The 64609-nt window shown below is 32.1% G+C and overlaps 3 protein-coding genes across 3 annotated transcripts; 2 read left to right on the top strand and 1 right to left on the bottom strand.

Moving 5' to 3' along the window:
* Positions 1-13752: 13752 nt before the first annotated feature.
* On the top strand, positions 13753-26469 carry LOC109800566 (putative helicase MAGATAMA 3). The gene is made up of 21 exons (XM_020361346.3): positions 13753-13913; positions 14506-14661; positions 14747-14903; positions 15337-15470; positions 15569-15778; positions 16393-16584; positions 17540-17575; positions 18326-18411; positions 18628-18672; positions 19730-19841; positions 19916-20021; positions 20561-20658; positions 21223-21336; positions 21421-21513; positions 22358-22411; positions 22822-22880; positions 22987-23071; positions 24545-24913; positions 25337-25459; positions 25545-25631; positions 26122-26469. Exons 2-21 carry the CDS (start codon positions 14560-14562, stop codon positions 26335-26337), a joined length of 2478 nt encoding a protein of 825 aa, XP_020216935.2. The 5' UTR covers positions 13753-13913; positions 14506-14559; the 3' UTR covers positions 26338-26469.
* A 2543-nt stretch (positions 26470-29012) lies between these two features.
* LOC109799969 (GDSL esterase/lipase At5g45910) lies at positions 29013-30545 on the top strand. Its single transcript, XM_083071974.1, has 5 exons — positions 29013-29250; positions 29365-29454; positions 29674-29822; positions 29937-30210; positions 30304-30545. The coding sequence occupies exons 1-5, from the start codon at positions 29013-29015 to the stop codon at positions 30543-30545; spliced, it is 993 nt and encodes a 330-aa protein (XP_082928100.1).
* Positions 30546-40418: 9873 nt separating this feature from the next.
* Positions 40419-57566, bottom strand: LOC109800568 (uncharacterized). The gene is made up of 2 exons (XM_020361348.2): positions 56720-57566; positions 40419-40690 (listed from the first exon to the last, which is right to left on the bottom strand). The coding sequence occupies exons 1-2, from the start codon at positions 57564-57566 to the stop codon at positions 40419-40421; spliced, it is 1119 nt and encodes a 372-aa protein (XP_020216937.2).
* Positions 57567-64609: the final 7043 nt, after the last annotated feature.

Raw genomic sequence — 64609 nt, 5'->3', positions numbered from 1 at the left:
CAGGTGTCTCCCCATCGCCATGGATATCAGAGCAGCAAGGATATCATTCAGCCATCGAAATACTTGTAGAATTTTGGTAAGAACATTTGGCGCTTGTTGTGAGGTCAAAGTGAAACTTTCTTCCGACCACACAGGTTTCCACTTGAACCCAAACAATGAACAACAACATGGTAGGAATCTCCACAACGAACAGTAATAGTATAAAAACAAGTACTTTTATACTATCAATAATAAAATATTGTTAGAGAATAATGGTTTGCTAATTGTTTAATTTTCTATAAAATTTTGAATTATAGTACATATACTAGGATTAATATTATATATTTTCACTTGTTTCTTCTTTAAATTTGTTCCCACCATTCTTTCAATTGAACATTAAATCCTTGAATTATATAGTCATATTTCAATATAAAACATTTTTATTTTTATATTAGTTGTTGCTTCCATAATCATTTGGCTTATTAAAACAAATATGGTAACAACATAGTAGGCCATACACCGGTAAAACAACATCCAAACATCTTGAACAAAACATTGTTGCAGAAGATAAATCACTTACCCTAAGTTTATCTTGCAACAAAAACCTAAACATTATGGATGTACAACACTTGCATATACTTGGGATTTTAATAATCAAACAAAATTGAAACCAGTAAAGTAATTCTTGGTAATTAAACAGTAAAATAAAATCCCCTTATGGGGCTACAAGTTTGAAATATACAAAACTATACAACTGAGTTGGTCTTACAAACACAACAAAAGTCAAAAGACTTATTGTCTCTAACTTCCACCATCTACCAGATGGTCACAATAGCTCTATGCCATTCTCATTAAGCTTTACCTGGTTTGCTACCATGTCAAAGACATGATCATTGTAGTTAACACAACAAATAAAAGGGTAAGCTTGATAAAAACAACATATCATAATAGCATCATGGTGGTGCATATAAAAGAATACATCATGCAACACTTAGTCTCACACTCGCATAATCATCACAATAATGTTTGTAACACCTTTAGAATTGACATCTCAATGACTCTATTCCATGACACTTCACACGATGAAACTTCACTCAACTCCTCATTGTTTAGAGCGTTTCATCGGTCAAAACCCTCAATGGATAGCCCTTTTTAATATGCTTGACCGCCTTTAGGATCTAACTAGCCCCACAAACTAACATAAGATTTTTCAACATGTTTTGTGCTTACTCACATGCTTTCTAGGAAACTTCCCTAATTGCTACCCTTAAATTGCTACAAGCCATGCACACTTAACTACAAAGTTCTTTAGTGATGAGCTGCTGAAAAATAGATTTATCTTATTGGTATAGGTAGTACAAATCCTTTAAGTCATCCTTAATTGCATAGTCTCACACATGTACAAATCTTTGGATCATTCTCCTTCTGGTGTGTCCAAACTATTACAAGCCCACCAACTTTCGTTTGATTCATCCCAAACAACATCATACTAAGAGAAATGGCATGCTTTAACACCATTTGCAACACCCCTCATATTTAATGCCTCAACAGCTCCGCTCCATGAAGTTTCACATAGTAACACTTTACACAACTCCTCGTTGGTCAAAACCATTCACTAGTCAAAACATATGTGAATAGCCCTTTCTAAGATGCTTAACTGCCTTTAGAATCAACGATTACCATCACAAACTAAGACAAGACTTTTCAACGTGTTTTGCCCTCATTCGCGCGTTTTCTAGGAAACTTCCCAAAAGTTTTCTCATCCCTAAATTGCTCCAAGTCAAACACTTTTAACTACAAAGTTCTTAAGTGATAAGCTACCAAAAAGTAGATGCATTTTGTTAGTATAAGTAGTACAAATCAATTCTTTTAAGTCATTCTTAACTACACAATGTCACACATGTACAAATCTCTATATCTTTTTCATTCCAATGTGTTCAAGCTATTACAATCTCACTATAAAGGTTCATGCACAACCATGTCACCACACGACATTGTATGCCACAACTTATGTACACGACAACATCGTGCTAACTTGCACCATGCGTTGTCACACATGAACAACAACAAAGACCTCCTACAATGAGCAGTTTATTCAACTTTGTAAGATCAAAAGGAAACCTAGAGTATCATCTAGAATCTATTGAAGCGTTATAAGTCTTTATGATAACAAATACTTTTCATAATAGATTAGAGTTTCATAAAATGACTTTCTCTAAAACAAGTAGTCAAAAGTTTCTCAAAAGAAAGCATTTCAAATGAAGCAGTGACATATTTCGTCTGTAAAATGAAGCACACTAGACGAAGCATATGATCTGAAATAAATGTCATATTTCTTTCTTGTTATACTGTCAGACTATTCTTTGAGAAAGCATTAATACATTATTCCTTAACAGATCGAATAAGGAAGGTATCTCGAAGAAAATGAAAGCTTTCAAAAAAGGAATGTCAAATCACTGTGTTATGATAGAAAGAGAAAATTTCGGATATCTCGGATAAGACACTAAAAAGAACAATTCTGCTCCAATACCACTCTATCACACTCAAAATAGAAGAAAGAGATGATAAGTAGCTGCCTAAATCAGATAGAAGATACACACATCTCTGATTAGCATTTGATGCTTCACTACAAGAAAAACGTAAATTTTTTACAGACATAATCCGTCGGTAAAAAGTAATATCCGTCGAAAATTCTCTATTTTCAATGGATGCAAATCCGTCAGAAAAATGGGCGTCGAAAAAAAAATTTGTTGGAAATTTTTTAATTTTAATAAATTTATTAATAAAACACCTCTCATATTTGACCTCTCAAGGGTTCTATTTCATGATACTTAACTTTTTAGCATGTTTTACCCTTACTTGCACAATTTCTAGGAAACTTCCCAGAAGGTCACCCATCCTTATTGTGACACCCTTCTACCCCATAATAGATAAGTAACAACAATAAGAATAATTCAATAAATATAACATCAAGAAGGGTCCACATATTTTAATAAAAACTCATAGGTTCACAAGTCTTGAAATAAATAGAAATAATAATAATAATAATAATAAAGTTTTACTCTTAAAAGAAAATTATCAAGGTCTCTAAAGAAAAATGAAAGGGATCCAGAATTTACAAATATAAGGTGAATATAAAACTCCTAAAAATAAGTCTCCTCAAACGACAAATAACAATTCATAACTAAAGCATCCTAAATTCATGCCCCAATGTCACATCCTATCAGAGCAGAACCCTTTCCCTTTAGAACTCAACACTATGAGTGCCTTCATCTTCACCTAAAAGAAAACCACATAAAAACAGGACGGTGAGAGATAGATAACATCATATATGAACATAGAGCTACCCAATTCCCACCCCACACCGTGCACCAAAATATCATCATTAACTATAAACAACAAATACATCTCATATAATTACCAAACATCATTTTTTTTTTCAATCATACAAGCTTTCATACACATGCTCACTATATGCTCATACACATCTCCTCTCCTAAGAGTCTCAACTTGGCACTCCGCACAATGGGCGTACCTCGTCAATTCCCTTAGTTGTTGCCAATGCGGGAATACCGTTCTCACACCCTCCCAGGGCCGGTATGTTGCACGGTTAAACACCCAGCGGCCCGTGCAAAGGCAATCTACCCACCGTTAAACCCTCTATGGCCAGTGAGCTGCGCAGTTAAACACCCAACGGCCCACGCATGGAATGTCTCCCGTCATGGTCCCCCCTGTCTCAACCCCTCTCTGGGCCCAGGGTCCAATGCAATATAGCCACGTCTGGCTTCTCAAGCACCACATGCAACTCATAAGTCTCATGCAACTCATGCATCCCACGTAACTCATAATTAATGCATCTCCATTATATAACATCATCACATGTCAATAACAATCCATGCAATATCATCCTCACATGCTAGGTACCTATCATTAAGTTATCAACATCATAGACCACAAATTTCACATAATTCTTCACACACATCACAATATCTATGACATTCAGTTAATAATTTAACCATAACTCGAGATATACATATCCTTTCTAAGTGATCCCAACTCCATTAGAATCCTAACATCAATATCTACAACTTTCATGAAGAACACAAATCCTAATAAAGTCGTTTAGGTTACCATTCAGGGCTCACAAAAATTGATGTTGTGGTTCGCACACAGATTGGAAGGCTCAAATTGCAACTCACATAACTTGATCAAATATTAATATTTTTACACGATTCTTGTGTCTAAATGGTAGCCCCAGATGTCTAGTTTCTAACAAAACAAACGGCACTCGATTTGGATAACTACACAGAAAGATATCGCAAAATTACAAACGTATGTCGGGGTCCCGACGCCCGACGCCCAAAACTGGCGCTGAGCGCCCAAATCTCTGCCCAGACTCCCCTCTGTGAAATTAAACCTGCGTTTTACGAGTTTCAACAAGGTTTTTACCAATTTTCACTACTTCTACACCCCGTTGGTTCAGTTTAACTCCATTTATATTCTTCATACGTTCCAAATCAATCCATACACATCTCAAGCCTCAAAAATTGGTTTCCATTGGTTTTACAAAAAAAAATCTAAACTCTTCTTAACATATAAAATTCAAGTCATCAAATTTAAGGATAAAGAATTAACAAGAAAGCCCCAATGGAATTCAAAGACAATTCAAGAAATAAGTTCTTCCAAATGAATTAAGAATTTAGAACATCGATTGCACAGATAATCGTTCAGAATTTTAAATAGAGTTCCTAGAGGGACTTAGGGATTGCCCTCACTACCCGAACACCCCTATATTCACATATGAAGAAACCCATCTCCCTCGTACCTGGATGAGCAGAAGATGAATGGTCTTGGTGTGATCTAAGATCGTTCCTGAGTACTCTTCCTTAGAGCTCTTTGTTTCTCCTCTTTTTTTCCCTAACCCTTCAGAACGCAAATGAGGCAGATAGGGTTAACACCACCTGACTCCTTTCTTAAAATTAATCCATTGGACTGGGTCAACCCAACCCATTTTCCTTCTCTTCTAACCCACTTCTAATTTTCCTCAAAATAATTAAATAAAATAAATACATGTATATTATAAAATATTTTTTCTCTATAATAATAATATATTTTTGACCCTAAATATAATAATATAATTTCAATAACAAAATATCATATAAAATCAACCTTCTCTTAAAACATATAAATATTTATTTAAAAATGCTAATAAAAATACTTATTTAATACGTACAAAATAATTGTCCAAAATAATAATTATTTAAAACGTACAAAATAATATTCCTCTATAATTATTAAAATAATTATGACCAAATACCATCTAATAATAATAATAATAATAATAATAATAATAACCTTTTTGAAAATTGGGGTGTTACACTTATAATACTCCAAGTCAAGCATGCTTAACTATGGAGTTCTGATGAGATAAACTACCGAAAAGTAAATGCATGTTGTTAGTATAGGTAGTACAAATTAATTCATTTAAGTCATCTTCAACAATACAATATCATATTTATACTATCTCTGGATCCCTCTCATTCCGGGGTGTCCAGATTGTTATAAAAATATAATAATAATAATAATAATTATATTATATTTAATTAATCTTTATTTATATATATACTTACTTTTATAATTAACAATCTACTTATTTCTATTTAAAATTAATATTATGATACAATTTAAATTATTTATTATAAATTTAAAAATTTAAATAATAATTTATATATTTTAAAATAATATTTTTATAATTTATAATGATAATATAATTTATAAAATTATAAATATTTATTTATTACATACTTATAAATTAAATTTTAACATTTTAAATAAATTATTAATTAACTTAATATATTTATTTATCTTAAATCTAAGATATAAAATTTAAAAAATATATTTATCCTTGTTTTATTTTCTAATTATCAACCATTAATAAAATACTAATTTAAAATCTTATCTAATTATATCATAATATTTTCAAATCAAATTTAAAACCAGATATTAGTTATACAAAAATATCTAGATCATATAGTAAATTGTCAATAAGATTCTAGTTAAATAATTTAAAATAATTAATTTTTAAACTACATTATTGGCAAATAATTTATTCCAAAGCAAATCAATTTTTTCTATATTAATTATACTTAAAGTTTAATAGCTTGTAATTTAACAATTGGATTGATGAAATTCAACATACACTATGAGTTATTGAGCGGAGTAACTTTACCAAGAGTTACTTTGTGAGTCATTTGATTTCTTCTCCTCCTCCTCCTCTCTCTCTCTCTCTCTCTCTCTCTCTCTCTCTATATATATATATATATATATATATAGATACTTAAAATTTTATTGATCTTTTTTAATATATGATTGTCAATTTTCGTCAAAAATTCTTACATTTTGATAAATATAAATTTGTCGGAAATATTCCATTAGATATATAATTTTTCCTACAAATTTTTTTCTGACAAATTTATATCCGTTAGTAATTATCAATGGATATATCTGTCGGAAATATAAATTTTTTGACAGATTTATATCCGTCGGAAATTATCCCTCGGTAATATAACTTTTCCTACAAATTTTTTCCCGTCAGAAATATAAATTTTCCGACGGATTTGTATCCGTCGGTAATTTGCATTTTTCTTATAGTGGCTTGCATTAAATGCATCTATAGTACCCTCTAAAGAATAGTTGAGAATACAAATGAAACAACTCAAGGAAATTTGAATGTTTAAATTTTGAACGTTGCTACAATGATCATCGTCTCTGAAGCCGCTATATAAGGGTCAAGCCCTCAAACAAAAAGGAAGACTAAGAGACAAGTAAGAATGCACAATGTGAATGAGCAAAACATGAAATAAACAGTTGAAGCTCTACGAAGAAGACTTTTATAGCAAATCTGTATAGAATTCTTTGTAGACTACTTGTGCCAAATTTGTATAGCATCATGTCTAGAAGAGACAAAGTTATTTTTGTAACTCTTATCAATTGTATTTGTAAGGGTTAAGCCTAAAGAGACTTGTTTAAAAGAATACTTGGTGATTAAGCTTGAAGAGACTTGTTGAAAGAATACTTGGTTTTAGCTAGAAGTGGTTCGGTAAAAAATACTTGTATCTTGTTGAAGATAGTGGAACTTAATCTGGTTGGATTGAGAACTGGACGTAGTCTTTGGGTTAGAGACGAACCAATGTAAAAACACTTGTGCCATTTCATCTCTTTTACCACTTTATCTAATTACCTTCTAGTACTTTATTTGTTTACGTTTTTTACTACCTCACTGTAAAAATGTGAGTTTTTGATATACACTATTCAACTCCCTTATAGTGTGTATCTTTCGCTGTAACAGACTTAATTCGGACAATAATAACCTTAGTCACTCAAGTATTATCACAACATTGTGCCTTGTTGCACCATGCATCGTCACACATGAACAACAACAAAGACCTCCTATAATAAGTAGTTTATTCAACTCAACTTGGACAATATTAGTCTTAGTCACTTAAGTATTTTTGATAATAATGAGGAATGTCTAGTATCACTTGTCGGGTACAAAATAATTTGGGTATAAGCCTACCATGACATTGGTTTGCAAATACCAAGCTCTTTATGGATTTAGCCCACTGTCAACTCTTAAGATACCGCATATGTTTGTTGGGTGGCATTAATTGTCCTATGGTAGAGGCCCAAGTAAGTCAAGTCATAGTCAACACGTAACACTTCTACTATTATGGTTAAGTAAAAAGAGTTGTATCTAGACTATCAATTATATCTTTTGGCCTAGTGATAAATGCTTGATCCAACAATTGACATCAGAGTCAAAGTCTCATGCTCCATTCCTAACAGGAACAATTATTGGGGGAGATTGTTTGTTAGGTGACATCAATTGTTCCGTGGCAAAGGATTAGGTGGATCAAGTCATAGTTGATATGTGGCGCTTGGGATGTTATGATTATGTAGAAAGAGCCTGACTATCAGTTATAACTTATGGCCTAGTGATAAGTTCTCAATCTAGCAACACACCCTTCTAGCATTGGGTTGGGGTGCACCTGAAGCGACCACCCATGACTTATGTGCCAACTCAACATCCAAATTCATAAAACCTAAACATGTCCATTCGAACAACTAGCATGAAATGACTCACACCAAAGCGTTTTCACAAACATTGTTTTGGACTATGAGCACTAGGCTTTTGAAGATCCAATCATCTTGTATCTCTCACCAGATAACTCAACAAAACAACTACCACATCATTTTCCTTTAAACCACCTTAAAGGATTTTCAAAAATAGTAAAGGTGAAAGGGATCGGGCCTTCCTAACATCCATTCTCAACCCATAAATTAAGGACTCAAGCTTTTCCTGCATTCACTATCAACCCATGCCTAATCACACACAAATCAACTACAACCACAATAGGCTCGTGCCTTTAATAAGACACCCAACAATATACATGTATTTATACGTGCATGTATACATAACATCATCATCATCATTAACATAAACAACATCATATCGTAAACAAATTAACTCTCATCAACTTGGCCTATAAAGCTTTAGAGAACATGAAATAATAGCACCAGATTCACCTTCTAGCAAAATAGTTACATTAAGAGAGCCCTTTCTTGCTAAGTGAGAACCCCTCAGCATGCGACTTTCACTTAGTGAGCCTCCCTTCACTAAGTGAGTCTCTTTGCCTTGGCTAGGTAGAGATTACATTCGCTTAGCCACCAATCATGGTTGAGTAAGCTAATCAATGAGCCATCTTTGGTACCATTCTCTTTAAGTTACCTCCTCATCGCTAAGAAAACTCTCAAAGTCCCTCAAGTCAAAGACTATCTCTCACTCATCCACTACTTGCATTTGAGCAAGCTACACAAAAAGCCATTCTAGGCATGATTTTACTGAGCAACCAACCTTGTCGTTGAGCGAGTGACTTAGGTCTCATCAGCTAGATTAGGAGCTTGATTGAGGTATGTGAAACTTGATTGTAGCTTATATTGATTGTATTAGCATATATGTTGTTGTATGAAGTTGGATTGATGACTCTATATGGTGAATTATATGTTTGGGGTTTTAAAGGATTTTGGGGGTAAATATTGAGATGTTGTTTTGATTCCCAAACCTCATTACATGTTGAATCTATGGCTAGAATTGATCAATAAATGTTGTTATCTTGATCATTCATGGTTTGTGTGTGTTTTTGGAGTTGCTAGATTAGGGATAACAAAAGAACCTGTACTCACGGGTATCTGAAGATAAAATTTGTAACAAATACATAAATGGATACTTGTGGATAATGAGTACATGTATTTTTCTACTCATTTATAAATGAGGCAGGTATAGTAGTGTCATTACTCATGGGTACCCACTAAGTAAAATTACTTAAACATTCATGTTAATATTGCCTTTTCATATTATTTTTAAGTTCAACAAAATTAACGTTAACTGAAAGTTAAAAAATTAATGTCAAATATTTATTTTTAATATTTTGGTAAAATTAACATCAAATACAAGTTTAAATTTATTCAAAAAACTTTATTATTATTTATTTCTATTTTTTAAAAAAGTTCACAAATATCCATGAATATCTACAGGTATTTATAAAACTCACAAGTACCTACTTAATAGATACCTGCACGAGTTTGAGGCAAATTTTTATATAGCAAAGCGAGGACGAGTACCCTATTACTTGCCCCCACGAGACTCTATTTTCATCCCTAGGTTGGATGAGTTGAGAAAGTGCATGCATTGTGGGGGTGTATCGCATTCTCACTCAACATAATGTTGCTCACCGAGTGATCCTTCATTACTTGAAAGCCATAAACCCAAAAATTACACTCTAGCTCAACATTAGTCACTCAACAAAAATGCATGATCATGGATGAACTCATTGAAGCTCCGTCGGGTGACACATCGTTGTTGGGTGAGCATTAGTCAATGTTGTGACCATGTTGATTTTGCTTATTGAGTTATTGCCAAGTGAACCCTGATCTTTGAATCAAAGGCTTATTATATATGTGTTGTTGAGAAACATAAAGATTGTTGAGCGAAAGTGAACCTCTGACTGCAATGAGTTTACAAACTTGCTAAGCCACGGGCTATGGATAACCATACTCGACTCTCTACCAAGACCCATTTTCACATGGTCACTAAGCAAGAGAAGTCTTGTTGGGCGAGAACCATATAGTGGTGTTTATTCACTCAAAGAGCCTAGTCTTGCTCAACGAAAATATTATTTAAAGAACACTGAGATAGGTGAACCTATATTAATATGTTATGGTGTTCTTGATATTGTTAGTTGTTTACACATGTTAAGATATGATGAATGGTGAGTTGACATGGTTTGTAAATAAAAGATGTAGGTGGTATATGTTGATGGTTAAGATGTTATGCATACATGCATATATAGATGCATGTATACTATTAAGTGCCTTGTTGTGGCCACAAGCTTATTATGGTTGTAGTTGTTTTGTGTATGGCATGTGTGTTGAGGGTGAATGTGGAGAAGGCTTGAGCCCCTAATTCACGAAGTTGAGAGTGGGTGCTAGGCTGGGCTAATCTTATTCATCCATGTTGTTTTTGAAAAGCCATTAAAGCGATTTAAAGGAGAATGATGTGTTGAGTTGTTCAATGAGAGATACCGGGTGATTGGATCTTTGAGAGCCTAGTGCTCGTAGTGCCAGATGGGGATGTGTTTTATGAAAAAAATAGTTATTCTCCTTTAAACGATGTTGTGAAAATGGTATGGTGCAAGTTGTTTCATACTAGTTATTTGAATGGTTGTGTTTGGCTTTTATGAACCTAGATGTTAAGTTGACACATAAGTTGTAGTTGGTCACCTAGGGCTCACCTTGACCTACTGCTAGAAGGGTACATGATTCCTGGGGGTAGATAGTGGACTAAATCCATGTAAGGCTTGGTTTTATAGACCAATGTTGTGGTAGTCTCTTACCCAAATTGTTATATACTCGACTAGTGGTACTAGACCTTCTTTGTTTATGTTGACAATACTTAAGTGACTAAGAGATCTTTGTTGTTGTTTTGTGCGTGACAACACATGGTGTAAGCATTCATAATGTTGTGATGTATGCAAGTTGTGGCATATGGTGTTGTGAGATGATATTATTGTGGATGTATCCTATGGTGAGATTATTGGGACAATGTTGTGAATGTGAGACTTGGTGTTGCTTGGTGTATTCTTTTACATGCACTACCATGATTTTGTTATGATATGTTATTTTATATCAATCTTATTGATAGCGATGCCGAGTCACTATCAAAAGTAAACTAGATTTTTCCTAAAAATTTGCAATATAAGGAACAACCCAGGTCATTTTTCATGAAGACACAAAGACATTAAATTTATATTTTATCATGCAATTAGTAATGGGATTTTTTAATATTTGAATAGTATTCAATCAACAAACAAAGAATTAGGAATTAGAAATTCAATCAGAGAGGTATCAATTCAAGATTTCAATTCATACGATAAAATTTTTATAGTTCAATATTAAATCTGAATTCTCAATCAATCTAATTCAACTCGAATTTAATAAAAAAATGTAGATTTAAATATGGATTTATGAATTCCATCAAAACATGGAAGGCAATCATGATCTCACAATTTTAATAAAATTCAAGAATGGTGAACTGTTGAATTAGGCGATTTAGGTTATTTTAGGTATAAATCTAAATCTAAATTTAGATCTAAAATTAATCTTCAATCTCTCTTATAGATCCAAAAAAATTTTCATAATCATGAAAAATGAAAGAAAAACCAAAAATAAAGAAGAAGAGAAATAGAGAATTCGTTCGATAAAAAGATCGAGAACTTGAATTTTACTGTAATTATTGAAATTTAGAATTAATTAAAAAACTAGCCATGCATCATAATTATGTTGCAACAATCCAATTTGTGTAAGTAAAACAAAAGATATGAGAGAGAGAGGGGGGGGAGATAAAGAATTTAGAAAAACTTGTAAACGAAGCAACTCTAAAATCTAAAAAATAAGGTATATTATGTTAAGTGTATATGTGTTACACTTATTTATATACTACACTAATGTGTCTAATCTGAGTAATTAAAAGTCCAACCCACTAAATCAACTAATTGCATCACTAAACAAATCCTAACATTACAATCTAAAAAGAAAGAGAAGATATTGTATAGGGCCACAACTTTGCAACACATTTTTCGGTCAGTTAACGTTTGAATTGGACTTTTCTCCCAACAGAGAAGTTGTAGAACTCTCTCTTATCTTTTCAGAGACACCAAGAACATTCAAATCTAATGTCGAGAGCTCTAGATATGGCCTTCACAAGAAACAATGTCAAAATAGAAAAAATTAGAGAAATTAACTAGAATTTACAACTAAGATCAAAATGACTCACTAGAACAAATCAAAGCTAATATATCAAAATATGATACTAATAAAAGTCAAATATATAAAAAATAATGCATAAAAAAATATACAAAAATTGATCTATTACTTATCCTTTTCTCTGTTGTGTTGATTGTAGTCTTTAACATCAGAGTAGACTATGTATAGCTTGAGGAGAGTAGCTTGAAGCTACTATGCCCATCTAGTGGATGGTGGAAGTCGAAGACAATTAGTCTCTTGACTTTGTTGTTTTGTTTCGTAGGATTGACTTAGTTGTATAATTATTTTGAGATGTATGTATTTATTTGTATATTTTGGATTTGTAACCCAGAAAGGGGTTTTATTTTACTATTTGATGACTAGGAATTGCATTACTGCTTTTGATTTCAATTGATTATTAAGATCTTGAATATATACAAGTGTTGTACATGGACGATGTTTAGGTTTCTATTACATGATAAACCTATGGTTCTATTGCGATATTTTTATTTAAGATATTTAGACATTGGTTATTGATGTATGCCTACTAGGTCATTTTAATAGTTCTCTTTTAAAATTCTCCCTTATACACCTTAGCCATCTTCATGTCAACTCTTACAAACTTAAGTTATATTCTCTAAAGGTCTAGCATTAACTTAACACTAATCCATATTTATCAACAAATAAAACAACATAAAAACATCATACATAATCACATATATAATGTATACATAATTAAAAAATATGATGTTGCAAATATTCATTCACTTTTTAATTTTAACATATAATAAAAAATATCACTAAAGTTAACCTAATAATTAGGAGGAAGGGATTAGTGTAATCATAAGTATGAAAAACTTATTCCTATCTTTATAAAAAAGAAATTTAATATATGAATTTCAGTCGATTAATATTTCTTAATTAGAAATAACATGATTGAACGGTAGAAATTTAATAAATTACATTTGAGTTCTTCTATTAAAATTAATTTGTAATTTTGCTTCGTAATTATTTTTTTCTCAAGTTTAATGTGTTGTTTTTTATATATGGTTGTTACAATTAAGTCCTTTTGTTGAATTTTTTCAATGTAGATCTTTTTTTTTCATTAAAATAATTGAAATTTATGATGGATTTCACAATAATTTAAAAGGTTCGTAAGCTAAAAATTTGATGTAATTTGTGTTTTTTTTTTAAAAAAAAGAGAAATTGAGATTTTTCTGAATTTTTATATATTAAATACAATCGTGTAATTTAATTATAATAAAAAAATCAATTTTTATATCCTAAATACAATCGTGTAATTTAATTATAAAAAAAATCAAAATAGTTTAATCGATTCAAATCACATAGATTTTGAATTGATTTTTTTTTTTGTTGAAAATTTTAGATAAATAAAATTTGAATTGAGACTCATTAGATTTTACAAAACCTCGAATTCTCAAGGTGAGAGCGAGACTCGCCCCAGTACTCGTCGCTGCCCCCGCCGCTGCTTTCTGTCCACATTCCGCCACGACAACAGCCTCTCTCGGCGTTTTGTTCCATCGCACAGTCCACGTAACAGTATCCGCACTCAGGTTAGTACTCCGCAGTCCGCAATTCCTGATGGTTGCTTATGTGCTGTGTTGCTCTATAATTTGGCATGAGGCTATTTGAAAATAATTTATGTATAGTATTGCACTAATATAGTTTTGTTGTTTGAAAATATTGGTGTGTGTATGTTATATATTTGGTTGCTCTGTTGTTTTGTTGCTATGTAATTTGGCTGCGCTAGGTAATTTAATTGCTCTCGTTATGTAGTTTGGCTGTTTTGTTGCTATGTAATTTGGTTGCTCAACTTGCTCTTGTTCTGTAATTTAGTTTCTCTTGTTCAATAATTTGTTTGGTTGTACTATGATGATTCTGATTTTAGACATGGAATTATATTAAAATGTGTTATGAAATTATTTTTTTTGGAGGTTTCTTTAAGGCATGCTGTGAATTTTATTGAAATTTATAAGTATGAAATATATATGACATGAATACTTTTTAAAGAAATAATAGAGATTGGATCATGCAATTTAATTAGTGATCGAGAATTTGAGATATGTGGTTTTGAATGAGAATGTAGCAATCGTCATTTAAAAGGGTGTTTTAGTCTAAAACCCTGATTGTCTTCCCTTAGTTCAGGTGTTCCATTTTTCCTCCTTCGGTTCCTTTTCCCTTCTCCCTCCATCTGTTGTCATGGCGGTGGAGAAGGAAAAGCTTCAGGAAGAATCTGTAGTCTGCCGCTTCTACCAGATTATTCTTAGTTGGGACTACTTTGCTCTCGTCAAGGAATCCAAGGCAATTCACTCATTCCTTACTCCTTTTGTTTGTTTGTTTGCTTTTGCATTGCAAAATTCACGTCTTTGAGATGTGATGTTTTCAGAAGCAGAAAAACAGAGAGAAAAAAGGGCCTGTGGAGTTGACGCTTGTTAAGGTTAAGACCCAATACAAAGATGTTGATGATTATATTACAACGTATGAACCCCTCATCTTTGAAGAAGCCAAATCCCAGATCATTAAGGAGAAAGAGGAGGATGAGGGTATTTTTAATTTCAACTACTTTGCGTCTTTTTCTTACAGCAGATTACTATTCTAGCGGAATATTATTAATTGTTAATAGTTTTGTCTCATGTCTTTAACCTTTTTTTTTTATCTCGTTGTTTTTAATAGCATTGTAGCACTAGCCAGAGAATATTAAGTGTTTATATTTTAAAGTTTGGAGGGTCAACTAATATGACTTGGAATTGTTGGCATATAATCATGCTTTTTAAGCATGTGGTCAGTTGTTTAATCTTCAGTTCCATGTGTACGAAAATAGTTTGTTGGGAGAGACTAAACCCTTAAATGGATTTTCGTAACCAATGATTAGTCTCTACTCTCTGGCTTTTGGTCAGGATAACTTAGGCACAACAAAAGTTTGGAGGCTCTCTTTCTGTACTTGCTGAAGAATTTTTTATCTTTGCCTGACCACAGTGACTGAATGGAAATTGGGGGTGGTAAAAAGTTGGAGTGAGGCGGATGACTTTCACTTTATAGAATTCCCGTGTGAAATCAAGGAGGGAGAATCAATATCACAAAATGATCTTTTGCTGCTTTCGAAAGATAAGGTACCGCTACTAGTGATAAGAGTTTATGTGTTTTTTTTTGGACTTTTAATTGTTTTCCAATTTGAACTGATTGCCTGTCAATATTTGTTGCTGGACAGATTTTGGATGGCAAAAGATTACCTACTGTTTATGCATTTGCTTTGGTGGAACATGTACGTAAATTTTTTGAAACAAGACTTCTTCGAGTTAGACTTTACCTTGCAGGAGAGTTCTCACATTTCAATACAGATAATGTCCAATCTTGCCCCAGGCTGTTTAACATGCGTTCTCATATATGTGAGACAGAGAGACAGTTGTATTTTATGAAGGTAACTTGTTCTATATTGTATTCTTGGCATAAAGGGGAAATATGATATCTGGGTTCTTTTAGGAATTATCAAGGAAAATATCTCCAATAGATCAAATATTTCCCACGGAAAGGTGTTAGGTTATTAACTTATTTGTAAGTGCTATTATATTTGTGGTATGCTTTGATATTGAAAATAGGGCAACATGCCTTCTGCCTTAACATTTTTGTTCATATATATATATATATATATATTTAAATATTGTTGTGGAAAGTTTAATCTCAAAAAGTTTTGTAATTCATTTCCTACTCTTTAGCCATGTGTTTAATTCTATATGGAAATGGTAGATCTTTGAAGTTTGTGTAGTTCTTCTATTTTGGCATCAATTCCGCTCTTTCTCTATAGAATGTTGAAAATTCCAACTATTATAAAGAATCAATCAAATGTTATTTTCATAGGATTTTTATTGAAGTGATACAATTGTGTGCTTTTTATACTCCGAGGCTTCAATTCTTGACTAATGAATTGTATTATTAATTTTAAAAAAATGGCAGAGGTTTTCAATATTTTTCTCTCAACAGAAAAAAGTTCTTATAGATTAGTTTGCCCTTTGATCCATTGTGAAAATTATGCAGATGTGCAGCTTATCTACCATTGCTCGTGAGTATGTGGCTATACGAACTATAAGCTGTCTCCCATACAAGGATTTAATATTAAATGCAGTTCCAGAGAATTTTGGCACAGAAGTTGAGGGTTGGAAAATCCCAATACCTTTGAAGGAATATGTTGAAAGTACTTTCAATCAGTATCAACGTGAAGCCATAACAGTAAGATTTAGTTTAGAAGTTCAATAAAATAATTATGTGTTTGCTCTTTTTGAAGCAATCGGATTTTTTTCTTTTTGTATCCTTGTAATATGGGGTTCTGGTAATTACTTAAAGATGACATTTTCAAGTTTGGGTTTGATAATAATTAAAATTCTGGACTTATGATTTCAAGTGTATTATCATGCATAACATCCATATCATTAAAAGTCCTGTTTCTCACTTTTTATTTCCAAGTTTTCCCTATTTAAACATGTTCCTTTTTTTCCCTGTTTTCTTTAATTATGTACACGTTAAATGCTTAGACTTCAACAATTTCAATCTCATTTGAATTTCTTTTGGTTTTAATGTAGGAGTTAAAAAAAATACATGAGCAAATAACATCCAAAACAAACTAGTTAAAATCAAAATTAAAATAAACAGTAAAACAGAAATCTTAAAGCCCACCAATCTCTTCCTGTCTTCATATATGCTTTCATCTTTATCATTTTCTTTTTGTTTTTATGAACTCTTTAGTACTTTTTTTAGATGACAAAATGTCTTTCTATTGATGAACCGCTTTAGAAAGATAATTGAAAAAAAGTAAAAGCTATTTTACATTTGGATGCAATCTTCAAAAAGTACTTTTTAATGTTTGAACTTTGAACAGCTTCTCCTTTTTTTAAGTTAGCTTTTGTGTGGTCTTTTTCCAGAAGCACGATATCGTTTGCTAAGAAAGAAAACAATTTTTTTTGCCTTTTTAGTTTAAAGCCTAAGCATGCACAGTTATAAGAAAAATCGATACAACATATGCCATAATCAGTTATAACTTACAAGTCAAACAACAAAGAGGACAGAAAAAATGACCGAAGAATCTTTATAAGTGATTAACTGAAGATCAAAAGTTTTTATTTCTTTGTAAGACATAAAGCTCATGTAGCATTATTTATTCCACAATAACATTTTATATCTGTTGCAGGCTGGTCTATCATCAAAAGCCTTTGTCCTGATACAGGTTTGTCTTTATGTCTGGCTTTGCTTCTGCTGTAGAATTCTTTTAACGCTTTTGCATGCTTTCCTTTTCTTTTAATTAATATTTGATATTATGTTTATCAGTTTATGCTGAATTGTTTTATTCAAAGACTTGTTTGTTATAGTTGGGAATCGGGAGAAATTTATTATGAAGAACTGCCAATTTCAAGCTTTCCTGCTGCCAGTTTTTTCTCCAATTTTATTAAAAACTAGTTCCATGATCTTCTTTTTGACTTCAAAACTCCTGAACACACACACACACACACACACACACACACACATATATATATATATATATATATTTTATTTTAAGTTCTGTAAGAGAGTGACCAGTTAGACTGGATGAACCATGAACTGGTTAGTTCTTGACTTCTTGTAACAGATATAATTTATCCTTTGCTATTTTGTGTTTCTTATGATACAAATTACAAAGGTAGGTCATTGGGTCAGATTTTGTGAGTAATTACTACTGAAAAACATGTTATGATGTTCATTTCTATCATGTCACTAGGTCCTTTCCAGAATTTTTTGCTGAAGCTACATCCTTTCTTGATAATGTGTTTGCTGTTGTAATTTCTAGCTGACATGCATTATCCCCTTGCTCGATATCTGTGAGATGTATATTTATCTTTTATTTTTTATTATATTTTTTATTTTTTATTTTTATCAATTTGTAGTAGTTCTTTGTTTTTTAATAAAAAAACTGTAATTGAGTCTAACAAACTCCTTTCAGGGCCCCCCAGGGACAGGGAAGACTCAGACCATTCTTGGGATTCTAAGTACCATTTTGCATGCAACTCCTACAAGAGTGCATTCAAAGTAAGTAGAATATTTTTTTTATATATTTCTGCTGTCTTCTGTCTTAAAAATAAAAATTCTGATTTTGGTTTTGATTGTTGCTTGAGCAAAGCATTATGTTAAGAGTGTACCTCATAGAGGTTATATTTTTAAGCAATTTTTTTGGTCACATTTTTGTATAATGTTTTTGTTCATACATATGTAATATGTTTATTGATATTTGTTTCTTGGACTCAGGACCTATGAGCTAAGGCAGGGACCACAGATGCCTGTTGAGGAGAAGTAAGTTTTGCTTTGAAAATATCGAGGCATCACTTAATCAAGAAAACTTTATGTCATGTGTGCTGGTTTTTTCCTGTGATTCTGATATTTCTTTTTATTCCTCATATTGAACACCTTTTAAAATCTTTTCTTTGTTCTTTTCATTATTAGTTTCTTCTTTATCCTAGTTATACTTGATTGCTATCTGGCTGTGCCTATCTTCCTGCGGTTCATATTTAAATATTGTTTTGAATCTAAGTTCAACAATAAGAGTAAAAACAGATATTTATCTTATATTATATACATCAAGAAAATAGCTGTAATTAAGTGCATATTTTCTTGGTTTCTCTTCACTTAAGTTGGGTTAGCTTTATATGGTATTATAAGAAGCTGGGAGGATTGCTCAAAGCTAAGGGCACTGGCTTATAAAGTCAAAACACGAGTTCTGAGTGATTACGTATTTGATATGTGTTGTTGGAGAAAGATAAGGGAAGGAAAAAACCAACCGGCTCAATTGTACTTTAGAGTTCTCCAAGGTCCTGAAATAGTATTTGGATTAGAATATTCATTAGTAGATTTTCATTTAATTAAGAGATCCTGATTAAAGTATGATTCTAGATGTTTGGTGTATTAGGCTAGACAAGTCAGTTTTATTTAGTTGAGATTATGAATGTAGGTCCATAACAGAGTGCACTTCCAAACTGATAAAGTTGATTTTGGCCTCCTTAGTGTCCCTTGCATATTGGCCCCTCTTTCATTCTTAGTCTTCGTGGAATTTAAGAATAACTGAATTTGATTAGATGCTGCTGCACAAGTGCCTCGCAACAGTTATTTTTAAATTATATTTTCTTCATTCACCTTATCAGATCTTGTGTTATATTGCTGCCATCGAGTCTTACTCATTTAATAATCAATTTGGGATGATGATCACTTCTGCCCCAAGAAAAATTAAGATAGAACAAAGATGGTTGTTGTACTAGCTTTGTTGGTAAAATTTGCTTTTCATATTTCAACTAGCTAAAAGTTTTTTTTTTTAATCTTTTTTTATAGTTTATTCTAATCCATTTTCCTTTGGTAGACAAAGACATTGGGTACTAGCATCTCCATGGCTTAGTGGTATTAATCCAAGAGATAGTTTGATGCCGAAAGATGGTGATGATGGTTTTTTTCCAACTACTGGAAATGAATTAGTAAGTACTTTTTTTGTTGGTTAATATTATTAATTTTACAAAATAATGTCTTCTCTAATAATGGGTTTTATCAGAAACCTGAAGCTGTAACTTCAAGTCGTAAGTATCGTGTAAGAGTGCTTGTATGCGCCCCATCAAACTCTGCCCTTGATGAAATTGTGTTGAGGGTTCTCAATGGAGGTATGACTTATGAGGTTTCTCTAATGCATTTATTTGGGAAAAAAGGTTTCTTTTGCATTGCATTCCCTTGCATGATGTGATGATGCTACTAGAGTAAAAGAGTTCCAAGGACTATTTGTTTAGATAGCATGCGAAATTTGGTAATTAGTCATCTGAAAGTAATTTTATACTAAATTATGATGTTAAATGTTCTGAAGCTTGCAGAATTGAAATCCTTATATAAAAATAAGTAATGCATTGAGTGCAGTGTGATGTTTGTCCCTCTTAGTTTTCTGTTTGGGGTGGGTGTTAAGATTTCAACTGGAACACCTTTGCTAGGGAGATGTCATTTGCCATCCTGGTTGTGTGGCCAGTTGTTGACCCTTGTAATTAACTGTATCATATTATAAGCAGACTGAACTTGACTGAACAATTCTTGATTATTTTTTTTCATTAATTGTTTACTTTTTTGGTTTCTTTCAAGAATAACTTATTTCTATACTATTTTATCATGATTGCATATTTTTAATTATTGTTTACGCCTTTATGGATGTTCTCAGGTGTACACGATGAAAATGACCGTGCATATTGCCCTAAAATTGTGCGGATTGGTCTCAAAGCACATCATTCTATCAAGGCTGTTTCCCTGGATGAACTTGTATGTAGAAGAAGATTTGACCAATTGTTTTAATTAGCTATGCTACCACCATCTTTATTTATCTTGCATATCACTACTGTAAAATTTGGTTTTAATGCCATGATCATGCATGGTAGGTCAGGAGAGAAGCTTAACTATTAAATTGATGGTTTTATGGCTGGGATCTCTGATCATTGAAATGGATTTAATTTGTGTTTATGCTTCATATATCTTATAAATTGGATCATCCAGTCATACTGTGTTACTAAACACATTAGTGTGTAGATTTCAAGCCCAAAGCATATTCTTCAGCCTTGGATTTATGTATGTTGTATCATTGTATGCCAGTCACTAAAGATATGGTAATGCCCATTTTTAGATCTTTGAGGAAAATAATGCTCTTATAGAAAATAAATTTTGAGCATAATGCATATTTCTTGAACTTGGTTCTAACCTGCCAATTTTGACTAATGCCTTGGTAGTCTAAACTTTTAAGGATTTCTGTTTTACATCGCAATTTGTGTAATTAATCTGCATTTAAATGTAATCTGGGTCAAATCTCAATGTTTAAAATTTTATGTGCAGATGAAACAAAAACGTGCTGGTGCCAACAAATCAGTCACCAATAAACAGAGTAACGGTCCTGCAGGAAGTAATGATGACAGTATACGCGCTGCAATTTTGGATGAGGCCACAATTGTATATATTTCACGCTTTATGTTGAATGCAAAAGGAAAAGCAAAAATAATGTGATTTTCTTAGTATTTTCGTTGTGCTTGACAGGTCTTCTCTACTCTCAGCTTTAGTGGTTCCCACGTTTTCAGTAAACTAAACCGCAGCTTTGATGTTGTGATTATAGATGAAGCAGCACAAGCTGTAAGTGTGAAATCGTCTTCAGTTTAGTTGCTGAATCACTTGTTAGATTGCTTGTAATATAAAAAAACTTGGCAAAGTTTGGTCCAAAGAAGTTGCAGCGGTTCCTGAAAATATTATAGCTACTAATTTTGAATTGTAGTATGCAAATGGAATAACTGTCATGAACCAACTATCCCTAAAACTTAATCTATATTAGGTGAAGACACATGAACGGTTTTGTGTTATGAGGTGGTTGATTTTTGTGGATTCTAAAGCTGAGGATTGCTTAGATTAGGAAGTGGAAAGACCTAAGATCTTGAATCTGGTTCCACTTGTGTAGTGAAGAAAGGTGACTAGTGTGTTTGTGTTGGCTTCATGGTGAAGGTAACGCAACAAATAGTTGCTTCTACCTTTTCATGTTATCACCAGGATTTTGGGTGTATAATTGATTCTTTGTTGTTATGCAATTGCAAACACACTAGACATCTGCAGAACTGAAGAATTGAGTTTTAGGAGAGTAACCCCAGTCCCCCTAGTCAAGAACACCCAAGAAAGACACATTTGATAATATATGATCAGGTAATTTATCTTGAAGAAAGAACATACATGAAACATGCAGAACCAAATGCACAAGGAGGAATTTCGTAAAGAGATTCTTTATGAATAAAGATTTATTTCCTGAATTATTAGACTAATAATTCCTAAATTACATTGAAACTAGGCAATCTTGGTAAGTTAAACAGAGTTGTTATTATGTAGTTTCCAACAATATTGTTTACTTATTATTTGTAATGAGAAGATTAAGGATTGTTGATATATAATGTAAAATGAATGTTGCTTATTTTATTTCAACTCTTTATGACAGGTGGAACCTGCAACTCTTGTTCCTTTAGCCAACCAATGCAAAAAAGTTTTTCTGGTACTTTTCATTGCTGATCCTTGCAGAATAGAAACCTACACTACTTTACTTCTTACGATATTTAAGCTGCAGAAATGTCTTAATTAACATCTTAATTATCCATCATTTATAAAATACAAATTTCAAGGGAAAACATCTGTAACGAGAGCAAATTCATTATTCACTATGACTCTTGATCCAAAAGATACAAAATGGTACATAGGAATGAGATTGATAATTCTGTCTATTGATTTATTAATTGGTTAGACAACCTGGAGAATGAAAATATAATTTTTACAACAATTATTGAACATTTCTAAAAGCGTGTTGGATGATGTACTAAAAAAATCTTGTTGGGCTAAGCACTTTTAAAATCATTTTGGGCCAATGTTATTCTTATAGCTGCTATATTATCTTGCTATTTTTTAAAGGTTGGGGATCCAGCTCAACTTCCTGCAACTGTAATTTCAGACAATGCTAAGAATCATGGGTAAGCCATTCTTTTGGCTAACACCTGAATTGTATCATTTTAATACATTAAACCATTCTTTTGGTTAACAACTTTTTTTTGGTCTTTTTTCTTTCATGAATTCAAGATATGGCACAAGCTTATTTGAAAGATTGATGCAGGCCGGTTATCCAGTTAAAGTGTTGAAGACTCAATACCGAATGCATCCTGAGGTTGGTGCATATGGTTAATATGTCCTATATTGACTAGGAATAAGGCTAAAATACTGCTTAGAAGGCTTGGGTTATCCTTCCCCCTTGAATTAGGTTTTGGAGTTGAGTAAGGCATTACTCAACCCATTTCTAAATTCTAATACATATGTTAAGCAGAATCTTGCAAAATTAATTTGTTTAATATATGTGGTCTTTCTGTTTTCAAATGAGTATCAAGTGGCTGAGACTCGACAATTACCTCTGAATGAAGAGGTTGAAACATTATAGAATTCCCTCCAAAACTAACTAGATGCTTCAGACTTAAATTGTCCTGCTTGTTTTAATATAGCAGGTTTTTCATTACTATTTGATACAAGCAGATACTAAGACCCTTGATACCGAAATGAATGTAGCAAACAGATATACTTGTCCTTTAAGAATTTGTCTGCCGTAAATTGTTGCTTCCTTTTTATTATCATGCAAGTCCAGTCAAAGTAATATTGCAGATGCAGTTGATGTTTTTCTTTCTTCCTCTGCAATGTTTGGTCTAATGGTTGATGAAATTAGTTTTTATTTTTTCTTAATATCTATTGATCTGTGCCCTTAAAATATTTAGCTTATAATTAAGTTTCAAAAGAACTAAATGACTGTGATTTATAGCTCTCCCTTCTCTCTCTGCATGTATGGCACACTAATCACCTAACATGATATGCTGTCTTAATGTCTATTAAACTTTGTTTCAGTGAGATCTAGACAGCTTTCAAATTCAAAATTGTAGTAGCTTAAATTTAAATACCTGATTAACCAAGATTTGTATGAAGAATGTCAACACATTGCCATTGCCTAATACTCAGGTTGTTCATAGTAGCCTAGTCGTGCCTTGTGATATGAGACTTGGTGACATACGGAAGATAAAGAGAATGAAGGTTTGAATATAAGGGCTGTGTTCTTGTCAATATAAGGATGGAAGTAATAAACATGAGGCTTAATGTGCTGGAGGTGGGGTTTTGGGATGGATTAAGCTCCAGGAAAATAGATGGAACAGAAGGAATTATTTGGGCAGTACTTTCCGATCAATAGTTTGGTGAATACAGGGTCCACATTGACTCTTGCTGTAAGTGGTGTTTTAAACTAGGTCTATAGTGATGGCTTTTTAGCAAAAATTTGGGAGAGAATAATTATGGTTTTGATGGAATGAACTATAATGATGCCTAATCAAGAAACTTATCAAAGCAATATTTTAAATCGAAGAATATATATTATAAGGAATACGGGAGAGAAAATGTTTTAAAATCAAGCCTACATGTTACAAATGGAATGTGTAGAGAAATATTCCACAGTTTCTAAAGTATTTTCTAGGATTTGATTTTCATGTAATATTCGATTTTTATGTTCCTTTCTTATATTACTTTTATCTTCCTTTGTGTTCTCTACACTATTGAAATTTCCTGTCAATTTTTTTGAAGTGGGTTCTCTGACGTTATGATCAAACAGATACGAAGCTTTCCCTCTAAGGAGTTTTATGAAGACTCATTGGAAGATGGGGAAGACGTCAAATTACGGACAAAACGTGCATGGCATGATTACCGCTGCTTTGGGCCCTTCTGCTTCTTTGACATACATGAGGGAAAAGAGGCTCGGCCGTCTGGCAGTGGTTCATGGATAAATTCTGAGGAAGTTGACTTTGTACTATTCTTGTATCAAAAACTGATTACACTTTATCCGATACTGAAGACTGGTAACCAAGTTGCAATTATATCTCCATATAGTCAACAAGTCAAGCTCTTCCAAAAACGTTTTGAAGAGACCTTTGGGATGTCAGCTGAGAAAGTAGTGGATATATGTACTGTTGATGGTTGCCAGGTAAACTTGCTCAATGTTAATGATATGTCCTTCATATTCATTTCTGCTTTCAATGTTTATTGAATAATAAATTATGCTAATACTTAAATAAGTTGGTGATCGTTTACCATCTGGAATACAATAAACCTGACATTAAGTATAATTGCAAGACTAAGATTGTGACTTTAAATCACTGGTTGTGAATATACATCCACATGAACTGTTGCACTACACCATAGACAATGCCTTATTGTGTAGTTTCTCAAGATTAAATTATAAAACCTTCAGAAAATGGAGAAATAGATCATGGCTAATTGAATTGAATATTTTATAAATTTCTTTCAGTTCAATGAATTGTTACTTTAAGGATTCATATAACTGGCGCTTCTCTTTTGGATGATTCTTTATGGTTGGATCCTTATAAAGCTCTCTTCTCTCTTTCAGGGACGGGAAAAGGACATTGCAATATTTTCATGCGTCAGGGCAAGCAAAGATAAAGGTATAGGGTTTGTGGAGGACATCCGGCGAATGAATGTTGGGATCACTAGAGCAAAGTCAGCAATATTGGTACCGTTCTTTTGGGGTTGATGTGATGCTTTCAAGAATTTCATTTGGTCCATACGCGTCTGATCCATTTTTGTTGTTTATATAGGTGGTTGGATCTGCCTCAACTTTAAGGAGGAGCGAACAATGGAACAAGCTAGTGGAAAGTGCAGAGAAAAGGAACTGTTTATTCAAAGTATATAAATAGTAAATGCGCTGAGAAGTCATTTATATATCTACTATTAGTAGTGCTATGAATTTGATCATAAACTCTAAAATAAGAATTTTAATTAAGCCTAAATGATAAAAAATTCCACCCTCTATTAGTACATGGTCCTAGTTATTTTGTAATGTTAAGAAATGCTAGAAAGACAGTTTGACACATTCTTTTAAACACATGTTTAATATTTGAAATTTATTAAAAATTACAAAAAAAGAAAATTGAGTCCCATCTCCTCTGAATGAATTTATTTCATGATTTTATAGTTTTCATTAAATTTTAGTCAACAAGTGTTAAAAAGAAAATAGAAGTGTTTTGGAAGAGTGTGTTCCTATCATGTTTGTAATGTTTACATAATTGTTGGTGAACCTGAATGTATGCATGATCCGTTCCTAATTATTTAGATTATAACTTCTGCACCTTGTACTTTGAAGCTGAAGACTAAATAAACAATTTTCATCTGCAGGTTTCTCAACCGTATTCCTCATTCTTCAATGAAGAAAGTCTGTCATCCATGCAAACAAAAGTGGATGAACCGTCTAATAAGGTGGTGGGACCTGCTGATACGGTAGACAATCATACACAGCATGACAATGCTACCGCAGCATATAATGATCAAGCACAACCCGAGGACAATGTGGGCGATGTTGACATGGATGATGGGGGTTTTGATGACGATTAAGGTTAGTTGTTATGGTTGTGTAACGAGGATCGAGGACAAGGAAAATTGTAACCTGCACGCACTAATCTGAATATTGAAATTATAGTAAATTATCTTTAATGCAGAAAAAGGGTATTGTACCCACTTCACCCATTTTGATTGCATCAATACTATTCTCACATCTGCATTTTATTTTTCTTATTATGCAATCATACTTTCTGTCTACACTTGCATCTTTGCAAGTTGCAAGGATTTTGTTAATTTTAGAAATGGAATTTTCTTATAGATATGATTTGATTTATTTTTCCGGTTTAAATTGCCACTTGTCGGTTATGATATCTATAAATGAAATAATGATAATTGTTCAATAACTTAGTCACCCATCTCTAAAGTGTTTCAAGCTATGCATGCTTAGCTACGAAGTTTTTTTAATAATGAGCTACCGAAAAGTAGATGTATCTTGTTAGTATATGTAGTATAAATTGATTTTTTAAATTATTTTCAACTACACATTGTCACACCTATACTAATTTCTAGATTCCTATCATTTCGATGTGTTCAAGTTGTTACACATGACATGGAAATATATACATTTCTTTCCGGTGTAATTCAATTATCCATTTTAACAATTTTTTTTATAAGATATGTAATTTGACTTCATTAAAAATACTTTATTTTAGTTGAGAATGATTTTATAAAAACAAATCATTCAAAAACACCTCATTTGAGTGTAATTTAACTAAAAAAAGTGTATTATGATAAAATATTTTTATTTAAACGGAATATTTTTTATAATAAAAAAATATATTTAATTAGCATTTTATTTGGGTCTAGTGCTTGGCCACCTCGTTGTCAATCTTGACCATGTTACTTTGTTGTTGAAATTGAAACATAGATGGAAATTGTGTTTTTTGTGTCTGACCAATGCATGTTAGTCGTGTTGAAAACCCAAAGAAAAAGGAGATGGCAACTATGCTTTCTTGACCATTATGTTTTATACACAATGTGCATCACATAGTGCACGCTAACTTTGTGTTGATACTCCTTTGAAAATAAACTACAAAGTAATGTTACTAAACTATCAAATATCTCACTTAACTTTATGCCTATATACACAATCACAGGGCATTTTCTCCTTTTCTCCACTTATATACATCCCATCCCTCATAACTAGTCATTACTTTGTGGACATTGTTGAAGTTGCAACTTTATTCTTAACCCCAATCACAATCTGCAGTAGTAAGAGGAAAACAATTACATTTTTGACCCACACATAAACCTTGCTTGACAAGTTCAATGGTTTCAATGTAGTGATTATAATCTTGACTAGCTTCAATTATTTTTGTTGTGTTGTTTTACTTGAATGCATTTTGATTTTTATACAAAAGTGTTCTTTTGTTGATATAGTTATCAATCAATATCTTCAAAATATAAATTCAAGACTTATCACTTCGTATAAAGTTTTTACCATAACAATTTCAACTACACAAATAATATATTATATGTATAAACATGGTTTTGATAAATATAATATTACATTTTTTTAGTATTGATTCTTATAAAATTTTTGAATTTTTAAATCTTCCTAGTTGTTTTGTTTTTTTTAATTTAAATTTTGATCCAACTTATTTGGTTTTAGTTGTAATATTATTCTTGTTTTTTTTTTGCCTTTTGCCCTTTTAATATACAATTAAATTGCTTTTAGTTCCTACCAATATTTTTTTCAAAGTGACTAGCATAAAATGAACAAAATGTAATAGTGTGTTAAATGGAAAACAATAAATATGTTATAAATTTTAAAACAAAATAAGAGTGATGAAAAGAAAAAGAAAAAAATTACGAGATCAAAAATAAAATAAAAAATAGTATAAATTAAGTACAAGAAACACATTAAATTATAATCATTGTTTAAATGTGTTTCCCTTGTGAAATGTGTTGAAGTCTCTCTTGCAAAATTTAGGAAAGAAAGAGTTAACCAACTTTATAGCTTTTGTTAATAGGAATAGTTCAGGGTTATGATAAAAGAAATATATAAAAGATTTAAATTTGACTCAAATTAAATGTCAAAGAAGACTAATTTAGTATGATTAGTATAACTTTGTAAAATGTTATAAATTGAGCATTCCTTTTAAAAATAAAAGAATAGTTATTTTCTGACATATAATATATCTATTGAATTGTTAAATTTGTGTATCTTACTTCTTTGGGAATCAAATTTAAAGACAAAAAAATATCCCTAATTTTAAGTTGAGTAATATAGTAAAATTAATCTTTGATTCGTAAAAAATTTATAATGATGATGCAAATAATTTGTTGAGCAATAAATACACTTTTGTCTATGCATATACAAAAATCGCTACAGCCTTTAATTGTTGTTGATGAATCTTGTTATGAAAAGTCAAAGGAAAGCAATATATTGTCATAGAATGACTAAAATAACAACACAAGTAATGTTAAAAAGTAACAAACCTATATTCAAGGATGTATATGTGTTAGTTAAATGTATAAGAATACAACTTGCAACTCTTTATTTTAAGAAACAAAATAGTTAAACAGTGTCAAATTAAAATGACAACAACGTTGCAAGATGAAAGAGTTGTTTTTGTGACAATATATAATACTCAATTCCAATTGATATTCTTGTGCCTATCAACACACAAATTCCCTTTACACCTTTTTTAGCTTCCTGTAACGTCATGAAGATGATCATTATATTTTGCATCACCTTTACATGTGGTTTTCTTGAAAATGTTATTTCAGATGCCAATCCTCTCACATATGAAGCTATATTCAATTTTGGTGATTCTATAAGTGACACCGGAAATGCTGCTACTTACTACCCATCTATGGATGGCAATAGCCCGTATGGATCAACATACTTCAAACATCCATCTGGACGTATGTCGAATGGACGATTAATCATAGATTTTATAGGTATATGCCATTGGTATTTTAGGTCGTTTAATAGAATTTCCTTGATAGGAAGGGAACATAAAAAATGTGTTGGTGATTCAAGAAAATACTAACTTATGGTTGTTTCAATTATAGCCGAGGCATATGGCTTGCCAATGCTGCCAGCATATCTTAATCTCACCAAAGGGCAAGACATTAGGCAAGGAGTAAATTTTGCATTTGCAGGTGCAACTGCACTTAATATGGATTATTTCATACAAAAAAAACTCATTCCACCATCGACGAATATTTCATTAAGTGTTCAACTTGATTGGTTTAAGAAGCTAAAACCTTCCCTTTGCAAAAATAAACAAGGTTTTACCAAAGTTCCTTTAGTAATGTTTCTACTATATACATGATTATTTTTCCAATATGGCTTACAAATTTTATTCTATTCTATGACAGAATGTGATAACTACTTTAGAAGTTCATTGTTTCTCGTGGGAGAAATCGGTGGAAATGATATTAACGCACTTATCTTATCATACAAAAATATTGCAGAACTTCGTGAAATAGTTCCACTAATTATTGAAGCAATAATCAATGTCACTACAGTATGTCATATCAAATTTAAGCATTAAAATGTGGACTTCAACTTTTGATTAGGAATATGAATGAGTTGCTTTAGATTGATATGAAAATCAATTGTGTTTTTGTTTATTCGTCAGGAATTAATCGAAGAAGGAGCAGTAGAGATAGTGGTGCCAGGGAACTTCCCAATTGGATGTAATTCTGCTGTCTTAACAATAGTGAACAGTGGTAAAAAAGATGAATATGATCAATTTGGGTGCTTAGCAACTTACAATGATTTCATTAAATACTATAATTGGCAGCTCAATCAAGCCATAGAAACACTAAGACAAAAAAACAACCATGTTAAGATAATATATTTTGATTATTACGGTAGTGCCAAACGTTTATTTGAAGCACCACAACAATATGGTACGTGGTGTTTTTAATTTCTTATATTAGATGAGCAATTTTATTATGACTTGTTTGTATCTTATGCTTTATTTATGTACATTAATGATGCAGGATTTTCTTTTGGTAAGATTGACACTTTTAAAGCATGTTGTGGTAAAGGTGAACCCTACAACGTTGATGTACATATATTTTGTGGAAGTTTTGCTTCAACGATTTGCTCTGACCCTTCAATACATATAAATTGGGATGGAGCACACTTAACTGAAGCAGCTTATAGGCTAATAGCAAAAGGAATAGTTGAAGGCCCTTTTGCAAGTCCCTCTCTTAAATCTCCTACTTTCAAGATAGCTTAAAATTGACTCATTCATTATGAGAAGCTTTACTTATTTGCATAAATTCAAAATTAAGATTTATGTTTTTCTTTTAAAATATTTTGTACACAAGAAACCCATTCAAGCTATATGTTTTGATTATTGGGTTTATTGTGTTTTTATTGTGCTAATTGTACTTCTAACTCTATACAAAATTGTTTCCAATTAATATTCTTTCTTAACGTTCATCCATCCTTCATGCAATCAATTATATTTATATAAAAAAGTTTAAAAATTTGCACCATGATTCTATATGTTATTATCTTTAATCATGGAGATTTATATTAATTTTTAAAATACTTTTAATTACAAAATAACAAATTCTTGAGTTTTGAGTATAAAAAAAATATTTATGTTGCAAATCTCAATTTTTTTTTGTATTTAATGATATCATCCAAAAAATACCAACTCATTTAACCAAGATTGTATTATCGAATGAATCATTTTATTCTTAATATCAAGTTCTATTGAAGGATAGTTTATGAAAATAAGTTACTTTACACATGAGATAAGTTAAATTAAATAGTGTCAACCAACGATGGATCTACATAGTATATTGTGGGAATAGTTATCACACTAACCTTTTACAACCTTTGTATTTTGCACAAGACACACAATATATACAATATCCATAAGTTTTCTTAGATAATATAATAATATCTTTAAAAAAAATTTTAAAATTTGATAAAATTAAACTTGCATATAAATAAACTTAATTTTTTAAAGTTTATATATATATATATATATATATATATACACTATATTATAATATGTTCTAATATGTGTGTGTATGTGTGTAGTTGTTGTTAAAAAATGTCAAATTTTGATGAGTGACATTTTCATTATGAATATTACATACTTTTTCAATATATATTTTTTATTTTTATTTGTTGTATTAGATAGATTAGTTAAAAGTTTAAAAAATTGTAAATATAGTATTTTTCTATATCATTCTACTGTTATTTTTTTAAAATATAATATCAAGTGTAGATTAAATTAATTGTGACAACACTAATTATAATCATAACAATAAATATTAAAAATTATAAAAAACTAATTCTAATATATTAATATATTTACATTTCATAAAATGATACATAATATTTTTAATGTTACAAGTTTATGTATAAGTATTGGCTTATTGCCCTATTTCACTCGCAATTTAAAATTTTTAGATTCATCATTAATGTCAATAACATTCTAGTTAACATATTTTGTAACAAATTATCAAAGTGGAACGATCAATACTCAACTTTATCTTTTTAATTCCATGAAGATCTCTTTTTTTAATATCACTAATTTTGATTTATTAATGACAAATGACATTGTCGTAGAAAATACAAGCCTCGTTTATATAAAAAAAATTCCAAATAGCACCTGCATTTTTTCATGCATCATGTAGGCGTACATATGTTGAAATTGAAAAAGACATTTGTATTTTCCTTTAAATTTAATTTAAAATATTTTTATCCTATTGGGACGTCCATGATAGTCACGTAATGAAAATGTAAGCGCTATTTGCATCTTTCATATGTAATTCTTTTAAATTTTAACAATCTTACACGATGGGATGTCTCAAACTGCCACCTAGTCAAGAACACTCAAGAAAGACACATTTGATAATATATGATCAGGTAATTTATCTTGAAACATGCAGAACCAAATGCACAAGGAGGAATTTCGTAAAGAGATTCTTTAGGAATAAAGATTTATTTCCTGAATTAGACTAATAATTCCTAAATTACATTGAAACTAGGCAATCTTGATAAGTTAAACAGAGTTGTTATTATGTAGTTTCCAACAGTATTGTTTACTTATTATTTGTAATGAGAAGATTAAGGATTGTTGATATCTGCTGTAAAATGAATGTTGCTTATTTTATTTCAACTCTTTATGACAGGTGGGACCTGCAACTCTTGTTCCTTTATTAGCCAACCAATGCAAAATAGTTTTTCTGGTACTTTTCATTGCTGATCCTTGCAGTGTAGAAACCTACACTACTTTACTTCTTACGGTATTTAAGCTGCAGAAATGTCTTAATTAACATCTTAATTATCCATCATTTATAAAATACAAATTTCAAGGGAAAAGATACCGTTTGACAGCATCTGTAGCGAGAGCAAATTCATTATTCACTATGACTCTTGATCCAAAAGATACAAATTGGTATATAGGAATGAGATTGATAATTCTGTCTATTGATTTATTAACTGGTTAGACGACCTGGAGAATGAAAATATAATTTTTACAACAATTATTGAACCTTTCTAGAAACTTGTTGGACGATGTACTAAAAAACTCTTGTTGGGCTAAGCACTTTTAAAATTATTTTCGGCAAATGTTATTCTTATAGGTTATAGCTGCTATATTATCTTGCTATTTTTTAAAGGTTGGGGACCCAGCTCAACTTGCTGCAACTGTAATTTCAGACAATGCTAAGAATCATGGGTAAGTCATTCTTTTGGCTAACACCCAAATTGTATCATTTTAATACATTAAATTATTCATTTGGTTAACCACTTTTTTCTTTTTTGTCTTTTTTCTTTCATGAATTCAAGAATGGCACAAGCTTATTTGAAAGATTGATGCAGGCCGGTTATCCAGTTAAAGTGTTGAAGACTCAATATCAAATGCATCCTGAGGCTGGTGCATATGGTTAATGTACCTGTCTGAGGGTACACTCGTAATCTTCTAATAACTGGAGGGCCGAATGAGAGCTCTGGATGGATGTTTCAGAGGGGGGAGGTACCTGTAAAAGGCACTCTGATGCTCAAGACAGGACAAACACGATTCTTGAGAGTAATAAATGAAGCATACCTCGTTTTACATGACCTATTTATACTACTTGTCATGGATCCTGAACATGGTGGGTCTCTTCTGACACTTACCAAATTAGGTAATACGGTACTAATCGGCTGATTATGCCTTAATCACGCGTTTTCCCTTGTTAATCATGATCATCGTCTTAATTGCTGCCTGACTCTATCGGCCTTTGGTCGAGCCGATAGATAAAGGGTTAGGTTGCCCTTTCGTTCTCAGCCCTTTACCGAGCTGAGGAGCTGTTGAGAAGCAGAGCCAATTATGCTGTCTTGATGTTTGGTCTTACCGGTCGTTGACCGTGTCGAGGGGTGTGTAATTGGGGTTCTCTCTTGGTTTCGGCCATTTCCTGGGCCGATACGATGATAAAAAGGTTAACTATTAACACTGTCCTAGCAAAGCCATTGATGGCCTTGTAGGTTTGTTATTACCGGTGGCTGATAGAACATCACGTGTCGATCCACGGGGCCGATACGAATCCCTCCGGTACAGTTAAGATGTCCTATATTGACTAGGAATATGGCTAAAATACTGCTTAGAAGGCTTGGGTTATCCTTCCCCCTTGAATTAGGTTTTGGAGTTGAGTAAGGAATTACTCAACCCATTTCTAAATTCTAATAAATATGTTAAGTAGAATCTTGCAAAATTAATTTGTTTAATATATGTGGTCTTTCTGTGTTCAAATTAGTATCAAGTGGCTGAGACTCGACAATTACCTCTGAATGAAGAGGTTGAAACATTAAAGAATTCCCTCCAAAACTAACTAGATGCTTCATACTTAAATTGTCCTGCTTGTTTTAATATAGCAGGTTTTTCATTACTATTTGATACAAGCAGATACTCTAAGACCCTTGATACCGAAATGAATGTAGCAAACAGATATTCTTGTCCTTTAAGAAGTTGTCTGACGTAAATCCTTGCTTCCTTTTTATTTTCATGCAAGTCCAATCAAAGTAATATTGCAGATGCAGTTGATTTTTTTCTTTCTTCCTCTGCAATGTTTGGTCTAATGGTTGATGAAATTAGTTTTTATTTTTATTTTTAATTTTTTTTTTAATATCTATTGATCTGTGCGCTTAATATATTTAGCTTATAATTAAGTTTCAAAAGAACTAAATGACTGTGATTTATAGCTCTCCCTCCTCTCTGTGCATGTATGGTACACTAATCACCTAACATGATATGCTGTCTTACTGTCTATTAAACTTTGTTTCAGTGAGATCAGGACAGCCTTTAAATTCAAAATTGTAGTAGCTTAAATTTAAATACCTGATTAACCAAGATTTGTATGAAGAATGTCAACACATTGCCATTGCCTAATACTCAGGTTGTTCATAGTAGCCTAGTCGTGCCTTGTGATACGAGACTTGGTGACATACGGAAGTTAAAGAGAATGAAGGTTTGAATATAAGGGCTTCTTGTCAATATAAGGATGGAAGTAATCAACATGAAGCTTAATGTGCTGGAGGTGGGGTTTCGGGCTGGATTAAGCTCCAGGAAAATAGATGGAACGGAAGGAATTATTTGGACAGTACTTTCCGATCAATAATTATGGTTTTGATGGAATGAACTATAATGATGCCTAAACAAGAAACTTCTCGAAGCAATATTTTAAATTGAAGAATATATATTATAAGGAATACGGGAGAGAAAATGTATTAAAATCAAGCCTACATGTTACATGAATAAAGAATCATAAAATCTAAAGTGAATTAAAAGGTATGCATGTATTAAAATGAGTAACTTCTTAGTATAAGGATTAAAATGTAAAAACTATACATGCATAGAGTCAAATGATTTTGATTAAACATTTTCAAACTATGATAATTTGTAATTCCATAAATGTAAAAAATGTATATTTGTAGGATGTTTCCTATAATATATGAGTTGAACGCGGGTTAGATAAAATAGAAGGCATTACTCCTATATGATATTTTTCAATTATATATAATTCTTTCTCTATATAAATTAGAATAGATATGTTGATCAAGAATGCTTTTAAAGAATTTACTTTAATGAAAAGTATGTAGTTTTTATTTTTATTTATTTATTTATTTATTTTTAAGTTTAATGAGAGTATTTTTAGGAACTTCTTTAACATCTTATTTTTTTTAATTTATTATTTTCATTTTTATTTTAAATATAATTTTTTTAAAATATTATCAATGATTAAAAATATTTTTATATCATAGCAAAAATTAATTATTATAAATTTAAAATATAATTTATATGTTAATATTTTTATTTATTAACAAATTTAATTATAGCATAATTTAAAGATTAAAACATATTTGTTCATTATAAATTTTAGTTAAATAAAATGAATATTTATGCATTGTATGTGTTAAAAATACTAGTTTAATAGATTTTTTTCCTAAGAGTCTCTTTGGTTTAATGGAAGGTGAGGGGAAAGGAATAAGGAGATATTAGAAAGTGCTTGGTTGAGAGAAAAGAAAAGGTGATGTAACAATGTTTCATATATGCCTAGTTATTTATGTATGTGATTATGTATGATGATTTTGTGTTGACTTAAGTTGTTTGGTGTTTTTAGTTGTATGTTAGAGTTTTAAAAGTTAAGGAATCCTTGAGACTTACATTGTTGAAAGTTGTTTGAGCTGATGTCAAGTTTGATAAAGAAAGGGAGGAGGTATATAAGGATTTTTGAAAATCGAAACTTCATAAGTTTTATTTTCATAAATCTCATAGAAAAATTAATGAGAGAAGATCTATTGCTCTAGGGCCAAGAAGTACTTTTTTATGCTGGATCCTTGTAGAAGCATCTTTATCCTACCCTAAGGCTAAGATCAAGTCTTAGAAGTATATTCAAGCTTAGTAGAGCTCAAATATTTAGAGGAGAGAAGTCATTCCTAGGGAGCTTTGCAGTTCTTCTCTTTTCCTTGATTTATAGCTTTTTAGGGAACTGATTAAGGTAAGAGAAACTTGTTTGATTTCCTGAAGTTGAATATTATTGTATATGTTGATAAATCACTTGGTGGTGTAGCCATTCTTTCACGTTGGTGTGGGATTTTTGGTGTTAGCCGCGGGGTGGACATGATTAGAAAAACCTTGAGAAGCTATATATATTTGTTTCTCTCTTAATGAATGTGTGTAATCTATTTATTAATAGACTATTGTTGACCTAATTTTCCTCCTTATTGAATTTGTCCAATAAAAACATAATATCCTATCCATTTAATTAAGCCATATTTAATTAAATTTATTGTCAATTAACTAAAACATATTTAATTAATTGACCCTTAAGTTAAAACATTTAATTTAATGACTTTACTCCAAATATTTACTCTGTGTGTGACCCCATAAGTCTTCATTAAATTGGAATTAATATTTAAATATCATTTAATAAATATTATAGAAAAAGATTAACATTTAGCAATGTGTCGTTGTCATCCAATTAAAGAGAAACAATTATTTGATTTTAACATTCTACAACCATAATCACTATAGGGTAATCTATCCCTTCATCCTTGATTGAACATGAGATATAAGTGTGTCATTCTTGTTAAGTCCAATATATTATACATTTCTCTATACTCAAGTAGTTGTTCAAACACAAATAAACCCAATATCTGATATTTGCTCATTCTTGTGTAACCACACATATGTCACATCTCACTCAATCAAGAGACCTTAGGCAAATCTCCTATTATGTAGGAGGTACAAATCCTTTCAACATGACTCATATTCTTCACATGATTCTGTGGAGAAAAGATAGACACTAAAAGGGGGTTTGAATAGTGTCAATAAAAAATTTGCACTTTTCAATTAGTGAAGTAGTAACTCTAATAGTAAAGAGTACTGGAGAAGAAGTAGAAGAAACACATAATAATTTTTATACTAGTTTGTCTCAATTATCTTAAATAAGTTACAAGTATTTTTTTTTCAACAAGCCACTTTTAGTTCAAACCTAAGTGTTCTTTGAATTGCCTCTTCAAACAATCAACCCAAATATTTTTTTCACACAAAGCCTTTCTAGGCTTCAACATAAGGTATTCTTTCACAGACGAGCCTCTCTAGGCTCAAACATGTATTCTTTTATAGACGAGCCTCTTCGAACTCAACCAAGTATTTTTTTTACAGACAAGTCTCCCAAAGCTTAACCCTATAACAACAATTATATATCTGGATAAAGTTTTATGGACGTTGTTCATCTTACAATCAAGATGAGATACAACCAATTAAGAACACAAGTCTTTATAGAAAAATGAATAAATGATAATTTTATACAAACATTCTCCTTCTTTCTAATCTTGAAACTTCTTATATAATAGTCTAAATGAAGTTGATTGTTGCAAAATGTGGAAGAAAATATGCACATAAGTTTTGATGATGCCAAAACATTGAAAGAAATTCAAGGTCAAGTTAAAGTAAGTTGATCAAGGAACAAGATCTCAAGAATTAAATAGATAAGTCTTGTCAACTTAGCTAAACATGTAAAAGAAACTTTTAGAAATTGCAAGTATGCTTGGCCATTAAAATTAAGATTTCAAAAACCTCAATTAATCTTTTTAAATTTAAAAGCAAGTTTTAAATCTTTTGAAAAGAAAGTAAAAGAGTGATTCAAAAAGAATTAACGAAAATATTTTTTAAGGAATAGTTTTTAAAAACTAAATCTTTAATCATTGAAATAAAGTTTTCTATATAAAATGTTTTTGAAGCAAAAGTAATAATATTGGTCTGGTAATCGATCACCAGTTACAGTAATCGATTACCAGAAGAGGGAAGCTTCAAAATTCAAATTCTAAGATACAAAGTTTAAGTTATTTCAAAATTATAACTGTTGTAATCGATTACGAGGTACTATAATCGATTACCAGAAGAGGAAACTTCAAAATTCAAATTGGAAGATACAACGTTTAAATTATTTTGAAATTATGGCCAAGGATTATGAAAGCGAAGAAGAGGTAACGTCTTCTAACAATGATATCTCAATTTCATTTGATGAACTTCAAGATGCATTCAATGACTTGCATAAAGAATCCTTTAAACTTGCAAAATTAGTATCATCACATAAGAAAACAATTTTAAACTTAGAAAAAGAGATTTCAAAATTAAATAAATAATTATATAATCTTAAAACTGAAATTAAGATAATAAATTCTAAAAATGAAGATTAAGATATTAAAAACAAGTTAGAAACTAATGAAACAAATCATCCATGTTCAACATGCAACAAATTTAAAGAAGAAATTATAGTAACTTAAGAAACACTCTTGCAAAATTTACTTGTGAAAGAAATAACTTAGAATTAATATTAGGAAAACAAAGATGTGTATTTGATAAGGCAGGATTAGGATATAATCCTCAAAAACAACAAAAGAAATATAAAAATTTCTTTATACCTACACAAGTTACTTGTTTTCCATTCACAACATGTTTTTATTGTGGTAAGAAAGGTTATAATTTATCAACATGATATGTTAGAAAGAATATTAGCAATCTTAAGAATATGGTTTGGATTCCAAAAGGTTCTTCTGTTAAAACTAACATTAAGGACCCAAAGAAAACTTGAGTACCTAAATCAATCCATTCATTGTTTTGAAGGATTCCAAAAACTAAACTTGGTACATTGATAGTGGATGTTCCAAGCACATGAAAGGAGATGCTTCAAAGCTCATTGGCCTTACTCCTAAGAATAGTGGACATGTAACCTATGGAGACAACAATAAAAGAAAAATACTTGGCATTGGAAAAATAGATAGAATTGATGAAATTGTAGAAAGCTTTGTACTCATATTCTTGAGCAAACTCAAAAAGACAAGAAGGATGAAGGAAGGGAGGATTCTATAATCCAAGAGAATCAAACAAACATGAATTTTCAAAGAGAGTTGAGAATCTTAAGAAATCATCCTCTTGAAAATATCATTGGAGACATATCAAAAGGGGTAACTACTAGATATTCTCTAAAAGAAGCATGCAATAATATGGCTTTTGTTTCTGAGATAGAAGTTAAAAACATTGATGAAGCTTTAAATGATGAACATTGGATTAATCCTATGCAAGAAGAGTTAAATCAATTTGAGAGAAATAAAGTATGGGAACTTGTTGATAAACCAATTAATCATCCAATTATAGGAACAAAATAGATTTTTAGAAATAAACTTGATGAACATGGTATAATCATAAGAAATTGATATAGGGGTGACTCTTTCCTTCAAACTTTGCACTATCTTGATTTCACCATTTTCCTTATTTCCTTCAACCTTAGTAATTTTAACAACTCCCCCAACTTAATCCCCAATTCATTTTCATTATACTCTCAAGTGTTTGGTTAGGGTGAAGAGTTAGTATTTGGTATAGGCTTAAGGTTGACTGAAGGTTAAGGCTCAAACATGTTTCAAGGAAAGGATTCAATTTTGGCTAACTGTTTGGCTCTAGGCTTAAGAAAAATTCAATTATGCACAATGGAATGCCTTGATCCTGTCCAAAAATTCTCACAAGAGCAATCATTCAAGACTCAACCAATGCAAACACATATACTATGATGATGGCTCTCAAAGTAGAAGTGTATATGATAGATGCATTGTTTAGTCTCTCTCACTCACTAGCTTGACTAAATGTTCAATTACTGATCTTTCATGCCATGTTAATCAAATGACTCACAACTTCATGATCAAACAAATTGGATGAGTGCAACCTCAAAACAAACCATTTTTAAGTGAATCAAAAGATGTGTTTTTCGCTTTTTGTTGATCTAAAAGCCATCTCATTTCCTACCTTTGAAGAATGATTTTCAATTTTTTCCAATTTTTTTGATTGTTAATTTAAAAAAAGTATATATATATATATATATATATATGTATATACTACTACTACTACTACTACTATCAAAACAACCAATGGTGCAAAATCCAACGGTCCAAAAAGTAGATATCCACAAACATTAGTATAATTGCACCACAAAAGTGTGAACATCAACCAAAAACACCAAAAGTTCAGACATCTCACCAAAACAAATAAACCACCAGATAGTCCAAGCAAAACGGAAACTAAAACAACTGAAATTAAAATGACTGGAATTTAAAATGACATAAAATTAAAATGGAACTCCTCTTCCTCAGAAAGTGGGTGATAGTGACCCTTCATCTTCTCTTTCATTGACTCCTTCTTTCTCATTGCTTTCTCCCTCTTCAGCTTCTTCTTCTGAATCCATTGCCTACCCATGCTCTTGCTCCCCCCATGAGGGTGTTCACCTTGATCTCCACCCCCTCCAGAAAATACAGGGCTGTCCCCAGGCCACAGAATTGCTTCATCAAATTGCTCCGGTGTAGGCCATGGGTATAGGCTGCTACCTTCTTTCGTTTACAATCAGTCATAATTTCATGTGTTGGTCGAGAACCACCACCTCTTGAGCGTGCCATTTGAAAAATTAAAACCAATCTTGCAACCAAGTTAATCCACAAGTTGATCATACTAACATAACTCAATTCTTCATGGGGCATAAGGAAGAATCAATAAGTATTCTAACATGTGAAACGCTAAAGTTATTTCAAAGCCACCAATGAACAAGAAAATATTTCAACAAGAGTCTTTCACATGTACTTAAACAAATAGCCATCAATGAAGTGCTATTAGCACTAAAATCTTATTCACAACAATGATTAGCCCACCACAAGGTTCATTAAATTTGAAAAATGGAATCAGCTTTCACTTAGGCATTTTCCCTAGCACTTAGCAGACAAAGATAAGAAATGGTTATGCATGTCCAAAGTGGATTATTAAAACATCCCAAAATTCAAAATTTTCAGTCCAAGAAGAAAATTAATCATAAATCACGCCTCCATTGATCAAAGAATCCACCAATGAATCATAAGTCTTGGTCATGAATGAAGAAGAGCTCACACACATTCCTTATGCAATGAAGAGAAAGAGAAGAAAGACTAGAACTTTACCTTGAAGTGTCAATAAAAATGGTTTCTTTCTTGTTCGTGTGCGTAGTGAGTGAAGGAAAGTGAGGGTTTTACGAAGATTATAAAGGAAGGGGATGAGACGTGGGGAGTGAGAGGGGTTTGGTGGGTGAGAGAAAAGGAGAAAACGAAGAGGTAGAGAGAGGGGTTCAGTTTTAAAACTGACCCAAATTGGCTCAAACCTCTCATTTATCACACGTTTTGAGCCTTACCGCTATGGCTGCAAAACCACCGATGAAGCGGTGGTGATTTTGAATTCAAAAACGAGCTCCAGAGTGTTGGCACTTTAGCTGTGGAGCTAGTGTTGGGACGATGGAAATTTTTGTACCAACAGTGAGTTGGCGCTATGGTTGCATTTTTGGCGCTGTAGCTATGAGAATTTTCTTACAAAATACTCCCCCAACTCAATCTTTTGTTGGTCCCCAACAAAATACCAATCAACTAAAACTTCCCATCATGAGATTGCTTTTATATCAACAATAGGCCAACACTCAATCAATTCACTATCAAAAACCATTTTCTACTCATTGAGGTGCCTACAAAACCAATCATGCTCAACAATCATGCTCAACCAAACAGATTGCAAGACAAATCATAACACAAACATTACAAACCAATAATTGAACATACTCCAATAAGAATGACTTCCCAGGGTGAGTGTTTCTCTCAATTCCACTCATCATTTCTATGAACATAAGCATTGATATCATCTCTTCATTATTGCTTTTTGAGAGAAAATTAAGGATCACAAGGACTTTTTTGAGGGTTCTACTGAGGCTTGGTTAACAAAGGAGTGTGGTTTTTCAGATTAACAGGGTTTAAACTCAAGAGAGTAGAATGAAAATGAACCCAAACACTCCACCTTATTCACTCTTAATATTCAACTCCAACCAAATCTCTCAGCCCAAAATCTTCCTCTCATTACATACCCTTTTTCCTCAAGATTTGTTGCCTAGATTTTAAAAGGCCCTTCTCTTTTGAGACTAAGTACAAGTGCTTGCTTATTTTGCTTTTGATTTTTGATTTTTTTAATTTTTTTTAAGTGAGAATTGATGATAGAATAAAAATAACAAGCATAAGCACTGCTTTTGACTTAAACTTGAGCAATGATGTTGATATAGGGATGTTGATTGGTGAGTATTCCCGCCTGTCACGCGGGTGACCTGGGTTCGATCCTCGGCAACGGCTCCAAAAACTTGATGAGATTTTTGCAATCACTCCACTTGGCAAGCGGACCAAGTTTCAATGTAGTATTTAAGTATCATCCTCAGGGATTTGAGAATTTAGTAATTCTTACTCTAATGATCCAATAAGAGACATTAATATGATTGAAAGTGAATTAATGTGAAGTAAAATAGAACGATAATGTAAAATTTATAAGAACAATTCTAAGAAGCAAGGATTGGACTCAGGAGCACTTGCTAACTCTTAAATCTTCTTAAAATAAATATGATTTCAATTTCATGACTTCCATGTTCATTTAGTAATTCAACAAGATCCCTCAAAGTTGAATCCTAAAATGATTAATCTAAAACATGATTCCTCTATGTTTTGAGATTAACACTTTGCATTAAGAATAATGACTTGAATAGGGTGACTAAACAAATCAAGTCTATTCCTAGAACAAGAGTTGTTTAGGCACAAGATTCAGTTTGGGTTTTCAAAAACGTTTTCCAACCGGATTCAAAAACCAAAAATCATACAACGGGTGATCAAACCGATATAAGCATTAAGACAAGAATCAAACACAAGTGATGAGAATGAAATGCATATATATTTAAGAAGAAGATTTAGTAGTTACATCCAGACCAATCCTTAATGATTCAGCCCCTCATGGCCATTTACAAGATCAAAGGAGTGGAAGAAGAAATTACAAAGGAAGAGATGAAGAAAAGGAGTTGATCCTCGTTCCCAAGTGATCCAGCCTCCAAATCTTCGTTCCCACTCCGTTCTTTCTTCCTCCTATGCTCCCAGCTCTTGTTTTTCTCTCTATTTTTGTGTTGCCCTGTTTTCTCTCTCTTTTTCCTTTTATATTAGCTTCGAAACTGGGGCTAAAATGAGATTTTTTCTCTCACGACTGCAGTTGTAAATCCACAGCTATGGCTGTGGAGAGTTCTTCAAGGTGAAGTAACCTCCAACACTGTAGCTGCAGAACCACAACTATAGCTGTGACAAATCCTTCATGGTGAAGTAAGTCCCAGCACTGCAGCTATGAAACCACAGCTATGGCTATGAGTTTCTAGAATTTTTCTTGATCTCCCATGCCTCAACGCTTTAGGTGAGAACCTACAACTATGGTTGCAATTCTCTAGAGTCCCATTTTTATACTGTAGGTTTCCACAACCATGGCTGCAAGTTTCTGACTTCCTGATTTCTCCCCAGATTCACATAGCTAAAGCTCTAGATCCACAGCTATGGCTGTGGAACTCTATCTTCTCAAATTTTCTGCAAAAAGGGAGGGAAATCATTAAGATTTTTCTACTACTCTTCTACCTATTTAGTATACTTTGATTCTTCAAATTTAGGAGGTAAAATATCATATATATATCTACAATTTCCAAAAAGAGTACCAAAAGTTGAGTGTAAATTATGAACAAAAGACATTCAACAAAAATAAAGTTAGACTAGTTGCTAAAAGATATAATCAAGAAGAAGGCATAGATTATGAAGGAACATATGCACCTGTAGCAAGACTAGAAGCCATTAGAATGCTACTTGCCTATGCATTAATAATGGATTTCAAACTATACCAAATGGATGTCAAAAGTGTTTTTCTAAATGGTTTTATCCAAGAAGAAGTTTATGTTGAACAACCCCCAGGATTTGAAAACTTAGAATTTCCAAACCATGTTTTTAAATTGAAAAAGACTCTATATGGATTAAAACAAGCTCCTAGGGCATGGTATGAAAGACTAAGTAAACGAGATAGGTACTTTCAGTTATTCTCTGAACGTAACATTGTTGATCTCAAATATCTAAGTGTTAATTTCTTTGAAGATGAGTCCTTTGAATGCTATGAAATTTTCAAAAATTCTAGAATATTGGAATTTATGACTCCGAAAAATCCTATTTATCCTAACTTAGTTAGAGTCTTCTATAGAAACTTAGAAATCCGGAACGAAGTAATTTATAGTGAAGTTAAGAAAATTCCTATTATGATCAATCAATCTCTTTTCTTTGATTTAACAAAATTAAGTAGTCAAGGAGCACTGTTTAAGGGCACTATTATTGAAGAATGGAAAGAAGATTATTCTCATTTAAATTCTCATAGGACGATTTGTATTGATGATGCTGATATGACTAGACGTTTACTTGCTGGTTCTATTAAATTTGATTATTGTATCATGCATTACATAATGTTCATGTCCTGCTTCCTCATACTACAAATCTTGCTCAAGCCACTGAAGAAGATTTGATTTTGATTTGGGCTTTGATTGCTGGCCGCCAATTTAATTGGCTCATTTGATCCGTCACCGTATGAACAAGGCATTACGTGCCAATCCACCACTTCCTTATCCACATTTTATCACTACCATTTTGGAACATTTTGAAGTTCCTCTGGAAAATGAAACTTGGGTTCCAATTAAGTGATCTTTTGAGATTGGGGCTACTACTGTTGCTTCTTTTGGGTATAAGAAGACAATTAACAATACATGTGTCCGGAAGTGTGACTATCAAGTTGTTGATCCTGATGATCGTACTCCTTCTCCACCAACTCAGGATCCCTCCTCCGCTCTCCTCACTGATGTTCTCAATGAGATCATGCAGGGATCTTCGCTTTTATGTTGGAGAACGTTTTGATTCTCTGGATACTCGCATGCCTCGTCTTGAATGTAGACACCCAATTTCGTCCGGGGGCATACAAACAAGGGAATGGACCTCTGTTATGAAGGGAAGGAGCTCCCAAAGCATGCAAACATCAAGATAGGAAATTAGAAGGCCCAAAAGCCCAAATTAATTGTTTTTAGTGGCCCGAAACGGGCCGTTCCAAAAATCGGAACGGGCCGTTCCCAAGTCCAGAACGGGCGTTCTCGAATTGGAACGGGCCGTTCCGAGGCTCCTAAAAGGTCTATAATTTGTAGGCTGGAACAGGCCGTTCCAGAATTGGAACGGGCCGTTCCAATCTCTTAAAAAAGGGTTTTTTAACCTTAACTGGAACGGGCTATTCCAAGTTATGAAAAATGCCTAAAAACTCTTTTTTGGAACGGCCGTTCTAGCATAGCCAAGTGTGTGTTAATTGTGTCTCTGGAACGGGCCGTTCCAATTTCAGAACGGGTTGTTCCAGTTACCAATTTAACCCACAACGGCCATATCTATAACGGGCCGTTCCGATTTTGGAACGGGCCGTTCTGGACCCTTTTTTAAAGTCTATAAATAGACAGCTGTGGCTCATTTCTCAAGACTCCAAAATTTCGTCCAGACTCTTTAGAGTACGAAATTTCTCTCTTTTTCTCTCTCCCTCTCTCTTTTGTATTTCTTGAGATTTTGTGAGGCATTATAGTGTGAAAGGTTGCCACAAAGCACCTAAAATCTTCCTGTTTTGAAGATTCAATAGAGCTCATTCAAGAGGTATTTCAGTTAATCTCTTTCTCCCTTTTTATTTATTTCTTCTCTATAATAAATAGTTATAATAAAAATAATCATGTAGACATTTTATGGTTAATTGTATAATTTAAATTTCAAGCATGTAAATAATTATTAATAAAAGGGGATTTAATATTTTTATTATTATAATTTATAATGCTAACTTCATCATAGGGTACCAATTAAGGGCGCTGTAGGGGTGCTTAATACCTTCCCTACATGTAACCGACCCCCGAATCCAATTCTGGTTATCAAGGCCATTATTGAATTTTTAAAAACCTTTTCTTTTCCAATGTTTTGAGTAAAACATTGGTGGCGACTTCATGAACTCATTTTTCAAAACCATTAATTAAGAATTAGTCTGGTGTCCGGGTATTCCCTAATTGATGAGATCTTTAAAAGGATGTTTAAACCATAGGTCGCGAGATCGGAAAAATTCGGGTTGCGACATTGAAGATGAAGTCAAGTCACTTCGTCGTCCCTCTGAGTAGATCACTTATATAGTTATGTTGGTATTTTTATGATTATCTTTTGCATTAGTTCATTTTAATTCAGTCTTGAACTTTTTGTCTTATGCTATGGTTTGGTTATTTCTACTTTGTTGTTCTATATTATCACTTTAACTTAATGATACCTTTAGATATTGTCGCTTACATGGTTTGGTATCTCTTTAATAATACATGTTGTTTTACTCTTCTTGATGTTGCCAAAAGGGGAGAGAAAAGATCGAAAAAAGAAAAAAAAGGGAAGAAAAATAATACACTACTTGCTTTTAAAGATACACAATTTTTCTTTTCAAAATAAGGAACAACTCCTTTTATTAAAATAAAAGTAACAATCAATCAATGTTTTACTAAGGGGGAGATTAAGGGGGAGTAAACAAAATACGTTGTTTTATTCTCTTTCCTTTTACAGTTAATTGTCATCATCAAAAAGGGGGAGAATGTGAAAGAAAATATGCACATAAGTTTTGATGATGCCAAAACATTGAAAGAAATTCAAGGTTAAATTAAAGCAAGTTGATCAAGGAACAAGATCTCAAGAATTAAATAGATAAGTGTTGTCAACTTAGCTAAACATCTAAAAGAAACTTTTAGAAATTGCAAGTGTGCTTGGCCATTAAAATTAAGATTTCAAAATCCTCAATTAATCTTTTTGAATTTCAAAGCAAGTTTTAAATCTTTTGAAAAGAAATTAAAAGAGTGATTCAAAAAGAATTAGCAAAAATATTTTCTAAGGAATAGTTTTTAAAAACTAAATCTTTAATCATTGAATGAAGTTTTCTATATCAAAAGTTTTTGAAGCAAAAGTAATAATATTAGTTTGGTAATCGATTACCAGTTATAGTAATCGATTACCAGAAGAGGGAAGCTTCAAAATTCAAATTCCAAGATACAACGTTTAAGTTATTTCAAAATTATAACTGTTGTAATTGATTATGAGGTGTTGTAATCCATTACCAGAAGAGGAAACTTCAAAATTCAAATTGGAAGATACAATGTTTAAATTATTTTGAAATTATAAGTATTGTAATCAATTACCAAACCCTTGTAATCGATTACCAGTGTGTCTTTTCTGATAAACTCAAAGAGTTACAACTTTTCATGAGAACATACAACCATAAGATACTTGACTATAAATATGTATAATTTTTCAAGAAAGTGTTACGAACTCAAGTGTGCAAATTCATTACAAAAACTTCTTGGCCAAAAATTATTTGCAAATTCTCTAAGAGTTCCTTAAGATCATCCTATTGTAATATCTACTCTTCCAAGAGAGTAATTTTGTAAATACCCATTCTATCTTTCAATCTGTAAAGGAGAAATTGTTATTCTCCTTGGTGGTTTTGAATCTCAACCCAAGGAAAGGAAATTCCAAGGTGTTGGAAGATTCAAGTCTTGTAAGAATTACAAGAATAGTGAAAACTCAAGTTGGAGACTTGAGGACTGGACGTAGGCATGATTGGCCGAACTAGTATAAAACGAGTTTGAAATTCTTTCTCTCTACACTTTTAATTATTTGTTTTACTTGTGTTTAATTAGTGTGCATCTTAGTTATTTACATATAAATTTGTCTAAGGAATTGAACTTATAAGATAGTAATTCGAAAAACTTGTAAAAACAGGAAATTTTGGATAGCTTAATTCACCCCCTCTCTTAAGTTATATGAGACTACTTGTCTATCAAGAAAAATCTTGAGGATTGCTCGCAAGCTTGCTTCATTTATCTTTGTTATAAGTTCCTTAAGGTGAAAAATGTTTATTGATGCATTAAATGTTTGCATTAATTGTGTTTCACTAAATTGTCACTTCTTATCTAATCAAGGATGTTACTTATCAACTTTAGGATATCAAATGGACCATTTGTGGCATGTGTCAATAAAAAACATGTTTTGCATCAACTTTTGTTAGCTTTTTTCATAAATTTAGGTATCCGTTTGTTCTTGTTTCTTGTGCAAAGCATGACTTCATCCACTTTAATAGATTTGTGAGCTCTGATGAGCTTTCTTAGTTTGATTTGTTAAAGAATCAATTATTCATGTAGCAAGTAGTCATTAATCATTATAAATGATTCATATTTAAGATTTTATAAATGCTTCGACTGATAATACATTGTTTGTCTAACATTTTGCATCTTATGCTTCGTCTGATGTGTATTTTGAAAAAAAAATATTTTCTCTTATAAAAATGTTCTGTTTGTTATCATTCAAACTTGAAAGATTGAGAGATCCAAGATCATTTTTTGACTTAACAGATTCATTGCAACCACAATAATCACCTTCTTATGGATCATGCTTGATAACATCATAACATGCAACTCTTACTTGCAGAAATCATAATGACTTCAAGGCAAAAGACTACTCTACTATGGTTGCGAAGCACTTAAGACACTTGCATAACATATTATGAAACCTAATAGGTCTATCCAATATAAATATTTACTCCCAATATTTATATATGTATGCTTGACTTAATATCTATATATTCATGACTTGTGAGATGTGATCATATGTCAACTCATACAATAACATTAATTTATTATTGTCATCCTAGTTAACAATAATACTTGATTACATATACTTTAAGAATAATGTTCTTTGTCCAAATATCTCACAATCAAGTCATGCTTGATGTAACTTTGAACGAACCAATTATTTTAAAGACATTAATATGGTTAATTATATATATACTCACAATAACAATTAACATAATAATTAAAATGCATATATATATATATATATATATATATATATATATATATCAAGAATCAATAAATAAGAAAAGTCGTGATATATAAATAAATTAATTGTTGACCACTGGGGCTAACTCTAACATGTATTCTTTTAATGGGATTTGGTTGTTCTATTTTGAGTGCTTCTATATGAACATGTGTTGTTATAAATTCTTTTACATGTATCAATAGTGTATAGTTTTATTTTTTTTTCTTGGTTCTTTTTCTTTTCACCCTTGAATAGTAACAACTCGCATGAATTGCATCGTTGTTTGCTACTCCTTCATTTTTTAATATGACCCTCTGACCTACAGGCCTTTCTCCACATGCATCATTGTCTTCTACCACCTCATGCCGCCATGCGTTGCCACATTCTGGCAGGTACGGTTCATGTGCTTGGCCTAAACATGCATGTTGTTTTCTTGCATGAATCACTTGTGACTTCTGCCCACTTGTTTGTACTCCTTTCTATTTTTGTCGCAATTTTATGGAAACTTCAAGTTCCACTTTCAATTTTGTATCTACGCTAACTTTTACCATTATTTTGCCAATTCCATGAGAAAAATTGATCAAGACAACCAACTACAACACTTGGCCTTTGTTTCTTAATCACCTTCTCTTGGACCTTAGATCCTTGACTTTGGTGCCTCTGATCATATGACTGGTAACCAAACCATTTTCTTTCATTTGTCTTTTTCAAACTCTTTGCTTTCTCTTACATTAGCAGATGACTCTCAAATCCCAGTTTGTGGCATCGAACAAACACGCCCACTTCTTAACTTGTCCCTTGATTTTGTCTTATTTGTTCCTAGTTTCCCTTTTAATTTAATTTCCATTAAAGAACTCACTTGAACTCTTAAATACTATGTGGTGTTTATTAATAACTATATTCTTGTTTAAAAGCAACATATCAGACAAATGATTGGAGTAGGATACGAGTGTAGAGGATTGTATTAAATGTTATCATTACTGGAATGTGTCTCCACTATGTCCCCAAAACTTTCTCATCAATGTCTCAATCATCCTAATCTAGAAAAACTATGCATCTTGGTTCCTAGTTTTTCTTCAATTAAGTCCTTATAGTGTAAGTCATGTTAGTTGGAGAAACATATTTTTCCCACGTATAGTCCCTATGTTAAAAAACGTCCAATGACACCTATTTTTTTTTAGTTCATTATGATATTTAGGGTCCTTATTGTGTCTATTCAACCTTTGGTTGATGATTTTTCAAATTGTACCTAAGTGTTCTTAATGAAGATTGGTTATGGTGTTTTCTTTATTTTTCAAGATTTTTTCAATGAGATTAAAAATCAGTTTTTAGATTCAATTAAAATTTTACGCACTGATAATGCTCGCGAATATTTGTATTCCTCATTTCACATTTTTCTTACCTTGCTAGGTATTCTTCATGAAACTTTGTGTGCCTAGACACCATGACAAAATGGTTTTGCTGAATAAAAAAATGTCACTTGGTTGAAACAACTCACACCCTCCTCAATCACTATATTAATGTCTTGCTTTACTTCTAGGGAGATGCACTACTTGCAACATGTTACCTAATCAATTGAAGCCTTCTTATATTCTTGGAAATTAGGTTCCTTACTCCATCTTGTCTCCTGAACAAACTTTATACATTATCCCTCTTAGAGTCTTTGAATGCACATGTTTTGTCCTTGATCTTACTTTAGGTAAAGATAAACTTTCTGCCAAGTCTCTTAAGAGTCTTTTCCTCATCTACTCTCACATTTAGAAAGGGTATCATTGTTTTTGTCCTTAACTTCAACAATATATTGTCTTTGTTAATGTAACTTTTTCAACAATACCTTTTTTTTCTTTCTCTTTTTCCACTATTGACAATGGTGTTTTGGATGTGCCACCTATTGTTCCATTTGTTGAGTCAGCTCGAATTTTTCCACCATCACTACTCACCTTCCACAGATGTACACAATCTCCATTAATAGTGACATCTCATGATCATTTAGCATCATCTCCTACTCCAAACGCACATCCGCCAACATTGCCTACACCTAACCTTTCTATAACTCTTTGCAAAGCTATTCGGTCTTCACATAATCCTAATCCCTTACATTCCTTTTCTCTTTATTATGATTGTTTGTCTCCCACCGATTTCTTATTTATCTCTTCTTTGGATCCTATGCCTATTTCTAACTCTACATGTGAAGCCAAGACTAATCATAACTGGCAACAAGCAATGTTGGAGGATATGACTACTTTACATGGTGACACTTGAGAACTTGTACCTTTATCTATTAGTAAGACTACTATGGGCTGTCATTGGATTTATGCAGTGAAGATTGGCCTAAATGGAAATACTGATCTCTATAAGGCATGCTTGGTGGCCAAAGGACACACTCAAAGTTTTGGTCTCAACTACGGAGACACTTTTTCCCCATGTCCAAAATCACATCATCTCATCTTTTTATTGCTATCTTAGCCATTCACCATTGGTCTATCTTCTTACATGGTTGCAAGAAGAGGTTTACATGGATCAATCACCAAGTTTTACAATTTCAGATGACTCTTGCTTAGTTTGTCAACTTCTATGTTCTCTATATGGTTTGAAGAGACCCCTCATGCTTGATTTGGTTGTTTTAGCTCTACCTTAATATAATTTGGCACGAATTATTATGAGGTTGATCAGTTGATGTTTTCCTTCCATACACTACAAGAGGCATGAAAAAAATCAATCGGAAACAATTTAATCTGTCAAAAATTTAGACGAATATATTCGTCGGTAATTATTCATCGGAAATTTTCGTCAAGAATTGTTTAAAAATCTTTATGTAATTTCGACGAATAAATCCGTTGGAAAATTTTTGTTTAATTTTAATAAATTTATTAATGTAACACCTCTCATATTTGATATCTTTAGGATTCCATTTCACGACACTTCACTTTTCAGCATGTTTTGTCTTTACTTGCACAATTTCTGGGAAACTTCCCGAAAGGTCACTCGTTCCCATATTATTCCAAGTCAAGCACGTTTAACTGTAAAGTTCTGATAAGATAAGCTACCGAAAAGTAGATGCATGTTGTTAGTATACATAGTACAAATTAATTCATTTAAGTCATCCTTAACTATACAACCTCATACTTGTACTATCTCTGGATCCCTCTCATTCCGGTGTGTCCGGACTGTTATAAAAATATAATAATATATATAATAATTATATTACTAAATAATAAATATATTTATTTAATTAATCTTTATTTGTATATATACTTACTTTTACAATTAACAATCTACTTATTTCTATTTAAAATTAATATTATGATACAATTTAAATTATTTATTATAAATTTAAAGTTTAAATAATAATTTATATATTTTAAAATATTATTTTTATAATTTATAATGATAATATAATTTATAAAATTATAAATATTTATTTATTACATACTTATAAATTAAATTGTAATATTTTAAATAAATTATTAATTAACTTAATATATTTATTTATCTTAAACTTAAGATATGAAATTCAAAAAATGTATTTATTCTTGTTTTATTTTCTAATTATCAATCATTAATAAAATAATAATTTAAAATCTTATTTAATTATATCATAATATTTTCATATCAAATTTAAAATCAGATATTCGTTATACAAAAATATCAAGATCATATAATAAATTGTCAATAAGATTTTAGTTAAATAATTTAAAATAATTAATTTTTCAACTATATTGTTACTGAATTTATAATTTATTTCAAAGCTGATCAATTTTTTCTATATTAATTATAGTAAAATTTATTTCAGACAGATTTATATTCGTCGAAAATTATCCGATAGTAATTTACATTTTTCTTGTAGTGATACTTTAGGTGACCCTTGCATCTACTTGGTCGTCTATATTGGTAACATTGTCATTGCTATCAATGATGTAGATGGTATTATTTGATTCAAATCTCATTTACGAGTCAATTTCAAACAAAAGACTTAGGTCCACTCAAATAGTTCTTGGGAATTGAAGTTGCCCAATCCTCCTCTGGCATTACCATTTCCCAATGTAAGTATGCTATAAGCATTTTATCAAAGATTTCTTTGCTCGATTGTGGCCTTAGTGATATACACCTATGGATCCTAATTTGAAGCTTTTTCTAGGTCAGGGGGGTCATTGAAAAACCTGGGAAGATATCATTGTTTGGTAGGTAGACTTAATTACCTCAATGTCACTAGACCAAACATCTCATTTGCTATCAGTGTTGTCATTTAGTTCTTGAGCGCCCCTTGTGATAGTCATTGGGATGCAGTGATCAACATTCTTTGATATATCAAGAATGCACTAGGTCATGGAATACTTTATGAAGACAAAGGCAATGCTGAGATTATCTGTTACTATGATGTTGATTGGGTAGGATCACCATCAGATAAAAGGTCCACCTCTTGATATTGCAATCTTATTGGAGGGAAGTTGATCTCATGATGAAGTAAGAAGCAAAACACCATTGCCAGATCTAGTTTTGAAGTTGATTATTGTGCTATGCTAGCAACAATCAATTTGCTCTCCAATCTCCATGTTGTGTCAAACCTGATCTTCCATGAGCAGACTACACACAAAAAGATTGATTGTCACGTTGTGAGAGAGAAGGTCCTATATATTAGGTGAGATCATTATTTATTTTGTTAGATCTAGTGACCAATTGGTAGATATATTCCTTAAATCCCTCAAGGGCTCCTAAGTTGATGACATTTTGATATGATATGATTCTTTTGTAATTAGAGGAGCTTGTATATATAGTAGAAATTAGGGATTCTACACATTATTACTTGTTATCTTTTATTTTCATATATTTTTTTTTATCCTTATTTATTATAAATAGAGGATTACATGTGCGGTAATAAACACACATTTTCTTATCATTTCTACAATTTACTCTTTCATTAATGTTTTATATAATATAGTTCATATTATAACTCAAAAAGGTATATGGTTTAGCGGTTTTTGTTTTTTGGATCCATTGGAATTACCTTAATGACACAACAATTTTAAACCTAAGCCTTTGTGCAAACTACACCAACCACCTTATGGCTTAGTGGTCTAAATAGTTAAATCATATATAATATTAGTCTTCGGTTCAAATTATATATAATTAATAGATGACAATTATTCTTGTATGCCTCAAACACCCTCCCTCCTTAACTCATCAAGGCTTCTTTTCAAGGAAAAAATCATGATGACCCAATAGGTGACAAAGCAGATAATACCTTAGCTGTGACAACTCTAACGATGCCAAAAGACTTACATTCGAAACATTAATACTAAAAGGAGGGCATAAACCACTATTGCCCATTAGCCTTGACTTGGGGGCTTGTTTCGATGTACTTAAAAGTCCACGTCGCATACGAATCGAGGCTATAAGTAGTTTTTAAGCAACCTCCCTCCTTAACCAACTAGAGTCACCTTTTCAAGGACAAAATCATGATGACCTATCAAGCGCTAAAACGAACAATACCTTAGATGTGATGACCCTAACAATCCTAACAAACTTATAGTTGGAAGATTGACACTAGAAGGAGGACCTAGGTCACTCTTGTCCTTTAGCCTCAATAGGGAGCTTGTTCCCAAAAGCCTAAAAGTCTCACATCAGTGAATGCTAAAGTAAACAATATCTCAAATGCGGTGATTCTAACGATGCTGATAAACCTACAATTAGAACATTGGCACTAAAAGAAAAACCTAGGTCACTCTTGCCCTTTAGCCTCGACTGGAGGCTTGTTCCCAAAAGCCTAAAAGTTTCACATCAACAAGCGCTAAAATGAACAATATCTTGTATGCAGTGATCCTAATGATGTTGACAAACTTACAATTAGGACATTGACACTAGAAGGAGGGCTTATGCCACTCTTGCCCTTTAGCCTCGATTGGGGGATTGTTCCCAAAAGTCTAAAAGTCTCACATCGCTTAGGACTTAAGATTAAAGATAGTTATAAACACTCCCCCTCCTTAACCCACCAAAGTGCCTTTTTAAGGATAAAATTGTAACGGTCCAATGAGTGTCAAAGTGGGCAGTACCTTAGATGTGATGATCCTAATAGTGTTAACTGACTTATGATCGAACATTTTTGTTCTAGTATGCCTAAAAGTTTCAGATCGCTTAGGAATTGAAGTTAAGGGTAGTTTATAAACACCCTCCCTCCTTAACCTACCAAAGTGTCTTTTCAAGGATAAAATCGTGACAACCCAAAGAGTGTCAAAGTAGACAATATATCAAGCTTTGTAACCCTAATAGTGTTAGTTGACTTACGATCGAAATATTCTTGTTCTAGTATGTCTAAAAGTCTCACATCACTTAGAAATCAAGATTAAGAGTAATTTATAAATACTATTGCTCCATAATCTATTGATACACATTTTCAAAGACAAAATTGTAACGGACTAATAAATGTCAAAGTAAATAATATCTCGAATTCAATGAACCTGACATTTTCAACAAACTTATGGTCGAAAAATTTCAAGAAGAGAAACAGGTGCCAATAAAAGGCGTGAGATTTTTGATATTTTTCTTTCTTTTATATGTTATTTTTAGTATATAATTTTAGTCACGTGCTTTTAGTTCAATCTCTTCACGTCTCTGACGCTCGAAACTATGTACGGTGAACCAAGTATTATTAGATATAGCTTAGGTTTGCCAAACATAATTAATAATAACTCAGCCAAACAGAAAGAGGAGAGAATGGTGGAATGGCAGTTATCGGGTTTCTCGGAGTAACCATCATACATTAGATAAATGATTATGAAACATAAAACAATCTTAATGTTGATCGTTTTTTAGGTGGACACCAAACACGAGATAAGAGGAAAAGCATGTAATAACTCGGAGAAAGATCGGAAAGAAAGGAGGAGATTTCATTTGTATTAGCATTATTATTCAAGGTTACCGTGTTACTTCTTGGAAGTAACAACTCTAAAATTGGATAATTTTGAAAATTGAAAGATTGAAATTGCATAATTAAAAAAACACGAGAGAAACAAAATCACATTTAAAAAATTATAAAAGACAAAAGTATAACTTAAACTTAATCTTATATAATTATGACAATATCAACAATAATTAAGTATTATGTGAAAGATATTTAAAATTAATTAATAGTGTATGATTTATACAATATAAACTGTAATTAAATTAAATATTGTATGAAAAACATTATTTTTTATTTGTACCAATGATATCTTCCAATCAATAGTCGAATTTTAATTTAATTAAAAAAATAAGTCTCCGACTATCTACAAAACATGTCTATGTAATTAAAACTAATTGTGCACAACTTTATTGATTCATATTATTTTAAAATACATTATTTAAGTAAATAAGATAATTATAATCCTTTTAGGGATTCAATTCATTATTCTTTTCAACGATTTCCATATAATCACGATCCTACTTAACAGTAATCATGATTTGAAAATTCAAGTATTCCTTTTTTAAAAAATATTATAAAAATTTGTTTGACGATTATAATCCATTAAGATCTGTTTGGCGGAGGAAAATTATAATAAAAAAAATTATGTTTAATTAAAAAGTAAACTTTTCTCTAACTAAATAAAAAAAATTATCTGCATTTTCTTTTTCCACAATTTTCTTTCTCTACATCTCCATCAGGAGATATCAACCGAACATAGTTTTTCCCGAACTGCTCCCCATGATTAGCCCTACAATATATGTACAAGACCGTGCTGACGGCAATATCATTAAGCAAAAAGGTAGCAACCAAACAAGAACTTGCACCAATTACTGTCCCATTAGCCCAGCTACCATGGCAAATTCCATAAACACCCTTCATCAAATTTGAGCATATCCGCACCAAGATCCCCACCCAGAACCCTGAGATCAATAAGTGAGATAGTGCCACCACTTTCATTCCCTTCATCAATCTCTCACTCCTCCTAAAGGGTTCCAAACCCCAACGTGATTCCACTGCCACTATCACTGGCACCAAGGTCCAATTAACTTTCAAATACATCACCACAACCACAGGCACCAAAGGAAGCACAACAAAGAACCCTAAACTCGTTACATCCACAATCCCAAACCCTAAAATGATGAGAAGCGCCAATGAAAAGGAACATGGGAAAGATAGTAACATGGTGACAAGGAGGGGTAAGAAGGAAGAGAAGATGGAGGGTAAGAGCTTCACGGGTCTACCATAGAAGAAATGGTAAACACTGTATGTGATGCTGCTTAGGGCACATGTGTAGAAGACCAAAACGAAAACAAAGTAGAGGACATAAAACAAGGGGTTTATGGTTTTTTGTTTTTGTTGTTGTTGTTGTGTTTGAGAGATGTTGGAATAGAAAATGAGAATTTGAAAGAAGACAGAGAGGGGTAAGAGGAAGATGAGGAAGAGAATGCTGAAGTGACGAGACCTAGTTTTGATGATGCGCTTACTTTCTTTCAGGAGAAACAAGAAGTTGGGGGCCATGGTAGGAGTGAATTTGCACAATGATATATGGCTTGACTTTTGTCTAGTTTTATTTTATTTTATTTTTAACCTTGCACTTTCAATTTTATAAAGAAAACCAGACAATCTTGCTCAAATACCAATTTCAGCCATATCTTTTGAAAATTTGATGGATTCCTGAAAGCAGATAATACAATATAAAGTGTTTTCCCAATTAAAGATTAAAAGGGAAAGAAGTTTGATAAGGATACTAGCGTGCAATATTACAATTCGGGTGGTTGACTTTTATAAAATAAAATCCAATATTAATAATATTAATTTTTTTATTTTATAACAATCGCTTTTATGAAAGAAAAAAATGGACCGCAGGTGTTAATAAACGATTACAATATTTAAGTACAATTTTATGAAATTGTCAACATTTAGGAAAGATTGAAATTTTAAAGGATTATTTTAACATGAAAAAGTCTTTTGAATTTTAATAGATTTTAAAAAACTTTGAAAAAATGTTATAACTTTTAAGATTTTTCTTTTAAAAGACTTTTATAATATAGATTTTAATCCAGACTTTATAGTTTGAATTTTAACGAATTTTAATGAATTTATATTATAAGATTTTAAAGGATTTATAGATTTTACAGGTACACATATTTGTAAAACACATTTAATGCTCTAAGAATTAATAAAAAAATATATAACAAATAATTAAAAAAAAAAAGTAAAATAACTCAATTTTTTTCTATCTTTTAATAAATAATTGTCTATATCTATTGCCAAATAATTGACTTTAATCTCTTCCTAACTAACATTTCTCTACATATCTAAAGTTATATATGTATTCCATGTATTGACATTCTCTTTCATATTCTTGAGTTTGAACAATATGTTTAAAATATGTTCTTCATTAACCGGTAGTATCGAAGATGAAGACTCGTCCGCTAATCACTCAATTGAAAATTCATCAGAATGATATTCTTTGCAAAGAAAGTTATGTAATGTTACACATATGTTAATACAAATTCAACTTGTGTCTTAAATAGAAATGGAAGCACTAACTTAAAAATTATGAAGCGTGATGTAAAAATACTAAATATCTTCTCAATCACATTTCTTAAGGATGTACAGTATAAATTGAATACTTAATTTTCATTTTTAGGGTCATTACCATGACCTGCAAAATCTTGAAGATGATATCACACACCTCGAAATAGAGCTAAATATTGGGGTTTATCAGGAAATAAACAATTAATCCACTAGAAAATATTTACCTAATTACATATACAACACATAAAATCAATGAAAGTTTAAAAATATTTATTATTAAAAAAATTACCTTGGGGCATTTTAAGTCCATTTCTCCCGGTCAAAACATCACTTAATAACTTGAAACTATAAGCCAAACCCTCTCACCCACTAAGAGCATATATAAATTCCAAATCAAAGTTACAAGTTACTACATTTTGTGATATCTTTCCATGAAGATTACGACAATTGCTTACATCTTGTCCCTTCACCATATTTTCAGAAAATGAGTACCATCAATAGCTCTAATATACAATCCTAAAAATATTCACATATGTATTATAATAATGATAAATATAATTTCAATTTTTTTATAAATTAGTAATTATCGCATACCTTGAAGTAAGGATAAAATTTTGTGCTTCCACTTATTTTAGTAGGCATAATTGTTCTCGTTTTAGCCATCAAATCAGATTTTGATGGCCAAATGTATTACAAATTACAAAATATATACTATTTTGACTGATGATTTGTAGGAAAGATGCAAGAATTTCTTCAACACAAATAAATCTTGTATCCTCCAAAAGTGTTTTTTCTCTAAGAATTGCACATAAATTTTGAAATGCAATAGGATACATTCTATATACTTGTCAAGCTATGAAAAGATCATCATTTAATGCTTTATGTATGTAGTCATATCCAATATTAGTAATTTGTTGTCGAGTTAATGGATGTTCAATATGTTCACCATGCATCATAATCAAAAAATTGATTTAGCACATGCATCAAGTCACAACAAACATTAAGTATAAAGTAAAAACGTTTAACTAAACAAAGACGACATTGTATTCAACGAGAACCAAGAGAATTACGGGAGTAAAACAGCTACGCCAATCTTCAATAGTAGAGACTTAGATACTCATGACTAAGGATTACACACAAAAAATGGGATCTTCGAGTCATTTGTGATTACAAAATTACTCTCACTTAGAAATCTCTCTAATCCCTCAAAATTTGTAATTATAAAAGCTAAGATGCCAAGACTTCCTAAAAGTCCTAATTTATAATATTTTAAATGGGCTTCTATTTGTGCATGCTCGCTTAGAGTGTCCATATGGTTCACTAAAGTAGGTTTGTTTGATCCTTTTAGAGGTAGTCTCCGACTTCCCTCATTTAGAGCACTTATTGTTCCAAGAGAATTCTAGCTCACCTAGAGCGAGTGGCTCATTCGCTTAAGTGAGCTTGCATCATCCTTTAATGCTGTAACAACCCATTTTTCGTGGGCCAAAGGCCAAATTCGTGGCCCAGAATGGCCCGTTTCAATTTTGAAACGGGCCGTTCTGGAATAGTGTGTATGGCCAAAATTGTAGAAGCAGAACGGGCCGTTCTGACGGGAGAACGGGCCGTTCTGGTTTGGAGAACGGGCCGTTCTGGAAACAGAACAGGCCGTTCTGCTGGGTTTGAGAACGGGCCGTTCTGGTTTGGGAACGGGCCGTTCCAGTTGAAAAATTTACGTAGGTTTGAAGGGCCCAGAACGGGCCGTTCCGACTTTGGAACGGGCTGTAGTGGTAGGTGGGCGAAAAATCCTATAAATAGGCCTCAAATCCTCTCATTTCTACACACCTCTCATTCTCACTCTCTCTTCTGTTCTGTTCTCTCTTTCGTTCCTCTTCTTCTCTCTAAAGACCACGAGGAACTCAGAGGATGAGGTTCTGCTCCAGTTTTAGTTCCGATCCTTGTTTAAGGAAAAAGAGGAGGAGGTTCTGCCCGAGTTCCTATTTATCCAGGTACGGGGGAAAAGGAGATTATTTATATGTAGAGTTACATGAGGGAATTGGGTAGAGGAAGAGCCCTTAGGGTTATGAATAATATTATAATTATTTCTGTTTGGAGAATTAATTATCTTATGTGATTCTATATATATTGAGGATTACGAATATATGTTTAACTTGTAAAAATGATGCTCTGGGAGAGAGAACGAAATTATGTAAGTTAGGTTGTGAAAAATTGGATGATTTCTGTTTGAGAAATTGAGGATCCCATTATATTCTGTATGTGTTGAGGATTATAGATATGCTAATAATTTGTAAGAATGATGATCTGAGAGGAAGAACGAAATTGTAGAAAAGTGCCTGTGAGTTAGGTTTTGGAACAATTGGGGATTTTACTTTTTACGTTAAAATTATATTAAATTGATAATTCTGTTGTTTGTTATATTAGTTTATGAATGTTATTGTTATATTATTTGATGATCTAGATGATGAATTACTTGAGGGTATGTGAATCACCATTTTGTGTGGATTGTGTGTGTATTGTGGAATTGAGATGTGGATGTGGATGTGGATGTGGATGTGGATGTGAATGAGATGTGATTGTGGTTCTTCACACCTATGACCAGGGGTGAGCACGGCCCGAGATTGTTACATGAGTATCGTGACCTTGGTTAATATGTCAGGGGTGAGCACGGTCCTAGGTTAGGGGTAACGTGACCTTGGCACATGTTATATCAGGGGTGAGCACGGCTCTGGATTGTTACATGAGTATCGTGACCTTGGTTAACATGTCAGGGGTGAGCACAGCCCTAGGTTAGGGGTAACGTGACCTTGGCACAGTGTTATATCAGGGGTGAGCACGGCTCTGGATTGTTACGTGGGTATCGTGACCTTGGTTAACATGTCAAGGGTGAGCACGACCCTGTGATAGGGATAACGTGACCTTGGCACAGTGTTATATCAGAGGTGAGCACGGCCTGAGATTGTTAAATGGGTAGCGTGACCTTGGCATAGTGTGAAGTGCAAGATTTGTGATGATTGGTGTGATTGAGAATTATGACGTGATGACGATGCATGATTGATTGAAATACGATATGGTGAAATATTTATGAATATCAAGTTATAATGACATAATATGTTGTGTTTTCTTATGTGCTATATATATAGATGTTTTCTTTTCTCACCGTACGATTTGTGGATATTTTAGGTGAGGAAGATCCGGCTACGAGTGGCATCTAGAATGCTAAAGGTTGAGTTGTGGGTATGCTCTGATATTGTGACATCGGGGCAGAAGATTTTCTTTAGGACATAGATTGTTATATGGAATTAGAATTGTAAATATTATTTTTGAAAATCATTTGTAAACTCTCACGTTTCATTTTTATTGTGGTGGTTATTGAAGAATAATTTTGAAGATTCTCATGTGAACCCTTTTACCGAAACTGAAAATTGTTTTTGTTAAGTTTTCATTATTACAATATATGTGTTGGGGTAGTAAGGGTGTCACATTTAGTGGTATCAGAGCAGGTCGATCTAATCGGCCGTGAGTTATGAGTCTACTATGCTTGTTTGGTAGATGAGTAATGTGATGATTTGATTGTAACTTATTGATGTGCTAATGTGATTATTGATTTTGTTTATTTATTTGTGTGCATTGTGTTCTTAGGATTTATCTGGAAGACATGATATAGCTTAGTTGATGATTACTCATTGGTTTGGATACTTCTTACTTATGTAAGAAGTAGTGGTTAAATAGTATCGCTCGTGTTGCGAACACATGTGCCAGTAATAGTGAACGAAGCCTTGTGCTAGCCAACTAGAACTTTAGATGTCAGTGATACATTGATTTGTCGAGTGTACTAAGAGTTTGCGATTGGTGGAGTTTCTGACATCTATAGTTGTAGCGGTTGAATCTAAGGTGATTGTCTCCTTGGTGAGTGATTGAAATGACGGTAATTCCCTTGAGTGTTAGTACTGGAATGTTAACTATTTATGATTTAGGTAGCATGTGAGTTCTTTTCATTGAGGATAGTAGTGAGAGACTTGAATGAGAAATTGAGGTGTGAGTTTGGAAAGAGTCGAGGTAGCTTGTGGCATACACTATTGTTGTTTGGTGTAGAAGATATTTTCACTACAGTTTTGTTGTGCCAGTATGAGTATCGTATTGACAACATTAGATTTTGTGGTCTTCATGAAAGTTGTGGCTTTGGATATTATCTTTCCAATGAAACTAGAATAACATAAAACGGAGGTCTAGAACTTCAGTTATAACTGCTTTGGTGATCAGATGTTTAGTTGTAAGAGCGGAATACATTTGTGGTGATTTTTTTTGAACTTTTAGCTAAGAAAATGATCTTTTGGGAATCTTATGTTTTCATAAAAGTTGTAGCTTATTTTCTTAGCTTTCTTTTGAGATAGGTTTGAAATCATTTGGATGAATATAACTCTATGTGTCAGGTAGATATATGCTGTTATGAATGTTTTTGAGATTTTAGGCATAACAAGGTTAAAAATGGATTTGGTGATGTTTTGAGGTTTGGTCATTGAAAGGTTGATTAAAATGATATGATTGGTTCATGGTGTAAACGATGATCAATTCATTCATGCTTAGGGATGGTATATGTGAAGAAGGTATTCTAACATGATTTGATATGCAAGTATGTGACCTTATGGATCAATTAGTGGATGTTTGTGTTAATGAGATTGACCTAAGGATGTAATATCATCATATTAGAGTTAAGTATGAAGATATATCCAATATAGATTTAGACTAGATTATCTAAGTATGAATTTGGATTGTATGAGGTGAGTATTTTAGGCCATGGAATTTCTTGCGGAGGTATAACGTAGATCTACCGAAGTTGTGTTTAAAGTGAAAGATATCTGAGTCAATTAGTATAATTAGGAGTTTATTGGAGAGTTTATAGGAAAATTATTTAGTAAATTTTTAAGATAGTTGTTCATGGTTTAAACTGCCCTCACTACGGGAATCACTTTTGCATTCTTTCCTCTGGTTATTAAGATGTTTCAGTCCACCAGGTTGTCTCTTGCCTACCCTTGTAATCAGCAGTAGTTCGAAAGGTTAATCTATATCAGGAATTCCTAGACCTATGTTTATTTTTAACTACCCAAAGTATTTCGTCGCTTACTCCTCTAGGTCGCTTACTATCACCTTTGACTGGATTGACTAGGAAAAGAGTTGCCTTTGTATGGGATAACAAATGCGAAGGTAGTTTTCAAACTCTTTAGGAAAGATTGACTAGTGTTAATACTATTAGATTTTAATAAAACTTTTATGATATATAGTTAAGCTTCTAAAGATAGGTTTGGGAGGAGTGTTGTGGCAAGAAGGAAAGGTAGTAGGTTATGATTCATGAGAGGAATTTTCTTATCCATGACCTTGAGTTAACAGCTTTAATATTTATACTAAGATTTGGAGACACTACGTATATGATTCTAAGCTTGAGATATTTATTGATCGTTAGAGCCTTAATTATCTGTTGACTGAAGGAGTTAATTACGTGACAAAAGAGATAGTTGGAATTTCTTAAGGAGTAAGATTTTGATCTTATTTATTATTTGGCTAAAGCCATTGTGGTGATCAATATTTTGTGTAGGAAACATTTATATTTATCTTCCCTTATGATTAGAGAGATGAATATTTTTGGCTCAAATTAGAGACTTAAGTTTGGCTTATAAGGTTATCCTTAGTAGTGTGAGACTAAGTATGACTTGAGTAACGAATAGATTGTTGAAGGAAATTAGAGAAGCATAATTTTGGTGACAAGATATGAGGCTATGGGATAAGGAGATGAATAAGAGTATGACTTGGGTGTAGATGGAGTGGTGAAATTAGAGATCTGATATGAATACCGAGTGTACTTACGCTTAGGTACTTGATCTTTAGAAATGATCATAGAAGTAAAACTAATATTGTGGCAGATGTCTTGATTATGATAACTTCTGATATATCGTTCTTGATGATTTAAGGATTAGATTTGATTGAAGAATTTAAAGACTTATGCTTGGTGTGTGAGATTATCCTTAGGA

The sequence above is a fragment of the Cajanus cajan genome, chromosome 3 (genome assembly GCF_000230855.2).
Source record: "Cajanus cajan strain Asha chromosome 3, NIPB_CcT2T_4, whole genome shotgun sequence".
Classification (NCBI taxonomy): Eukaryota; Viridiplantae; Streptophyta; class Magnoliopsida; order Fabales; family Fabaceae; genus Cajanus; species Cajanus cajan.
Note: the sequence above shows the minus strand (reverse complement) of the source record. Positions and strands in the feature narration are given on the sequence as shown.

What these genes read in the sequence shown, in the direction of transcription:
- LOC109799969 (XM_083071974.1), top strand. Translation starts at nt 29,013, where the DNA reads ATGAAGATGATCATTATATTTTGCATCACCTTTACATGTGGTTTTCTT. An exon ending in ATTAATCATAGATTTTATAG is followed by an intron (nt 29,251 to 29,364) that starts GTATATGCCATT and finishes TTTCAATTATAG; the next exon opens with CCGAGGCATATGGCTTGCCA. An exon ending in TGAAGCACCACAACAATATG is followed by an intron (nt 30,211 to 30,303) that starts GTACGTGGTGTT and finishes TTAATGATGCAG; the next exon opens with GATTTTCTTTTGGTAAGATT.
- LOC109800568 (XM_020361348.2), bottom strand. Translation starts at nt 57,566, where the DNA reads ATGGCCCCCAACTTCTTGTTTCTCCTGAAAGAAAGTAAGCGCATCATC. An exon ending in AGATGTAGAGAAAGAAAATT is followed by an intron (nt 40,691 to 56,719) that starts GTGGAAAAAGAA and finishes AAACGAAAGAAG; the next exon opens with GTAGCAGCCTATACCCATGG.
- LOC109800566 (XM_020361346.3), top strand. Translation starts at nt 14,560, where the DNA reads ATGGCGGTGGAGAAGGAAAAGCTTCAGGAAGAATCTGTAGTCTGCCGC. An exon ending in GGAGAAAGAGGAGGATGAGG is followed by an intron (nt 14,904 to 15,336) that starts GTATTTTTAATT and finishes GCCTGACCACAG; the next exon opens with TGACTGAATGGAAATTGGGG. An exon ending in AAAGGAACTGTTTATTCAAA is followed by an intron (nt 25,632 to 26,121) that starts GTATATAAATAG and finishes TTTCATCTGCAG; the next exon opens with GTTTCTCAACCGTATTCCTC.